At 45.4% G+C, this 72,089-nt stretch overlaps 1 long non-coding RNA gene across 1 annotated transcript; it reads left to right on the forward strand.

Moving 5' to 3' along the window:
- Nucleotides 1-27,777: 27,777 nt before the first annotated feature.
- Nucleotides 27,778-52,002, forward strand: LOC139076354 (uncharacterized). The gene is made up of 3 exons (XR_011527893.1): nucleotides 27,778-28,426; nucleotides 41,234-41,361; nucleotides 51,621-52,002. It is a non-coding gene; the product is annotated as an uncharacterized lncRNA (long non-coding RNA).
- The last annotated feature ends 20,087 nt before the right edge of the window (nucleotides 52,003-72,089 follow it).

Raw genomic sequence — 72,089 nt, forward strand, 5'->3', positions numbered from 1 at the left:
GAGAGGAGGGAGAAACCATGAGGACACTTTCCCCTACTCTGACTCAGTGCGCAGTACTTTTTCACTCCTAGCCCTCCATACCTGCCTTTCCCTGACCCCAAGGTCCATAAAACTGCCAGAGTCTTTTGTTAGGGGCTCTCTCAACAGTGAGACAATCCCCATGTTTGCTCTGATTCACCTGCCTTGATTGGTGTGTCATTTCATGGGGAAAAATAAAACAAAGGAGGGTAAATGCTTTCTCCAGTTTCAGCCTCTTGCTTATACCATCTCAACAAAGGCTTAACTCTTTCATTTTTGTTTTGTTGCTTTAAAGCCACCACTCAGGTTTCTCTCTCTCTCAGCTTAGTAGAGCTTCTGACATTTCCTCAAATAATTTTCCTGTCCCATTATCACCTTCTCCTCCTTAAGGGACTCCTATTACACATACGTTAGACTGTTTAACATTGTCCTTAGATCTTTGAGGCCCTGTTCATTTTTATTCAATCTTTTTTGTCTTTCTTCTTCAGATGGGATAAACTCTATTGATTTATCTTCAAGTTCACTGAATTTTCCTTCTGCCGCTCTCCATTTGCTGAAAGCTCATGCAGTGAATTTTTCATTTCTGTTATTGTCCTTTTCAGTTATCATTTCCATTTTTTAATGGCTTCCATTTCCTCTCTGAGATTCTATATCTTTTCATTCATTAAAACCTTGTTTTCCTTCAATGATTTGGACATATCTTCCTTTCATTCTTTGAATATATTTATAAAAGCTTCAAATATATTTACAAAAGCTTCTTTGTCTCATAGATTACGCATATGGAACACCTCCAGGCTGCTTTCTACCACCTGCTTTTTTCCTTGACTATGCATTACTTTTTACTTTGTATGTGTGTATGTGGGTCTAATAATTTTGATGGTATACTGGATGTTGCGGGCAAATCAGTGTGGAGACTAGATTTTGTGACATTCTCCTGTTGGTTTTTGTTTTAGTAGGCAGTGGGAGACTGGCAGACCACCTTGAACATGTGTAGGCTTGGTTTATGCTTTCTTAAACGTGAAAATCCCAACACGTTTTTAAAGCCCCTTTAACTTGTTGTACTTAATCTCCAACCTCTGTTTCCTCCAGCATGGTAATCTTATAAAGGTTTGCTTTTAGACTTTGCTTGGATAGGTCTATTGTAAGCCTTTCTCTGGGGCATGATTTTTACTCCTGAGGAGTGGTATTTCTGGGGTCTCAGCTGGATGCTGGGGCTGTAAATAGGTGTTATTAAGGTCCCTCCACTGTCTTGACAACATCCCCCAACCCTGCTTGATCTCTGATTTTTCTGATCTTCTCTTAACCCCAGAATAGCCGAATTCTGGTATGCCTTATCTAAACTCTCCCCACACATGTATAGTTTAGTCCTTGGCTAAGCACTTGCCAAGATTCCCATATGGACTTCTGAGGACCCCTCTGTATAGTTCCTTCAATTTTTTTAACACTAGATTTCTTTCTTTCTTTCTTTCTTTCTTTCTTTTTTTGAGGAATATTGGTGCTGAGCTAACATCTGTTGCCAATCTTCCTCTTTTTTTTCTTTTCTCCCCAAAGCCCCTGTACATAGTTGCATATCCTAGTTGTAAGTCCTTCTAGTTCTTCTATGTGGGATGCTGCCACAGCATGGCTTGATGAGCATTCTGTAGGTCTACACCCAGGATCCAAACTGGCAAACCCCAGCCCGCTGAAGTGGAGTGAGTGAACTTAACCACGACACCACAGGGCTGGCCCCAGTTCCTTCAACTTTTGTGCCCTGCCTCACTGAATCCACTCACTTTAGTTGCCACAAACTCTGATCTCTGCCTACTCAGCTCACCAAAACTTCTCGGTTCCACTTGGACTCCAGCTTCCTGCCGTCTAGTTGGGGAATTGTTTTCTGGTGTAGAGATGGGCTCTCAACTTATGAATTTCCCTTCTCTCAAGAAAGCAGTTTTGTGATTTTATAGGGGACTTGTGAAAATAGTTGCATCATAGGTTTTGTCCAGTTTTAAGTTGTTTTGGTGGAAGGACTAGTGCAGTATAACAGGAATCAGAAATACCCATCATGGATTCTTGAACAAGGGAAATGAGAGGGTGTTGATGGACAATGACAATGGCTGCCTAACACAAGGTGGCTTGTAGTGGGGACAGCTTAGGGTCAAGATATGGGCAAGGAGGCATTTTCAGTCTTAAAAGCTGAGAGCTAAGATCAGGATAAGGTTTGCAGAAATGCAAACAACCAAAAGGGAAATAGCATGATGGAAAAAGAATTATTGTGAGTTATTGATAAATTGGATGTGAAGAATGAAGAAGAAGGTTACAAATGGTGCCAGAAATGTGTTAAAAAAGGGCACCTCTCTTTGGAGATATGTACTGATATATTTATGGATGAAATGATATAATGTCTGGGGTTTGATTCAAAATAATCAAACATAAGGATGAGGGTGGGGGGCGGGTGAGGATTTAGGTGAGTCGAAACTGGCCATGAAATGATAATTGTCGAAGCCGGGTTGTGAGTACCATGAGGGTGTATTATATGAGCTTTTCTATTTTTGTATATATTTGACATCTTCAAATTAAAAAATTAAAAACGAACAAACAAAATGACTAGGGTTAGAAAGCTGGGAGATGGAGCGTTGGTGAAGTTGGGAAGAGTGCCCAGTTTTGAGGTAGGGGAAAAAGGGATAAGCCAGTGGCAGTTTGTTAATGTCTAAAAATGGGTTTTCATGCAAAAATGTTTTTAAAAGTGGCATGCTCAAGCTGGCTCCATTCTGCTTCTTTAAGTGTCATGAAGTGCAGGGTGTATTGGATTATCTGCTTGAAGACGTGAGTCATGCGGCACATGAGGAACTGAGGCTGTGGCATCTACGCCTTTTACTTATCCGACTCTGGATTCAGTGCCGGCTGCTTACATTAGCTGATAAAGCCCTGTGTGGTCCAGGTCCACACTACAATAGACAGCCGGGGTCAGACTCTGGCCCACATCTCTCTGAGTGGTTCCTGGAATAATTTCTGGAGGCATTTTGCTTCGCTACTCCTTTCTGCACTGCCTCCCTGGCCAGCTGTACATGCCTGGGGCCTCCCTGAATCTTGCCTGCTCTCATCGGCTCCTTCCACCTGACCATGGACTGCGTAATTGAGCCCAAGAGAGGGGCCTGATGCCACAGCCTCAGGAGTTTCAGGAGAAGTAGAGAGACTTTTCCACAAGTTAAGACAAAGAAAGAAAGAAAGAAGAAAAACACTCATTTTTCTCTCCTACTTTCCATTTTCTTTTCTCTCCTACTTTCCATTTTTCTTTTCTCATTCATTCAACAAGAACTTTTAGGTGCCTGCTATGTGCCCAGTTTTGTATTAAGGGTTGACTAGGGGTTCAAAGGTGATGGAGACACAGGTCCTTCCTCAAGGATCTACAGCCTGGCCGGGAAGAAAGACATGCAAGCAGGTTATAGAGGAAGTCACAAGTGCTGGATGTATGTGCAGGGACCAGTGGGACACAAGCAATGAGTGGACAACCATTACTATTTTTTCTCTCCTTGGGTTTGGGTTTTAATACTGTCCTTGCTACCTATGCATAATCTAGAGTCTCTTTGAATCTCAATCTTCTCTCTCTCTCTCTCTCTTTTTGGTGAGGAAGATTCACCTTGAGCTAACATCAGTGCCAATCTTCCTCTCTTTTGTATGTGGGATGCCACCACAGCATGGCTTGATGAGCGGTGTGTAGGTCTGTGTCCAGGATCTGAACCCGTGAACCCCAGGCTGCTGAAGTGGAGCATGTGAACTTAATCACTGCACCACTGGGCCTGCCTCAGTCTTCTCATTTTTAAATAAGGCTAAGCATACCTACTTACAGCTTTTTTTATGAGTGTCAAGTTTAAAAAAAAGTCTAAAAGGAGTTTTGCAAACTAGAGAGGTTGATAATGATTATTGCTATCTTCCCTTCTGGCCAGGCACACCAGTAATAGCTATGGGCTTGGCTTTTCTCAGGTGACAGTCAAGTGATTATTGTCACCTGCACACTCAGCCATATTAAGATAAGCTGCGGGTTGCAGCCATTTCCAGGGAAGATCCATAAGTAAGAGGAAGCTTCTTTCTCCATGTAGGTAATAAATCTTCTGCCTAATGTCTTTTAAAAGTGTACAGCCAAATGCCCCTTTGTCTGTTTAATACCAGCCTCCACCTTAACATTTGGTTTGCTGTACAGTTTACAAATTACTTCTAAAGTCATAAATCACTGGTGTCTCATAATAGCCCTTTAACGTAGTAGAATAGATTTCATTTTGGCCCTTGTATACAGTTGTGGAAAATATGGCCCAGGGAAGTTAAACGATTTGCCCAAGATTCATAGCTGGTAGTGGCCAAGCCCAAGACTGAATTCTGATCTCTTTCCTGATCTTTGAAATCATCAGCTCCTTCCCGTAAGTATCTATCGCGTGCAAGGCTCCCCTTTGATGTCTTTCAAAGATTTCAAGATATTTTTTAAAATGTTTAAGAAATTATTTGTATTTTAACCTAACACGGCCATCTGAAACTCCCCAGCCCGCAGTGCAGTCACAATCAATCAAACAAACAAATAACCATCGCCATTGTTTTGTGGATTATTTCCCCATGAGGCAGCTGTTTACTTTTTACAAATGAAAGCTCATTGTTGTCAGGAACATTTAAGAGGCTTAACCTGTCTCCTCTGGCATATGGCGCTGGCTTTTCATGATAAAACCGGTTGTGTGCAGCGGCTGACGAAATGGCAAGCCTCTCTCTGGAACTTCATCAGGACATTGCCACTGCAGAACGTCACTGCTTTCCCATGCAGGGGCTCGTCTGGGCCTCTTCCACCGTGAAAGGAAAAAAAAAGAATGTTTCCTTTGGTAGAAAATACTCATATTTTAATGGGTGTGATGTCATGAATTATTAAACTAGCTTAACTTTAAAGCTGAGCCGAAAGAACACATAGTGAAGAATGACCTTGAGACTCTTGAAAAATGGGAATGTTGACTGTGCCCGCAGACTCAAAGATGGATTTCTACTTTAGTTTATATTTATGCAACTGTGAAACTTGGTCCCTTGTTCCCAGAGAAATCCTTTGTGCAGCCGTGTGGAGAAAGTTATTACATTTTAGTGCAGAAGAGCTGTAAAGTTTCTTTCCTTACGTCTCATGAAAATGAGAGAGCCGGCGATCTTTGTGCTGAGGGAATGGCCCTGAGGAAGGAGATGTGGAGTCTCTCAGAAGACAAAAGGAAACAGACAGGCATTGTTCTTAAAGAAAGAGCCTAGCATTAGGTTCTTATAAAGGGTTTGTGCATAACCCAGTCCGTTACAGTGCTCTCTTGTTTCTGATTCAGGGTGAATCAAAGGAAAATAACGTCCAGAAGGGCGAAGAGGATCTGCTGGCCCCACTGTGGCCTGACCACGTGACACGCCCTTCAGCAGCTCCAGTGTAACTCGCGCGGCTGCCCAGCGAGAGTGCTGGAGAGCACAGGAGGCAGGAGAGGATCTTTCAAAGCTTTGGGGTTGGCCACTCCAGGCTCATTCTCTGGCCACAGGTTGCTGAGCAAAACCACAGACACTAATAGTGGGATGAGGTGTCCTTATTCCCTCAGTGGGTGCTGTGAAGCTGTGTCTATATCCACAAAGATGTGTGACTCACGTCTCTTCCTCTTTCTTCTTTGTAACATGGTTCAATGAACAGTCTCTGTAGTGGGGAAGGAGTACGAGTGGGGAGGGTGGAGGAACCAGTGTTTACGGAGAGCCCATTAAACGCTTGCCTCTGTCTTAGGTATGATTCATCACATAGGTGTGTGGTATTATCCCCATTTTACAGGGGAAGAAGCTGAGGCTCAATGTGTAAGATTTTCAACATCACACAGTTATTGACAGAGCTGGGCTTTATTTGATTCTATATCTGTGTGACATCAGAGGTTTATGTGAATTTACCATTCTAACTATGAGGTTCTGGTTTGACGGAGTTTTTATTTTCTTCTCATTTGTTTGTTTGAACTCGTTGGCCATTGTATGCTGATGTCTTCTGTTTGTCCCTCCAGATCCACTCTCCACCCTTCTGCACTCTTCTTTGCCACCTGGCCGACTGATCCATCTTGACTGCTTCAGTGGGTGACCTTGTCTTTGGTTTATAGTTGAGTTTGGCCAATGTGAGACATGAACAGGGCATTGGAGGGCAGGTGGGTGGGAAATGAGATTGGGGTGTTTATTTCCCCATTTTTTTTTTGTTGGGTTCTCTCTTGAGGGCCACAGCTCCTGCCAGGTGGCCCTGTCCCTGTAGCTCCCCTCTCTGGGATTTAGTAACTGCTCCCTCCCCCTGCCCCTTCAGGCTTAGGGAGTGGCAACGTCAGGTAACAGCTCCCTGCTGTTGCCAGCCTCTGGGTACTGCACTGTCCTTGTGCTTTCCTGGCCCACACTTTCCTAAACTAGCCCCTGGATTAAGACAGTCGGGTTGCCCAATTTGAGTGTGCCATTTGCTTCCTTCTGGGACTGTGACTGACACCTGTATACATCACTTTAGTGATGTCACAGTTAGTGGTTTGGAGTTGCACCCATTAATGACCATTTTTACCAGGAGGGAGATGATTTTTATCTCTTCTTTTTTCTAAGGATTTCCTATTTATAACTTCCAGAAGGGTTCTTTTTTTCACCTTTCGTCTTCCTTTTGCCTTGCTACTTCTTCTCCAAATTTCCTCTTTTCCCTTCAAATTGAGTCTGCAAGACCAGTGAAAGCCAGTTTCCATTATTATTTCCCAAGATTGAGTTTCTTTGGTCTCCAGAGTCTCTACTCTTGTATTAGCATTTCTTTGCAACACAGTCTGTTGGATTGTCCTGAGAAAACAATGTCCATTTTCTAACTTTCTAGGGAAAATTATTATTTCTCCAAAAAGAAAGAGAAATAACGAAAGTACGTTCAGCAAGTAACAGTAAGGATAATAAAGAGGGGAAAAGGCAGGAGATTCAGAATCAAGGTCAGTTTCCTCCATTGTGGGGTTGCAGCAAGCATTTAACCGTGATAAAATCTTTTTCCTGTATAACATTTTGTATTAAAACTGCAGCCATATAAATGAGGGATTTTATGTCTGCACAGTCTTTATTGAGCATGAAGAATTAAAAAAACTCTTCTGGTTTTTTTTTTTCCTTAAAAAATTTTTGAGGTTTGAAAAGCCACTCCATGCCTGCCAGGCCCGCAAAAGAGAAGGCACAGAAGTGGGGAGCGGTCACAGCGGCTCACGGGTTCCTCGTCTGTGCTATTTAACCTCAGACCTCTGTTATTTTGGGCCTCCATGTCTCCTGAATAAACAGTAAATCTTTCCTGATGGCGTGGCAGCTTTACGATGTGGATTCATGTCTATTTTTCAGATGAGCACAAGAGAGCCTTTAACGAATTTTTCCTCCTTTTACTGGTGATTTAGCCAGAGTCTGAGTCTGTCAGCGGGGAGGCTGGTGGTTCAGCCCGTCTCTGGTTAAGGGCAGACCCTGAGCTGCCGTGGTCAGCGCTCGGGTGTTCCGTCTTCTGGTTCCAGAGTAAGGGAGGGTCGACTGCGGTGTTATTTCACTGGTTGACTTGAAATCGATTAATTCTTCTGTTGAAGGTTTGTTGACAAGTTTTCCTGAGGGCCTTGTCCTTTAATATTGAGAAATTTGTGATCTATTCCTGATCCTAAGATATCAAGATAAGATATTAAGACCGTGAGGGGTCCTCCTGCTACCAAAGGATCATGCAGGGGGAAAGTTTGCTGGAGTAGTGTGAAGGCTGTTCTTTTTGGGCATGTTGGAAGTGGTCTCAGAAGGTTCAACGGCATGTTGACATTAGACTTACAAGAAGGAAAAACTCAACTCACAGAGCAACTACGTTTTTTTCTTGGTCATTGCTGATGTTCATGGGGTAAACTGTTGGATTTGGACTATTCTTGGTCGTGAGTATGGTACAGAGGAAATAAAAATACTAGGCTGATAGCTTAGGAGTATTTGAAATGTGCATTTGTATAGGAAATCATCTGCCCGGGGAAGTAGACTGTTGTTGGTGGGGATCTGACCTATCCAGGAGATGCCTCATGATCTATAAATATCTGCTCTTTGAGTTAGAATGAATTACCTGAAGACGGCAGGCTCCACATTTTACGTCTTAGATTGCAGAGCTGCATTTCCCATTGGCTTGTTAACAGCACCTTTTAAAATCTGAATTTCCCCAGCATGTTGACCTGACCTGGCTGTTCTTAGCCACCACGTTAACTATGCTTTAAAAATAGCCCCAAAGCCAGCATAGTGGAGAGAGAGCATTTACTTAAACAATTATTTTTTTTCCTACAATGTCATGGAGATCTGAGACTTTTCTGTATCTTTCCACTACAATGGCGGCATATGGTCCATTGTTACAATCAGGTATTCTTGCGGGAAGTCAGAGGTGCGAGGGTGAATGGAGAGGATATTTGTGTTGAGTTTAAAGCCGCTGTTCTGAGCCCTGAACTCAAGTTTTCTGTAGTTTCCTTTTTAAAATACTCAAACCTTTCGGGAAGCCATGGCTGATATGCTCTGATTTTTATTTTTGATAGTGTCGACTCATGTTTACTCTGCGCTCCTGAAAATTGGTTAGGAGGGCTTTCCACGGAGGAGAAAATGTGGACAAACACTATTAGTTTACTTAGTGCTGAAGACACTGGCTGGTAAAGAAAGGAGACGACAGAGTTCTTTAAGCCAAAAAGTCAGGATCCTTTTGCTCTTGAAGCATATATTGTTGAAACCCTTAGGAAAGGCCTGTAAAAAAGAAGAAAGCAGATGAAATGAGAGCAAGAAGGCTGAAGGTAAGAGAGAAAACGAAACTGCTGGACTGAAGAGGCAGTCACCTCAATAGAAGAAAACATTGTATTAAAATCATGAATTTTATTACGTGGGACAGAATAAAGTATATGGCTTCACCGAGTAGACACACACACACTCACTTGCACAAACACACGCACAGAAGAAAGAGGAATGCTAGAGCAGAAGCATGGCGGTGTGCTTTATAATTCTGGATTTGTTTTTCGAGTTTTGAATTAATTAGATACCATGTTGAATTCCAAATGTGATAATTAGGCAAATTAATGCTGCAGTGAAGTTATTAATGAGGCAAAATATGCTAATATGCTTTTGATAAAGAGCTCTTCTTCTGCCTTACCAAGAAATTGGCAAACATCTTTTATTTGGGGCCAGACAGCTTATCTCCAGTGATTTACTGAAAAGGTTCTCGGCCGTATGCTGTGAACAAATGTTGTAAATAGGGGTTAATGTCTAAATTTTTGATATGTGTAAGCCTCGACGCAGCGCAGCAAGCACCAGGATGCTCCTAACCGGCCTCTGAGCAGCCGCAGTGCCCAGAAAGGCCAGGGGCTCTTCAACGCCCTTCAGTGCCAGGATGAACATGGCCAAGCCCACCGCCTGCTGGTGTCTTTCCTTTGAACATCATCACCGACATTCAACGTGAGGTGAACAGCGGCTGCCAGCCTGCCAACCTGCCTGCCTGCTGGTTTCTTTCCGGCAGACTTGGTGTCTCCTCTGGTTTTCAGATGTTTACAACTCCTAGCCCAGAATCATTCAGGAACCCACTTAGTGGTTTGAAAGTGACACAGCGGAATTTCTCTTTCCGAGCTTCACTCTGCTACTCAGAGCTCACTGTGCCTCAGGAGCCCTCTGAGACCACGGAGAGACACCATCTACCCTGGGGGAGCCGGCCACTAAAAACAAAATTGATGGAAATATGAGAAGAACTGTCCCCATGAGCATATCATTATTTTAATCCTTTTAATCACACATTCCACGAGGGCACAGCCTGTGTAACTGTGATTCATTCAGATGTGATATTTGCTACGTGAGTTTCCCTCTGCATCTAGGCTAGGACAGTTTTGACTGTTGTCGATTTGAGGAGGGAAGACCCCGACACATGTTTGAATTGGGCGGCCCTGTGGTCAGTCCTTGGCTGGGGAGTGCTGTTACAGCATGTTCCATGGCAGGAAAGAGAACTTTTATTAGCTGTAAAGCGTGCACAGAAAGTGATAGGATCAGCTAGGAATGCGTTTGACTGCAAGTCACAGAAAGCCTTCTAACAGTGGCTTTAGCAAATAAGGAGTTTATTTTTCTCCCACAAAAGCAGACCAGGGCAGCTATGTGTGGCTGAAATGGGTCTCAACTGCACTGTAAGGGTTCTTTCCATGGTTCCATTGTATCATCTTAGTGGGTGACTTTTGTCCCTATGGGCACAAGATGGCTGCTGCATCTGTGAAGACATCTGTGTTTCAGGCAGGAAGAAGAGGGAAGGGTCATCAGTCTGTTGCTTTTGAAAAGGTTTCTTGGAAGCCCCAACCAACGACCTCTATTTATATCTCATTGGTCAGAATTGTGTCATGTGGCCACCCCCAACCGGAAGGTCGGTAGATGAGGTTGGATTAGCTGGCCCGAGGTCTTTGTTACAGTTCTTTTCCTGGTCGTCATTGTCCTGGGGATGAGGTTGTATCCTCAGTTGATTGCCACTCCACGGGGCTTATCCGAAAATTTGGCTGCCTGGACAAATCTGGTATGAAACAGAATTTTAGCTAAAAAGGCGGTGTAGTGTTGTGAATAAACCCACAGACTTCAGGTTGAGCTGTGTGACTTTGGACATGTGACTTTCACCTCTCTGACCCTTAGTCCCTATCTTTGTGAATTGGAGAGCGTTTCCAGGGTTATTGTTAGGAAGTAATTGGGATAACAAACATAAAGTATCTAGCATATTTAGCTCGTAATAAGTGGTAGCTGTTAAGGTGGTGAATTAAATCCAGGTTGTATGCATAATGAACTAAGGTGTAGCAGATGTGTAATGGGGGAAATGGTTACACATAATCCTTTACCTTTTAAGAGAGTGGATTCTGGTAGGTGGAGGGGCCTTTTGGCTAAAAGGATTGATGATCAGGAGGATGTAAGCTGGAATTGATAAAGTCTGTGTACAAAAAAACGAAGAGGTTGAAAAACATGGGAAGGGACAGAGCAGGGACAAGGAGGCAGGGAGCCAGGAAGGCTGAATGCTGGATGGAGGATGGTGGTGAGAGAAATGAGACCCAGCAGCTGTGAGATGGGGAGGGAGGCTCCCAAGAAGGGTGTCTAATGGAGACTTCTGGCATGAAGCTGAGCACTGTGTGATGCAAACCCTTCCTCTGACTCCCCTGCAAAACCTTCTGGAAAACATGTCTGATGAATGCTTTGGAGTGAGAGGGTCTTTGGTGAATGTGGAGGAAAACTAAGTCTTGTCTAAATGTTGGTGTGAAGTTACAGCTGACAGAGTTTCCAGAATGTTCCTTTCACACAGGTGCCACCACTAAAGCTGACACTAAACACATATGGAGAGGACTCATGTGAATTCAGTGTTAGGTTTTCTGAGAAGCAGAAAATGACAATTTAAAAGTTGTGGGTGAGATTCTCCTTCCATTCCACTCGTTAGTGTGAGTCCTGAAGTAAGCTGGGAAGATGTGGGTCCGTGTTTTCCTTACTAGGTCTTGGTTCCCCTGTGTTTGAATCATAACAGGAGTGTGATTTTAGCATTTGAAAATAAAATACTTAATTTTAATTTTTTTTTGCACAACATACTTCTAAACAAAAGCCAATTACTATATTTGGTGCTTGATTGGAAAACACAAATCAGCAATCTGTTTCAAAGCTGGAGGAAAAGCTGGACGCTTTAAATATATTGAATAATGCCACAGTGCTGTATTTTTATGAGGAAATCAAGTGATTTTCAAGGGTACTGTGAATATACTTGGTTTCCACTTCATGGACCAACTTTAGAACTTCACCCTTCAGTAAAATGTGATCCACTGGATATTAACTAACAAGCAATGAACACACTAATATGTAGCAGGTACAAATCACAGACCACAAACTCACCTTTTTAAGAAACGTGGCTTACTTTGTTTCCTCTATCACTGCAGAATTTTGAATTTGAATTTCTACAGCACCAAAAGGTGAAAACTTAACCCCAGTCCGTTCCGAGTCTCCTCTCTCTTTCCTGGAACAGGGACTAGGTTTGGGCTGGTGGGTGGAGGGGCTTTGTGTCATGTCACGGGAAGGGGAGGGGGCATCTGGTTCTGGGTTGTCATGTGCCCACACATTTGCTAGGATGTCCTCACTCTACCTTGGTGACCAGTCATTTGTCCAACTGGATCGTCCCTGGGGACTCTGTTCTGACCGTATCCTTTCCCAGTCCGCTTTTCCCTTGGCTGATTTCAGGTCCTCCCTGGCACACGGCTGTGCCTGTTGCTCCCCCGTCACTCTGGGGCCACAGGAAACTCACAAAGGTGACCACGACCTTCTACCTTTTCCTCCCACATGCCATGTCTCCTCTACGGCTCCTGTCCTCTGCAGGCTGTGGGGGCTCAGTGGTCTTGCCAGATCTTTGGGCTCTCCCAGCACAAGGCAGGGCCCTGGGGCTCTCTTGGGATAGCAGGTATGGGTTGAATTGGGAAGCGGCAGGGGGCATGGCCCTTCTCAGAGGCTCAGAATTTCTCTGACTCTTTGTTTCCCTTTCCCCAGAGGGGGCAAACATTATCCAGCTCTCAGGAACAGGAAAACTGGCCCTGACTGATCACATTTTATTCCAAATCTTTTGTTTATGCCCCAAGTCTTAGGCTTTTGAAACTCAAAACCATTTTCTCTCAAACTATTGTTTCATTTTCTTCTGTGTCAGGCCTTCCCCGAGGAAAGAAAAACAGAATTCTCATCTGCCTGAGTGGCAGAAAGTATGGCCACTGGAAATACTGGTGAGCATCAGTTAACATTTCAAACGATTACCTGGGACTGACTAATATTCAGTATAAAGAACTAGAGGTTCCGGGCCAAGGTCCCCAGGGTATCTCTCTTTGCCCCCCTGCCCACCCCTGCCACCATCTTAGCTCGTGCTCCCATGAACCTCTCAGAGAGCACTGGGCAGACACAGCACTTCTTGAGGGCAAGAGGCCCACATTTCTTCCTCTCACAAATTTGTAGAAGGCGTCCCTCAAAATATTCACATCAGCCCCATGCCCACCTACAGGCAGGCAAATCACGCTTCTTATTTAAGGGCTGCTGACAGTTCTTTTTGTGTATTCAAAACACCACGGGCTGAAGATTTAGCATCTTAGGTGGATGCAAGAATTTAGTCAAAAACTTTAGTGGGAACCAGGTCAACCTAACTGTAAGAGGTGCCGGGTTTTCTTCTCAGAGCCCGATGAACTCTGGGGAAGACTTTCAGGGCTGGGAGACGACTGAAATGTGTCATGGAAAGACACACATTCATTAAGAGTTTGAAAGAGGTGAAGGGGTTTAGTGGACCACAGAGGGAGTACCTGAGACAGCATGTACCCGTGCTATAATTGAGAGAGAAATGAGGGAATTTGGCAGCCATAGAATGCTCCTCAGCCCCTCAAATTTGCTGTGTTAAAGCAAACTGAGCCTTCAGGAATTTTTAAAAAAATTTTTCCTGTGGAAGATTTGCTCTGAGCTAACATCTGTTGCCAATCTTCCTCTATTTTCTATGTAAGCCACCATCACAGCATGGCCACTGACAGACGAGTGGTGTAGGCATCCAGGAACCAAACTCAGTCTGCCAAAGGGGAGCTTGCCAAACTTAACCACTAGGTTACTGGGGCTGGACCACAAGCTTTTTAATTTTAATTTCTTTTGTTGTGGTAAAATATACATAACATACAATTTATCATTTTAAGTGTGTATTTCAGTGACGTTAAGTATATTCACATTGTGCAACCACCACCACTATCCATCTCCGGAACTTTTTCACCAAGCTGTATTGAAAGTGTGTACCCATTAAAAGCAGCTCCCCATTACCTCTTCCACCCAGCCCCAATAGCCTCTATTCTAGATTCTGCTCCTATAGATTTGACCATTCTAGGTAACTCCTATAAGTGGAATCATACGATATTTGTCCTTTTGTGTCTGACTCATTTCACTAAGCATAATGTTCTCAAGGTTCATCCATGTGTAGCATGTATCAGAATGTCTTTCCTTTTTTAAGGCTGAATAATATTCCACTGTGTATATATACCACATTTTGTTTATCCTTTCATCTGTTGATGGACATTTGGGTTGTTTCCACTTTTTGGCTACTGTGAATAATGCTGTTAAGAATATGGGTGTACAAATATCTGTTCATGTCCCTGCTTTCAATTCTTTTAGGTATATATCAGAAGCAGAATTGTTGGATCATATGGTAATTCTATGTTTGCATTTTTAAGGATCCACCATACTGTTTTCCATAGCAGCTGCACCATTTTACAGTTCCGCCAGCAAAGCACCAGGGCTCCAATTTCCCTACATCCTCACCAACACTTGTTATTTTCTATTTTTTTTAAAAAATAATAGCCTCTTAATGGATGTGAAGTGTCATCTCATTGTGGTTTGGATTTGCAAGTCCCTAATGATTAGTGACGTTGAACATCTTTTCACGTGTTTATTGGCCACCTGCATATCTTCTTTGGAGAAATGGCTATTCCCATCCTTTGTCCATTTTTAGAGTTGGGTTGTTTTTTGTTGTTGTCGAGTGGGCCTTGGGAACTTTTATTGCATTCCACCTCTCTTCTCCTTAATGAAATGTGGCCATATGTTGATATGTTTACCAGAGGAGAGGGGTAATTTAAGAGTGTTGGAGGACTCAAGGAAGAAAGAGCACCAAAGTTCTCATTGCACAGGATTATATCCAACCTCTCAGCATATGAGACCCTTTCCAACTCAGCCCCACCTGCCCGTCCAGTCTGATTTTCTGCTTGGGACCAGCCCAATGCTCCAGCACATTTGTTTACCTGCCATTCCACAAATGCCTGAAGGTCTTTCACAGCTCCAAACCTTTGCAGAGGCTTTACCTTCCCTGTGAAGGCTCTTCTGATCTACCTCATTTGTTCTTATGGCACATCACTTGTTCATTCATTCATTCAAGAAATATTCATTGAGCACTTTCTTGTTGCCAAGTACAAAGCACTGTGCCAGATACTGGAGATTCAAGAGTGAATTAAGCAGTTGCTGCTTCTGAGGAACTCATTGCCTAGTCAGGGAAATGGGCAAGTTATCTGTCAATTGCAATTCGTTGTGAATAAGCGCCAAGATGGAACTAAAGAGGGTGAGGAAGATTGTCTTCCTGGGCTGAGAGCTGGAGTTAGTATTTACGTGCTGTTGTGAACATTCCCATGTTCTACACATTAAATGTGAGCTTGTATTTTATTATTTTTATTTTTATATCCCTTAACGGAATCATTTGTAAACAGCCATCAGCTTCCGTAATGCGCATCCTCTCCTTGCAAAGAATAGTAGTCCATTTAGGAGGTGGGTTCTCCGCACACTGGGATGTTTGGGGGCGATCTGAAAGTTGCAATTTAGACTGCGTGTATTCAGATGGGCATAAGGAGGGGCATCTGAAGGCTTGTAGGCCTGACCCCCTCTTGATGGGGTTTACTGGGTGTGTATAAGCATTGTGTGTGGATGGACATGAAGAGTTAGGGAAAATCCATTGTGGATCCTGGCATCACACACAGAGTGCGGCACAGAGCAGGAGCTCAGTAAATGCTTCTGGTATTACTAGACTCCAGGTGTCGTGGAGGAAAACTGACCTCATTTACCGACAGTGAATCCATAGTCCGCGGCAGGAGGGAGCAGAGTCGTTCTCAAGGTGAATCATCATATTGAATTTGACTCAGAAGAAGCATATGGGGAAATATTTTTCTCTTTCATTTTTGAGAAGCAGGTTGCTTATCTGGGCTTTCGTAGTCCTAGAGGAAGGTAAGATTGACGCTACTGGAAAAGTTAAAGGGAAACTAATGCAGAAGCAGGAAACCAACGAGGGACATGCCCAAGAGGCCAGATCGATTGTTAGAGGGAGAGATTTACACTTGCATGCAGGGTTTAACTGGAGAGCGGGAAAGGGACACTTTTGGGGATTACTGAGAAGGAAGAATCAACATAATATAGATTTTGAGGGGTAGAGAATAGAAAAAAATGAGAAGGATTTAAGATATTGGTTTTAGGCTTTAGAAGAGCGGATTTAGTTTGAAAGATAAGGGGTTTACTGTTAGATATGATGACAATTAAGTATTGAACACACGCGGTCTGAATTGCAACCTTCAGATGGTCCTCCAACATCCCAGGGTGAGGAAACCACCTCCTAATTGGACTATGACGCTTGTGAGAGGAGGATGCGCGTTACGGAAGCTGATGACTGTATCTAAACGACTCGGTTTAGTGCAAAACCCTCCTTTTAGCTCAAATCTGTTCCTTAGAGGATCATTTATTCACAAGTTTGAAACAGCTCCCTCCCTCTGTCAGGGCTCTGCTGCCTTGCCATCATCAGTTCCACCAGCAGGATGAGAGGCCTAAAATCAAAGAGTGCAGGAAGCCATCAGCCCATTGAGCGAATGATAAATCATCCCTAAATGCATATTGAACAGGGATTTGTGATATCTCCTAAAACACAAACCAAGCTCCTGTTGGGTCTGTCCTTCCTGGTGCCAGAGGCAGGGGCACTCCGGGGGGGTCGTGAGGACGCTTGAAGGCCTAACTCCTCCAGACCGAGCTTAGCATGTGCTGAGTGTTTAGTGCAGATGGGCATGAGGAGTTATGGAAAACCCATCTTGGATCCTGGAAGAGCACGTGTGTCACTCATGCTGTGTCCCTTAGGTGCCAGCCCACGGGGAAGTGAGCATGTTGCTAGGAGCAAAGGGTGGAAGCACCGCCTTGCCAGCATGCCACCGTGTGATATTAAATTTCAGCACCTCCTTCTCCCACCTTTGCTGCTTATGGTCGTTCCAGTTCATTATTTGTGCAAAAGCCCCTTGGCTGTGCCCCAGAAAGACCTGGGTAAAATCCTGGATGTGCTTCTTAATAGCTATGAGGCTTTGGGCAAGGGACTCACACCTCTGCTTTGGTTTTCTTATTTGTAAAAGTGAAAGCATAATATGCCCTCTCAGAGTGTTATGGGGAGGAATGAGTAGGGCAATTTTTATAAACTGCCTGGTACAATGTGCCACCCTTGATGGCTGGCACGTAGTAGGTGATTTACAAAGAAAAGAGTAGCTGTAACATTCATTAATAATGACAGTGATGCCACACAGCTAGGTGCGCAAAAATGTAAAATGAATTTTTTTGTTTTTTATACCTGGACTTAATTTCTTTCTTTCTTTTTTTAAGCCTTCATTCAAATTGCCAGGTAGTGGAAATTTAATCTCAATCAATTCAGGGTCTCAGACCACTTGTGTCCTTGGGGAGGAGAGTGGTCGCTGGTTGCTGTCATTTCTTGCCGCTCCCCCTTCCACATTCCCATCAGCCCTCTGGGCTTCTCTCAGCAAAAATGGTGGCTGTATTTTCTCCTCCCACCTGCAAGGCACCTCCAGATCTGTCTTTTACTCGGTTATTTCTGTTCTTTCCTTGGACACATGGAAGACCTGGCTGTACCCCATGACATGCTGGGAGTGCTGAAGGGTTCTTTGAGGTCTGGCTGTCCGCAGTACTCACCCAGCCATCCCACGCCACTGCCTCACCACCATGCTGGCCTCCCCTGGAAAGCTACTAAATTCAGAGAATCCTTGCCGGGTCTTTACTGTGCCCTTTCCACCAGCGCTCGCCTGGGGGTGTGGTGGGGATACGCACTAATGTCTAGCGACCTTCACTTCTCCTTTGCTTGCACCCATTTCTGGATGAGCCCCCTAGGACAATAGCTTTCTTCTAAGCTTTTGGAATGCCAAAGTGTTTGCTTTAAACTCAGCTGTGAGTTTCAAATTTCAAACTACCACATCAAGAATTGACTTTTTCTCTCTCTCAACATTTCTGCTGTGCCATCCTTTTCCTGAGGCACTAAGTGTTGGATGCTGAAGTGTCTGCCTGGGGAGAGAGGGTTGGGTAGCTGGAACGAGGATATTGCAGGGCCTGAGAACCTTGGTTAAAATCTCAAAATGTTTTTCTACTACATTGCTATTATATCCATCCTCCATATAGTTTCAGCCCCATGCGGCTGGGTTGCAGATTGATTTGCTTCTATGTCAGAGCATTTGAGGATGATTCTGTTTTGACCCGTTGTTGGCAAAGCTGAAAAAAAAATTAAAAAAGCAATAGTGAAGCCAAGAAGAAAGTCAGACGCAACTCCTGGTCTATGAAGTGTCGGTTTAGTTTGGAGCTAAATGCGGCTCTGGCCTCATTCTGCTTTTCAGTCTCCCAAAGGTCACACCACTTTTCTTGATCTTTTTTCTGTTTTCTTGTTTCACAATCCATCGTTGGATGCTCTGCCACCTGGGCAACCGCATTTGGCTGCTCTCAGCAATGTGTTGCCGGGGAATGTTTTAAGCTCTGTGCATAGAGCATTTTGTGCAATCTGGGATGTGTTCTTAGTCTTCTTATTGTCGGTATAAAGCCTTGTGCTGGTTCAGCAAAGCTGTTCGGACCCATTTGGGTTATCTTCTTGGGAATGGGATCTGAGAGGAAAGAGTTATCTATATTTCAAAGATGTCATCATCACCGTCATGTCCAGGTGACCATACTGATGCTGGTGGCATCTCACTGCATTCCCTTGCCTGTAAGTGTCTGAGCAATGTTCTTTTGAACTGTGCTACTTTGTCAGCTGGGCACTTGGGACAACAGCATTGACTTTTGCCTGCGTAACAACCTCCAGAAAAGTACAGGGAACAACATTTGTACGTCTGCACAGGATTCACCGGCTATGCTAAAACAGGATTTGTAGACTTGAATTACGGAAGCAATACCAAAAAGTTCACCACTGCCACCACCACCGGTGATAATGATAGGTGCCATTTACGGACAACTCCTTTGTGTCTGGGACTGTGCTAGACTCTTTACATACAATACCCAATTTAACTTTCCCAGCAAACCTGGAAGGCAGGCACTGTTCTCCCACTTTATAAATAGGAGAATGAGCTTAGAGAGATTAAATGACTTGTCCTTGGTCACATGGAGAGCAAGTGGAGCCAAAATTTGAACCCAGGTCATTCTGATCTCAGAGCTGTTGCCCATTAGGCAGGGATGGCGCCATGTTGGCATGTTACAGAGCATCTTATTGGCACTGCTGAATCCCTAACATTGGTCCATGCCTAACACATAGTAGATGCACAATCACACTTGAAACAAAATGATTAATTGCTCATGTTAGAAAGTAATGCTCAGTATTCTGAAGCATTTCTTTTCATCAGGGTAGTGAAGCAAAGCTGCATAATAGTTGTAGGTCCTCCCCGTTCTGTGTTCCAGAACCATCAATTCTCCCTGGAGCCCACCCCTGTGTCTCCATGCCACCCCCACTTCCTGGTCGGCTCACCATCATCTCATATCAGGATACTGAGATAGTTTCCCAACATCTCTTCCTAATGCTCATCTTGTTTTCTTTTAATCTAGTCTCTACACAGCAGCCAACATAATCTTTCTAATCTAGAAATCTGCTCACAACCCTTCAGAGATTCCCCATGTGCTTAGAACAAAGTTTGACTCCTTCAAATGGCCTTTGAGGCCCCTTAGGCTCTGGTGCTGACTGCTTTTAGGACTTCATTTCTCACCACGTCTCGGCTGCCGGCTCTGCACCTTGAGCATACCATCTTTTGCCTACCTCTGGGCCTTAGCACATGCTGTTCCCTCTCCCTAGAACACTGCTCTCCTTTGCCACTTACCTGGCCAGCTTCTGTTCCTCCTCCACATCTCAGTTTGTATGTGACTCCCTCTGGGCAGCCTTTCCTGACCCCCTAAGCCCGGTGAGAAGCCCCTTCTGTGTACTCCCACAGTGCCCTGCTCTTCCCGCATGAGAGCACTCACCACCCAGAATAATACTGCATTTATATCACCCTCCTCCTCCACCAGACAGGAGGTTCCATCATTAGCCAGTATCCAGCTCCATGCCTGGCATCTAGTCACACCTAGTAAACATTTGGTGAGTAAATGGTGAGTTATATTTAATCTGTTTCTTGTAGCCATTTTTGAATTGGAATAGCTTCCCGAAACCTCGGGCTTGGGAGTGTCATTATACTTGGGGGCGACCCTTTCAAGGCAACAAATCAGAAACAGCATCAAAAGTCCTTGATTCAGACTTTTGAGAACTGTGGCCTTTGTTAGCTTGTGGAAATCTAAACATCTTCAAATTTAAAAAGGCAGGAGAAGCAACATGTCATTTCAAAGCACGGATCCAAGGACTCTTACAAGTTTTCTCTTTTATTAAATTGGGTTATTGCTAACATTAGACACGGAGGAAAACCACATTTTAACCTGATTAATGAATAGTCCCATTATGCCAGTTCACAAAATATGAAAGAACGGAACTACATCTCATTGTCACTTTCTCCCTTGCCTCCCATCCCTCTCAGGACTTAAGCCCCTGACAACGTCTGCTCTGGCTTTTCCTTTTCAGAAGAATCGTCAGGGCCTGGAAAAGGCCCTGCTTTGCACACCCTCTCCTGCAGCGGAAGGACCAGATGGGACTATTGACTACCTCAGGGAGCTCCGAGTTCTAGCCTCTTGGCTCTTATCCTTACTCTCATACAATTCCTCACTGGATTGTCATACAAATTCATGCTCTCCACGCTTTTTTCTCCTGCACACCCCTGGCTCTTGCCCCAGTGATTATATTTAGCAGCTCTCGTTCCCAGGCTTCGATATCTGTGGGGCTCTCACAGCCAAGGAAAAAGCTCAGTTCTGGGGCTGCTATTTGTTGTAAAGGCCGCGTTTATATCCATCCCCACAGCGCCCGCCAGCCTGCGGCTGACACCGCCCCGCCTTCCCCTCCCTCTCTGAGCGGCTCTTTGAGCCATGGGAACAGCGGTCCACGCCTAAACAGAGGGTGAGCAAACAGACGGGGCTGCATTTATGGGGGTTTCTTTAGCACCATCTGCCGCCTCCACAGAGGTCATTGGGATAAACCGATTTGCTAAACAAAATGGTTAACAACTCATGAATAAAACTTTAAAAAAATTCCGAAAGGGATGTGGGTCCAACTCTTCTGAGGCTGCAGCTTCTCTTTCCCCGTCACCTCCCCCTCCTCCCACACACCAAATAGGCCCCATCGCAACCTGCACTTTCCTTGGGTTCCAGTAGGGGGCAGCTGCCATCAGGCCTGAGGAAAGAGATTTTTTTTCTTTGAACATTTTCTTTTTTGTGTGTCTGAAGCATAACGTGTCAACAGAAAAATGCACAAAGCATGCAGATACAGACGCAAACACCCGTCTAAATACCTCCCTTGGGTCAAGAAATAGAATATTGCCTGCATCTTATATATGAACCCCCAACCCTTGCCACCTCATCACAATTCCTTCCTTCCCCAAGAATTATCTAAAGGATACTAACTTTTGGTAATAATTTCTTTGCTTTCCATTAATGTTTATCACACCCCAATGCATCTCCAAACAATGTAGTGTAGTGTTGGATGTTTTTGATATTCTGATGATTTTTAACATTGTATAAATGGAATCATGCTATGTGTATTGTTTTGTCTTTCATATTTTTTTTTCGCTTAAGATTCCGTTTGCTCATTTTCATTGCTGTATATTAACAATGGCAATGGTATTGATTGCCTTTACCACAACTTATTGATGGACTTTTGGGTTGTTTGGAGTTTGTGGTAGTGATGAATGACACTACTTTCAACATTCTAGTTTGTGTATCCTGGCACATGTGGGCCTGCATTTCTATAGGGCACACACCTCAGAGTGGAACTGTAGTGTCCCAGAAAGTGGATATCTTCAACCTTACTAGATAATGTTGTACAGGTGTCCCAAGTGGTTTTTGCAATTTACAGTCTCCTCAGCAGAGTGTAGGAGATCCCAATGCGCCACATATTTGCCAATACTTGGTCTTGTCAGACTTTTTAGTTTTTGAGGCTAATGTCTTCTCGTCAGGGTTGGGGCAATGAGTGGCAGGGGCACTCTTCTTAATGGCTTCCATATGGTTCCTGAGGCAAGAAGGGCCTTCTAGTCCTTTCCCTCAGACACAGATGGCAGAAGTGGCATAGCGGGATGCTCATCTGTATTAAACACAGGCAGTAGGTGGCTCCTCAGAGAGAAGAGAGATTTTCTGTGCTGGCTGGTTTTCTCTCCTCTTTTGGAATGCACCATCCGTGCTAACAATGGTGATTAGACTCCCCGTGCCATCTGGACGGCTGGGGCTGCTGTGGGAAGGACATCTGCTGGCAGCTGCATAAGGAAGAAAGATGAACCAGGACCAGGCACGATCCAGGGGCTGCTCCCTTGTGTGGACCTGCTGCCTAAAGCCAGTCCTATACAAAACAAAATGCTTCCTCGCTTATTTTATTTACTCAAGAGGAACCACCCAATGGTCACTGTGGGAGTTCCTAAAGGAAAGAGACGGTAATTATTCCCAGTTAACGGACCCAGCCCAATCAATCCTGCTTTTCATCAGGTTTGATGACCTCCATTTCAGAATTGGTGGCTTTCACTGCTCTTGTCTGAGCCTCGTGTACAAAATGGAGATAGTATAACCTATCTTGTGTGTTGTTGTGAGGGCAAAATGAGATAGGTATGTGAAACCTCTTTGAAATTGATCAAGGCATTTATTTGCTTGGGTCTAGAGTCATAGATTCCCAGATGAGTGTCTTGCTATAGAGACTTCAAGGTGGAATCGTAATTTTAGGTATAAAGTTTCCTCTTGTAAGACTGGACCCTCTAAGGATGATAATAATGGGAGGAATCTCCATATGGAGCGAAAGGGAAGATTGGGCCTTGCTTCATCCTGTGTCCTCCCTTTTGGCTAGTTCTATCTAACTGTTGTGGGGGGAGGCTGGAAAGGGGGGCTAGGGGTACATTTAACAAGTCTTCACTGGAGTTTGTGGATAATAAAGAAAAACAGGCAGAAATGGAGGAAATAAACCACACCGCCACCAATTGGATGATCTGGTTCTGAGGAATGGTTTACTTATCCTCCCTTTCAGCTGTCTTGCCCCCATTTATCTCTTGTCTATCCTCAGAGTGGCTAGACTATCCTTAAGCCTTAGTCCCATCACAGAGTTAGCCCCACAATGAGCCTTCCAAGGCTGCTGGTTGGCTGGGGGCCGTTCTGGTTTACACCCATCGTTCCAGCATAGTTACTAATAGTGCCACTTTTTATTCTCAGTAGCATCTCAGTTGGGATGATAAATTTTGTGTTCATCCTAAGACCACCTGACAAGTTCTGATTTCTTCTAGGAGAATCTGCTTCTATCTCCCTTTGGGGTAGATGCCACTCCTCAGCCACAGGAGTGGCCTTTGCTAACAGGACGCTGTCTTGTGCAGCTCTGTGGCCACCCTGCCTGGACGCAAATCCCAGCTCTGCTCGTTATTAGCTGCATAATTTGAGGGCAAGTTGCTTGGTTTGCCTTTGCCTCAGTTTTCTCAAGTGTAAAATGGGGATAATGATAACAGTGCCTGGGATGAAGTAAGTGGCCAACACATTTTAGCCAATACTATCATGACTTTAGGGCAGGGATCAAAAACTGGCAACCTTGCAGGCAGAGCCCAGCCTGCTAACACTTCTGTTTCGCTAGCGCAGTGTTTTCAAAGTTTTGAAGCTGAAAGCCTTTAGAAAGAAATGCACCCTCCAGTTGGTCAAAGGCATCATCACCCAATTCATGCATTGATCACATGCTACCCTCCTGACATCAGAGTTTGCAGCCCCTCTTCCGGCCTAGACACGACAAGCACACCAGGCTGCCATAGGTCTGGACTGGGAGACAAGGATACATGTTACTTTATGCGTATGTCCTCTTCCTCCCGCCTTTCTCTCTCCAAGTTTGACTCTAGCCCAGGCTTAAGCCTGCAGGAGAAAGAGATTCACCCTTGAAAAATCTGTCTGCTCTGTGCCAGAGATGTTTCTCCCCATCCCAAGTTCCTTAGGGAAGTGCCTGTCAAACCTTAATATGTATACCAATTGCTGGGATTCTTATTAAAGTGCAGATTCTGGTTCAGGAGATCTGGGTGGGGCCTAAGATTCTGCATTTCTAAGGAGTTCCCAGGCGATCTTGATGCTGTTGGCTCTAGGATTTAGGGAGCGGAACCTTGGGAAAAGTGGTTCTACTTGAGGCTGAGACTGAGGCCTCTTCCCAAAGCAGACTGAAGACTTCCTGCAAGCAGCCAGTCATTGGTTCTCTCCTCCCAGTGCCCCGCAATATCCAGAAGTGAGTGGCCACCAGGAAAACACCCATGTCTCTATGCAGAGGTTGATGCTCAGTTGGGAGATACCGACTCTCAGCCTCAGAGAATTTCTGACTGCCTTTCTTTTCGTTATGCAGAGGAGAGCTTTCACCTGATCATATTGTAGAAATCCTTCATCTTGTGAGTTGACTAGCAACTTGCTACTATTTACTCTCACGTAGAGTGGTTCTCAAAGTATGGTTCTGGGACCAGCAGCAACAGCATCACTCAGACTTTGTTAGAACTCCAAGAACTCAAACTTCATCCCAGACCTACTGACTGGGGAACTCTGGGAGTCATGTCCAGCAATCATATTTAATAAGCCCTCCAGGCAATTGCCATGCACGCTGCAGTTTGAGAACCCACGTTCTAAGAGGGCAAATTCCTTAGGTAGTTTCCAGAGGAGACAGTACTGGGTCCTGGCAGCCTTTGGGGTCTACCCAAGGTCCTGGAGCTTGCTGCTCAGTGGACGATTTCAGTTGTGAGTCAGGCAGACGATTCCGGGAAGGGGGTTTGAAGGATGGTGACTTCAGGTGAGGAAAAGCAGGAGCAAATGATCCACCTCCTGGGGATAATTATTTGACTTTATGCAAATGTTCTAAGCAATAAAACCAGCCAGTGATGTACAGGAAATATATGCTCCTCATGCCGAGTGGTCTAAATAGAGTGTTATCAGTGATTGGGTTTCAGAGACCCTATTACCCAAAGCCTTAATGGCGTGAAATACACCACACCTGCTAAATGAAACACACACGGGGATGTTATGGGATTTTCAAGAGCATTTTATTTTGCATAATATTGTTTTTTTCCAGACCAGAAATGGTATATTAAAAAGTCAGCAGGTATATAGCTTGTTTTAAAATTATTGTTACTTTACTCCGGCTTTGCAGACTTTTATTTTCTTCCTCCTGCTACTATTGCACAGAAACACAGAATATTCTATCCAGAAGGGACCCTAGAGATCAGTGAGTCCACTCCCTGCAATTCACAGGTGAGGAACGGGTGTCCAGAGATGTGAGGGGACTTGCCCTAGGCATGGGCCTGGGACTGAGACCCAGGACTCCTGAATCTCAGACCCTGGGATTCCCACTGATTTCTTTCAGGAATCCCAGGCCAGATAAAGGGACCCGAGAAAGTGGCCTTGTGCATTCTCTTGCTTGTAGACAGCGTTGGAGGACTGGGGGATGCAGTGACATCATTTACATGCATGCACACAACCTGATACAGCAGCCAGAGCATCTGGCTACCTGAAAGCTCACTTCTGAGGCTGTTGTTCCATCAGAGCAGCTTCCATTCATCCAGAGGCTTAGGACTCAGTCTTCAGGAAGCCCAAACCACCCCTCCTGAAGTCCAAGGATGAATCGCGTGTTTGGGGTTACGGGGAACATGCCTTCTTCCAGGGCTGGCTTCAGGGGCTTACGAGCTGCATGGCTGCCAAGCACCCCCTTCTTACAAGGACCCTGCACCTGCTTTAATGCTCTATTGTCACTGTCTTGAAAGCCTTAATACTTTTTGAAAAAGAGGACCTGCATTTTCATTTTGCAGTGGGCCCCGCCAATGATGGAGCTGGTCTTTCTCCTCATCTTTCATACCCTCCCCCACACAACCTCTGAAACTCAGCTTCTCCAAGAAGCCTCCTCTGACTCCCTCAAGAGTGTGTTATATATATCACGTTCATAATGTTAATCCCTATTGTTAATTGCTTTCTTTCTGTAGGTCAACCCTGTGAGGTAGATAGTATTATAGTCATTATGCCCCCGTAACAGTGAGGACACTGAGGCATAGACAGAGGTGAACTGGCTCAAGGTTACACAGCCTGGAATCAGGGTTAGAACCCAGGTTTTTTAACTCCAGAGAACAGAGACTGAACTGCTATGCTGTGCAACCTCACTGTGTTGTCTGTTTAATGCTCAACACTCTGTGATGTTTCCTTGTTTCTCCTATTCGACTGTAGGGGAGAGACTGTCCTTTAATACAGAGACTGTGTCCTTTGTTCAGCTTCACCCAGCACCATGCCTAGTGCAGACAGGGTGCTCAATGAATATTGATGTAATAAAGGACATTTGGCTAAATTTAACGTGCCTTTGGCCATATCAGAACTTACTGCAAACCAAAGAGGCTTCCAGGTTTGTGTTAAATTTCTCCTGCAAGTGAAGCTGTGCAGGATGGCTGGCGGGGGGCTTATATTTGACTTCATGAATTATTTATGGAATTAACACCGGAATCATCGTTAATTTGTGGAAGGAGAGAAGTTGCTACGTGGCTTGGCGCCCGTGTTTTTCTGGCAGGGATAAATTACCTGCACCACTGCTGCTGGGTGAAGGCTCAGGCTGCTGGTTTCCAGGGGAGACAGAGCACTTCAGCCTCCTCTCCCCTTCTCTTAACCCCAACTGAAAAATGCACAAGGTATGCCATAGACTAGGGCTGTGAGCCAACTCAGCTTCTGTCAACATTCAGTTAACACAAGTTCGTTAAGCACCTAATGTGTGTGTGGAGCATACGCTAAGTACGGGGATACAAAACCAAGAAGGCATGTGAACAATTACACTATTAGGTGATCAGTGGCAAGAAAGGCATGTTCTTGATGCTGTGGGCATCGGTGTGGGGAAATTCTGGGGGAGTTCAGGCCTAAAGCAAATCTTTTATTTTGCTGGGAAAGATTTGCCCTGAGCTAACATCTGTTGCCAATCTCCCTCTGCGCACCCCCGCCTCCCCAAAGCCCCAGTGCATGGTTGTATATCCTAGTTGGAAGTCCTTCTAGTTCTTCTATGTGAGCCACTTCCACAACATGGCTGCTGACAGACGAGTGGTGTGGTTCCATGCCTGGGAACCAAACCCAGGCCACCAAAGTGGAGTGCACCAAACTTTAACCACTGGGCCATCAGGGCTGGCTCCTAAACCAAATCGTATGGGGCAAAAAAGTGAATTAGCCTAGCTAGAGAAGGGGTAGAAGTATCAATGGGCAGGCTCTCCAATTGGGAGTAACCCCACAATAGCCTGGAGAAGGACCTCTAAATAGGAGAAATGGCTGGCGTGGGAAGAGGGGTCTTGAGGGGTGACCTGTGGGGGCTCAAGCAGAAGCTGGGAAGTGGATGTTGGTCATGTCTGTGAGCTTGGGTTTTCTCCTGGAGGCTGACGGTGTTGGTGGTGGATGGAGCCAGCGCTGTCAACGGCCAGTTGTGGCTCCTGCGCCATCATTTGGGTGACTTCTTAGGGAGTGAGGTCTCACCTGCCCCAGGTGGGCAGAGGCCTCTGGGTGAGGAGGGGAGCGGGTGGCATGCTTCCCCAAAGTGGGAGAGCAGAGGAACTGCAGTGGAGTGGTGCCACAGTCCTGCCTGGTCAGCAAGTTTGCTTTCGGAGACCAACATATAATAGCAATCTCTTTCCCATTTTCTTCAAAGCATCTGAGGAAATATAACTGTGGCTGGGTTCAGCAGCCCTCACTTTTGAGCAATAAACTACAAATGATCACGGTTTACTTTGATGCTTTTGGAATTCCCCTTCTAGGTGCTGTGGGTTCCTGCCATTTGCTAGCTGGAAAGTCGCCTGTGTGCACACATTCTGTTTCTGGAATGAGCCCTTGCCTCTCTGAGCTTGTCTTAACGTGTTATTTATTCTGCAATTCTTCTTGGTCTCGGGCAGTGCTCTCGGCTCCCAGGCTGCTGCAACCGTACTTAGGGGTCTAACCCTGCTGCCCCAGCCTTTATGGGAGAAAAGATTGTTCCCGACTCCATTTATTTCCAGGTAGAAAAGAATCAGAGAGCCCTGCAGGGTGAAGGCGAAGACGAGGCGCTCCAGATAAGTGTTTTTTTTTTTCCTCTGTATTACTTATTTATTAAAGCCAGTGAGGCATAACTAAGAGAAGGGAAAGGAACCGAGGAAAGAGAGAATACAATGACCCTTCAGGTTTTAATGGGAGAGATGGCTGGCAGTGATTCCTAAATTATTAAATAAATCGATTCGATTCTTGAAGCTGGCCTCCAAGGTGTATTTGTCAGTTTCATTATCTTTGTCTTCAAGAGTGGGAAGAGTCACTCATGGAGAAAGTTTTATTATTTTTTTCCCCTCTGTTTTATTTTGAAGGCTGCAATTCACGGCCCCCTCTCTAATTAAACACTCACTTCTTTATGTAACAGGAGCCGTGCTCTTTTCATTTTTATTTCGGCTTCTGTTCTGATCCTATTTGTCTTACAGGCCCGCAGACGTGTAACAAGATCGGGTCAGCTTTAGGGCACACACACTTTGGAGAATCTTGATCCCATTTGAATTATAGGACCGTGTGGTCACAGGTGAGCTCTGTGGTAATTTATCCTCACACAAGAGTCCTGTCGTTTAGCTATTTGCCTAACGGAATCCAGTGAGTGTTAGAATAATAAGTTGTGCCATCCCAAATGCCAAAAATAACACCTTAATGTACTTTAGGGAAATAATGGATTTTATTTTGGGGTTTTGGTGGTGACTGAGTAGCGTTTGCTCCTTTCTCTCCTAGTCTCCTCTCTCCCCCTAAACACTTCTGCTGCCTCCAGCCCAATGGTAAAAAATGCCAGAACATCTAAATTCTTTTTCTTAATTATTCTCCCGAGGAAAGCAGGCCAAGCAACAGGGTGCAAAAAATTTAAACCATAAATAACAAGCTGAAAGGAAATAAAAGAAATGACACCAGAATAAACTAAGCTATTAACTGAAAGCTTTACGTCACCATCCTCCTCAGGCCTGAAAAATCTAAGGTGGTTAAGTATTTATTTTCCAAAGAATGTCGTTACAATTTGCAGCAATTAAAAATGGATGAAGGAAACATTTCCCCATGATTTCCGGTGGTACTTCAGGCACTGAAGCATGAAACATTTTGGGGAACATAGTTCCCACTTCCTCTCTGATGACAAACGGTGCTAAAGGACAGATCTGGGTCCTTTGTGGGTGTCACTGCTGCCTGGGTCCTGGGTGGAGGACAGGGATGGGAGAAGGGAAGTGAGCAAAGTAATGGGTAGCTAGTGAACGCTTCCCGAGATAAATGAGCGCTCCTCCCTGGCTCCGGCTGCGTAATTGTTTCTTTCCACTTGGTACACCTGGTGTAAAGAACTCCATTCACAATTATTGGCTTGCGTTTCGATTCCCTGGATGCTCCTCCACTGTTGGGGGCGGGGGGAAGGTGTGTGCCTGTTGGTAACACAGAACACTGGAGGTCAGGGGCACTGAAGCGGAAGGTGTGGTGAGCTAGGGTGCGGGAGGGAGGACTCTCCTTGCCCACGATTCACCAAGACAACCAGGCGGACCCTTGCAGAATCACTCCCAGCCGCGTCGAGGCCTGGGGAGTCCTTGTGGTCTCAACTCTGCTTGCCGGGTGAGCCAGTCCTACTCTGGCAGCTAGGACTGACCAGAGCGCTGGCGGTTGTGTGTGCATGAGTATATGTGCGTGTGTGCTCATGCACATGTGTGAGCATGTGTGTGTGTGTGTGTGCATGCATCTGGCTGACAGGCGCACACCTGCCAGTAATCTTGCTCTTTGTCTCCTGCCAGCCCACCGATCTGGGGGCAGAACTGGGCTCAGTGTAGAGTACAGAGAAGGCTTGGCTTTTCCACATGGCTGAGAGGGGGTTAAGGGAGAAAAACAAGGTGCAGGAAAGTGTGTGTTAGAAGATCTCAATTTTGTAAAACAAACCATGACAAGCAGCCCAAACTCTGCACGTCTGTACAGGAAGGGCTGTGCTGGATTACATAAGTACGGAGGAAAATCTAGGACACATGCTGAGTTCTTTAAATGATTTACAGGAGTGGGGCTGAGAAGGGGGTGAGGATGCTGTTGTGAGGTGGGGTAAGGCATCCATGATAACAGCATTTATCATTTGGCCCCATTTATGAAAAACTAATATTTATATATGTATTAAAGTTTAACTGTTTTGCCTACTCTGCTCATCTTTCCTCCAAAAGTACTTCCTCTGAAAAATCTCCCAGTGACAGCTACCAAGTGCTCAGTTTTATGTAGGCTCTTTTGCTGCAGCGTTTAGGGTCACTGCTCTGCAGCTGCATTTTATGGCGTGAGCCGAGAAAGAGCAGAGCCACTTTGCCTCAGGGAGAAGCCGTTATTAACTGCTCTTCTCGTCCACCCTCCCCTCTGTCCTGATCAAGGGGACAGAGGTGGGAAAGATGGCTTTCTCGAAGAGCCTGACTCCTCTTAAATGGACGTGATGCCCTTTGGGTGGACAGATGTGGTCTGTAGGGAGGAGACCTCAGGAACCCACTCTGGGAGTGTCTGGCCTCTGGAGGCAGTGTGGACTTCTCCCATCACCCCTCAGGGAGGGGACAGACTTGGTGGAAAACAGAGCTGGGATCTGAAGATGGAAATGACAAGGCAGCAGTTTTCAGTGCAACATAAGAGAGAATTTTCTAACCACCTGAGCTGACAACTGGCTGGACCACTTTGCGGGAGGAGTGGGGGCCTCATTGCTGGCAGGGTTCAGAGCCTGGTGGCATCTTGGTCAAGATTCCTACACTGTGTGGCCCTGGATTATAAGCTCTCTAAGGCTGTACTATCCAATATGATAGCCTAGTCACATGTGGCCACTGAGTACTAGAAATGTGGCTAGTGCAACTGAGGAACTGAATTTTTAACTTTAATTAAGGGTACATATCTGAAGGAAACAAAATCAGTATCTTGAATAGCTATATTGGCACTCCCATGTTCACTGCAGCATTATTCACAATAGCCAAGATATGGAAACAACCTAAGTGTCTGTGACAGGTGAAAGGATAAAGAAGATGTAATACATATATATATACATACACAGAATGGAATATTATTCAGCCATAAAAAAGAAGAAAATGTTGCCGTTTGCGACAACTGAACAAACCTGGAGGGCATTATGCTAAGTGAAATAAGCCAGATGGAGTGAGACAAATACTGTATGATCTCTCTTACATGTGGAATCAACAAAAAAAGGTTAAACTTATAGAAATAGGGTAGATGGTGATTGCCAGGGGCTGGGAGGTGTGGCAAGTCGAGAGATGATGGTCAAAGGGTACAAACTTTCAGTTATAAGATGAATAAGTTCTGGGGACCTAATGTATGGCATGATGACATAGTTAATTATACTGTATTGTATATTTGGAATTTGCTAAGAGAGTAGGTCTTAAAGATTCTCACCCAAAAAGAAAAGGTAACTATGTGATGTGATGAATGTGCTAATTAACTTGATTGTGGTAATAATTTCACAATGTATATGTATATCAAATCATCATGTCATACACTTTAAATATATACAATTTTATTTGCCAATTTTACCTCTATAAAGCTGGAGGGAGAAAATTTAAATTTAAAAACCAAAGCAGTATAAAATATCTTTTCTGTTAAACGTATTTCATTGTTTTGTTAGGACTATATTTCACCTTAATCACTAAAAATTTAGCAGCCGAATCGAGGTGGTCTGTAAGTGTGAAATACTCATCAGATTTTGAAGACTTAGCATGAAAAAAGAGTGTGAAATATTTCATTAATAATTTTTATATTAATTACACATTGAAATAATATTTTGCAAATATTGGGTTAAATAAAATACATTGTTAAAATTGACTTCATGTTTTTTAAAAAATGTGGCTACTAGAAAATGTAAAATTACATATGGGGCTTGCACTGTATTTCTATTGGATGGTTCTGCCCCCAGTCTCTGCCAACATTGCGAGTTTGTGATTCTATACAATTGTTCTTGTTCTTGATGTGGATTCTTACCCCTCTTTAGATAGAAAGATACTCTGTAAATACCTGTGGCTACCCGAGGGCCACCCAAGACGATTGTTATTGGTGATGATGGTGGGAATCATGTGACAAGTGTCCAGACTTCAGAGAAACAACGGGAGCAATGACTTGGGGCGCTCTGAGAACTTCTGGTGCAGTATATTACACAAGAGCTTAGCTTGCATGTATAAAAGCTGGAGTTTAAAATAATAGGATGAGGTTTCTTTTAAAAATCAGAATGTATAACCTGACTTTTATTCACTGCCTTTCTCAAGCAGTTAAAGTTGAATAAAAATCTTTCATCATTCTATATCATTAAAGCACATCCCAGGAAAGGACTAGAAACACAGTGGTAGACTCTAAATTAAGCAATAAGATATGCACTTTTAGTTTTCCTAATTACCTACCATTGAAAGTAGGCTGGAACTAAAATAAACACGCTGCCTTGAAATGAGAATTAATATGTGCTAGTGCTGTGGGGAAAGCCCTATTAAACAATTGAATTTTGGAATATTTTGCTTTGTCGAAAAACCCAAAGGCATTCTTCCCTTTGGAATTGGATCTTCATTTAGAGTTTTTTTTTTAAAATTACTTGTTCCATGTATTTTACAAAGTGCCTTTATCGAGCTATTATGACATTTTGTTCATTATGTATTGAACCCTGTCACATCTTATGAAGGAAATAACCGCCTTCTCTGTCACTCCTGAGAAGCCAAGTGTGAATAGTGCCATGAGTCCATGGGAAGGGCTGCGTTAATTATGGAACACATTGTCAGGAGTTCTGGAAAAGACACTTTGTCATTCCACTAGGGACAGGTGGGGGAGTTGGGAGAGGAGAAAGGGAGGAGCAGAGGGCAGGAGGGAGTGGAGGTGGGGGAGTGCTGCACTGTGGGATTTGAATCGAACCTTTTAGGCTAGCTCTACTGGAACTGTTAATCCTGGATCATGTGTTTTTCAAATCAGGGGTGAATTATAATCTTATCGTCCAAGAAATATATTCTCCATTTAGAGTAGGCCAAAGTCAAGGCTGATCTCATTATAAATGGAAGCTGCTAGAATCAGGTCAGGATCTCTTCTAGGGCTTAGCATGAATGGATTGGAACAGAAAGGAACCTCAGAGTCTTGAGTAAGTCCTCATTTCTTGCTTGGGAGAAGAGGTGAAGGAGAAATGCGATGGGAGCACAATCCCCGACCCTATTATCCAGGCGGGAGCTGGAAGGTGTTGATGTTAGGGATGAAGAGAGACAGTTTAACTATCACCTTTTTACAATGAAGGTTTAAAAAGACAATTTAAGCATCACCTTTTAAAATGAAAATGCTAAACAGTTTAGCCTAGGCTGTTATCAGGACCACAAGTGACATCTCTTTTTCAAAGACGTGAAAGAAAAACACCACTGCAGAATACTCGGCCACAAAAACATCACATACCTCAAATCGTGAGCTCGTTGTTCTAGATGGTCTAACTCCTACAGAGGGAGTTTAAGATCCTTTTCCCTGAGTAGCCCTTGGGGCTCTATGATGTGATAGATGTGAAGGATCAAACAGTTCTCTGAAGTTTCTGGAATCCTTCCTCCTGCTCCAAGCTAAGATTTCTCCTAGAGAACTATTGTGCAATCTAACCTCAGAAGATGTGGGAGAGAGGAATTTCCTGTTTAAGTTCTATGACAATCCAGGGGAAGTAACTACTATGTGCCAAGGGCTTTACATCTTATGCCTTTGAATGCTCACAGTGACATGTAAGGTAGGTGTTGTTATGTCCATTCTGGAAATGCGGACCCTGAGGCTCTGAGGGATGAAATAATGTGTCAAAGTTAAGCAGCCGTCGAGGAGAAGTGTTAGAATTTGTTGCTAGGTCTGTCTGACTCCCAAACCTTGTTCTTTCCCACTATAGTACATTACTCTTATTTTTTTCAATATCTAATCAGTATCTTTCCGGCTATAATTTAAGCTCATTATCTCAGTGCTTGGTGGAAATGGAGCAGTTATTCTCAATTTTCCATTCAAAGCCTTCCACGTTTGAAGATGGCAGCATCATCCTTCTCTTACCTTTTTCTTATCTGATGCACAAAGAGCTAAGGAAAAGTGGCGTTCATATCCCTGAAATAGCTTTGTTTCTTTTAATTGGCACTTGATGTGTATCTATGCAGATAAGTCTTGCTTATAGGAACCTGGCTGAATGTTCCAATTCATTTCTTATTCATCCAAAGGATCTAACAGGGTTAGATCAGGTTAGCATTTAACCATATTTCTTCTAGCCTTTTGAAAATGAACTCAAACACTACAGGTACATTTAAAGCCCCCTTAACCAACACCTCCTACCTAATTCCTTTCTCTACACCCTTTCCCCAAGACAATGATTGTTCACTCGATATTTACCCTTTCAGATCGTTTAATGCACATTTTACACACATAAGTATTATACTATAACACATCATCCTACATCTTGATTTTTTCTCCCCTCAACTTTGTTTTTGAGCTCTATCCCTGTTGATAGATCAAGTTCATTCATTGTAACTGTTGCATAGAATCCCATTTTATAAATACTACATTTTATTTATCTGTTCCCTTATTGGTAGGGATATTGGTTGTTTCCAGTTTTGTGCTATGAAAAATGATATTGCAATTAGCTCCTTATCCTTATCTCTCAGGGAAGCAGTATCCAGCTTTTCTTGATGGTGAAAGAGCCGTGTTGGAGAGTAGAGGATTTATTAAGAAAACAAATAATGAAACATGAGCAAAAACAGATCTCCAGGCCTATTCTCTGGAGATTCTTACTCAGAGGGTCTGGCAATTTTGGGGGGAATATTCTTTTGGTAACAAGTTCCCCAAGTGATTCCTTTCATCAGGGAAGTTGTGAAATGGGTACGGAGTACATATGCCCAGGTACTCTCTCTGGAGAGAGGTGGGGGGGTCACCAGAGGATTTTATGTCAAGAAGTGCCATGATGAGATTTGTGCTCAGAAATATTACTTTGGTGACATTATGAACAATATTGAGCCCCAACTTTGTTTGTAAGGCAGTCCTCTTTCAGAGATGCAAAGTGGAATAAGATGCCAGCCCTAGAGTCAAGTGGCTTGCAATCTACCAGAGCATTTCACAGAAAGGTAGGCAAATGGGGCTCAAAGCCTGGAGGCTTACTATCCACAGGCAAATTGTTTCCCGGCCCAGGGTTCCTGGAAGGGCTCGCCTCTTCGAGGACTGGCTGGTCAGTATCAGCATCCATGTTCTCTTGTTGTCTGCCCACCTTGAAGGTGACTCTTCATGTTTTCCATATCTTTGTTCTCTTAAGTTCTTTCTCTGAGAAGAAAGTTGGGAGAAAAATATAAATGGGGTTTGAAGTCTATATTTCATATTTCCCCATTTTCCATGAATGCAAAATATCAAGATCTGTGATAGTTTTAGAAAGTTTCCAACTCACCCAGAAGCAACAGAAATATTTCAATTCTTAATAATTCAACAATTTATTTTGATATCAATGCCCTTTTCTGAAGCCTAAAGAAATGATATTTCTAACCCTCTACGTGAGGGCAGACATTAGGTATAACAGAAGAGGGGTTTTGGAGGCCATCCTGTCCCAATGCCTTCATTTTATCAAAGAGAAAACTAACATCCCAAGAGCAGAACAGGTTTGTCCAAGGCCACTCCAAGAGTTAGTGGTAGAGCCAGGACTGGACTGATGGTCTCCTGATTTCTTTGCCGTTGTTCTTTCTATCTACGCTACATTTGTAAACCATCAGATGATCTGTTCTTTCCACAAATAAGTCCCACCCCTTCCCATTTCTAGGAGACAGTGGCTGGGAAATCACCCCATCACCTTCTGGATGGTCATATGGTAACTCTGATGTCATTCTCCGCTCAGAAAAGGCCCAGGCAGAGTTGACCAAGCCGCTCAAGGAAGCTCAACGTCTGCCCTCCCCACACAGCTCTCCTGGCAGCCCGTGCCTGTCCCAGGACCAAGCACCCATTTCTCATTCTGTTCCTGCCCCCTGTGGCTAATGGAAGCTCAAAGTTCTTTCTGAAGTCAATGGAGGAGCTCCACTCAGATAAGCTTTGAGGGAATTGAAGCAAGGGACTACAGAGAAACGGATCCCGACCTGCCAAGGAGAGGGGCTATTTTTAAGTCAAGAAAGGAGGCATTTGCTGTTTAGTGAAAGAATCCTTTTGAGCCTTTATTACTGCCTCTTAGAAGGATATTCTTTTATTGAGTGGATTGATACAAATTCAGTGTTCAAGTCTAGAACTTTTATTTTCAGAGAGAAAAAGCCTCTTTCGGTGTTTCTATTTCTCTACTGTTAGTCATACACCACCAGCCTCTCAGAAAAAGTAATACTCTGTGCAGTGACAAAGATATTGTATTTGATTTGGCATCAGAAGAACAGGGTTCAAGTTTTGGCTTTGCTGCTTCTTAGCTGTGTGATCACTGGCAAGTCACTTCACCTCCTCATGTCCAGCTCAGTTTCCTAAGTCTAAAATGGCAGTGGTTGGGACCTACTTCTCAGGGCTGTTCATTCATCCATTCATTTTCACTCCTTTGTTTATTCACCTGCTATCTGATAGGCATTGGGTGGAAGGCAAAGTGAGGCATGGACCCTGCTCTTGTGGAGTTTACAGTTCAGTGAGGGAGACAGTCAAGTCATCACACTATCGAACGTGTAACTCCAAACTGATGCACTCCCTGAGGGCCAAGAGCGTGGTTCTGTGAGAGAGTGTAACAAGGGAAATGATCTAGATGAAGGGTGGAGAGAGGATGCATTGGGAAAACGGTTTAGCGAAGGGTTCCCTGAGGAAAAGAAATTTGATGCTGGATCAGAAAGATACCACAGTTAAGTCTGGGATTAGTGTGTTCCCAACAGAAGAAACAGCATGTGCAAAGACCCTGGGGTGGGACGGCACAGGGTCCATTTCAGTCAAGGGACTGAAAAAACTGTCTACACAGCTGGAGCTGAGGGAATGCGGGAAGAGTGATATGACAGGAGACTGGGAAATCAGGCTGGAGCCAGACCAGGCAGGGATTTGCAGCCTATAGAAGGATTTTGCTGTTTATCCTAACAGCAATGGGAGGCGACAAAAGATTTTAAAACTCTGTGCATGAGTGTGTGTATATGTATATGTTTTGCATGCATGTGTGTATGCAGGTATGCATGTGTGTATGCAGGTATGCACGTGTGTGTGTGTATATCAGGCCCACGAATGAGGATGAATTAGAGGGGAGCCGGGGTGGATATGGAGAGACCAGTCAGAGGCATTGCAATAGTCAAGACACAACACAATAGAATGTTGGCCCAGGCTGGCGGTAGAGGGGACAGTGAGGCCTGGAAGCATTTGAGATCTCTCACGTATTTAGGAGCTGAAATGGACTGAACTGGGAGGTTGATCGGATGGAGGGGGTGATGGAGAGGACCGCTTCCTTGGTTTCTGATTAGCGGGATGGCAGGGATGATGGTGGCATTTTCTGAGATGGAGAATCATGGAGGAGAGCCTAGTTTTTTAGCGGAGAAGATCATAATTCAGTCTTAGGCATGTTGAATTTAAGAACTTTTGAGACATCCAAGAGACAGCGTTGAATAAGTAGGTAGAAATGAGTCTGAAGCTTGGCAGTGAGGTCTGACTTGGAGATAGGAATTTGAGAGTCAGAAGATGGTTATCGAATTTACGAGTGTGGATGAGATTGCTTGGGAAGAAAGTGTGGATTGAGAGGAAGTGACCAGAGAGTTAGGAAGAAAGTCAGGACAGAATTATTTCATGAAAGCAGGGATATGAGAGAGTTTTAAGGGGGAGAGTATGGTTAACAGGGTGAAATGCTGCTGGCAAGTGAGGCAGGATGAAGACTAAATGTGTCCGTAATGGGGATGAAAGGTAACATTAGTGGGAACCACAAACACCTTTATGGGTAACTCACCATCTCCACTTTCCAAATTAGGAAACTGAGACACGGAGAGCTTATGTAACTTGCCCAAAGTCACAGAGTAGGTAATTTGAACTGAGGGGATGTGACTCCAGGCCCCATATCCTCAACCACTACCAAATGCTGCTCCTTCCTAGTTATACAGAGGCCATCATTAACTTTGTTGAGAGCCGTTTAGGTCACATGAACTGGGAAGAGGCTAAGCAGGAGCAGCTACTGTCTGAGGTGTCTATAATCCCCCTAGGCTTTCGATCTGCTTTCTGCTGCAGTCTCCTTTGTCTTCAGCTTGAGGCCCTTCTGGGTCTGCGAGCTCATCTAGAATGGCTTCAACATTTTCCACCATGTGGGAAAATATGTGGTTGTTTCCTGAGCCTTATTAAGGCACAGGGGAACTTTGTAAGGCAGATTTAGGCATCCCATAGATATGGTGGCCATATGTTCCAACTTGCTTGTGACCATCTCAGTTTATGCTTGTCCTGGCATTATTATGAATTGCTCTTCCTTTCATTCTCAATTTACCAGTTTGGATGGTAAAGTATACGGTCTCCTGTGATGGTCAGTTTTGTGTGTCAACTTGGCTAGGCTAGAGTCCCTAGTTATTCAGTCAAACACTAATCTAGGTATTGTGCAGGTATTTTGTAGAGATGACTAAAGTCTATGCTCAGTAAATCTTCTTAAAGTAAAGAAGATTATCCTAGATAATCTGGGTGGGCCAGATTCAATCAGTTGAAAGACCTTAAGAGCAGAACTCGGGTTTCTCTGAAGAAGAAATTCTGCCTGTGGACAGCAGCATCAGCTTCTGCTGGAAGGTTCCAGCCTATCCTTCCTGACGGCTTGCCTTCTGGATTTCAGACTTGCATAGACAGCACCTACATCACAAAAGCCAATTTCTTGTATTAAATCTCTTAATATATATCTCCCACTGGTTCTATTTCTCTAGCGGAATCCTGACTGCTACATCTCCCTACCCTTAGAGCTATCTCTGCCCGTACCACAGTAGCCCAGGGAATTGGGGTGAGGTGGGTTACTGTCTTCCACGGTCCTAGACTGGAGGCAGGGGGGTGTTTGGGAGGTGTAGGGCATTTTCACTGTTACAACGACTGGGCATTCTGTTGAGACGTAGTGCCAGGGTGATAGGATTCTAAACACCTTGTTATGAATAGCAGCCCTACACGACAGACAGCTGTCTTCCCTAAAATGCCAATAACACTCCATTTGCAAACACTGGGGCTTTTGCAAATTGGGAATGATAAAAAGAGAGAGTGGTAAGGCAGTTAAGGACCTTGGCAGAGGGTTGCTGACATGACGGGCTGTAATCCTAGGTAGATTATGAAGGAAGTGAAGAAAGGAAAGCATTCCCAGCGTCCAGTGAACTGGAGGTCTCAATGAGGTTGAAAAATGATCCTAGAGGGAGTCAATGAACATAGGAGTTCGATGGAGAAGAGTTTGTCGCCTTGGAGTAGGATGCTGGAATTAATGGTTTTGAAAGTGAAGCAGTTTCCATTGATGACAAAATCCATGTGTGACCATGGAGGTGGGTGGTAGAGGTGAGTAAAGGAGGCCACAGGGATTTGTGACAGGTGATCCACACAGATATTTTGATGGAGAAGAAGGGAAGTCCAAAATTGTGATGAGCAGATGAAACGATGGAGTGGGAAATTCTCTGTGAGCTCTCAATGGATTATTGTGATTACAGAGCAGAGCAGGTCGTGTCTCTTGGCACTACATGTTATCCAGGGCTTCTGTTTGCCTGGGGAAAACTGAGGCAGATTCTTCTGTCCTTCATTCTCAGTGGACAGGAAGTGTGCTGCTCAAGTGTGGCCTTCACCTTCTCTAGGGCCCCTCTGTCCACATCGCAAAGCACAACAAGTGTCACTTAACCTGACTGTCACTCATAGGGTCATGTGACATGATACAGGGAGGACTCAGCTTGTCCAAAGCAAAAAAGGGAACTGAATCAGAGAGCAGAAGTGGCACATCTTCAATTCTGTGTGCATCCACCGGTGAGCTTAGATTAAAACCACTCCACATTTGTTTACGAGGCCAAAGAGAGGGAGAGATCTGAGGCAGAAATGCTGGGTGCTCACCCACAGCTGGAGTAACTGCTATGATTTCTATCTTTACAACTATGTGGATTTGGTGCCTGCCCCAGAGCTTGCCCCTCTCTGAAAGAAGAAGGGTACAAAAGCCCATGGGTCACAGGGTGATAGACGCTGTGTAAAGTCATGGAGACACTATGGGTGGATGTGGACACTGCCAACCATGGCAGTAAAACATACTGGTCCTCCACTGAGTAAAGAGGTTGTTTCTACACTGTTGTGTCAGAAGGTTCCTTTAACTTGGAAGGACAAAGCAGTGTATTGTTTATGCTCCTTTCTGCATTTCTTCTCCAAGTAAGCGCTGATGGCTCTTACTATGAGCTTTGTGTGCCTAACTAGAGCGCCGTTGCTGACCCAGACTGCTGGCCTTCTATAGGGCTCCTTGGAGTGACAATTAGGTAGTGTAATTTATGAGCTCATTGTAGAGAGTCTAAGCACAATTGTAACAAAATTTTCTTCATGGCAACTTAAAGCAATAGGGATTATAACTTCACTTTTCAGCTGGGGAGATAGGTGCAGAGAAGGCCAGTGACTAAAGTGAGATCGCACAGTGAGTCAGTGTCAGGGACTGGCTCTGAAGTTGTAGTTGTCTAATAATGATGGCATTTGAATGCTTACTGTAAGCCAGGGGCTTTGCATGGTTTATTTTAACTATTCCTTTCAACTATCATCATCATCACCATTACCACTGCCATCATCATCATCACCACCACATCATCATCATCATCACCATCATCATCACCACCCATCATCGTCATCACCATCACCACCACAGTTTTCACCAACATCACCATCATCATCATCATCATCATAATCACCATTTCAGTTCACAAATTATAGGTCAAGAAACCAATGTCCAAAAAAGTTAAATCATTTTTTTCCAGAGTTAGATAACTAGAAAATTGTGAGATTTGAACCCAATCCATCTGGTTCCCTAACAGGCACACTGAACTCTTGTCTTGCACTTCCCTACTTTGGCCTGCTTCCTTGTACTAATTCACTGCCAATCCATAGGATGTTACTTCTGCCATGTGCTATGTTGGATGATGAGCATCTGTAAGATACCAGAGAAAGTGATAGAAATTGATGGGCCATGCTTTAGGAATGTGAAGTTGCTTTCTGGGTTGCTGCAGAGCAGCCACATGCTGTTACTGCATGTGAGCATCTCTTATGTGAATGCCGAGTTGTGTGATGTGGTGTTCTGACATGGCCCATGAGGTTATGGTGGCCTCCTTCTGCATAGGCATGGCCTTGTCTTCAGGGTGAAAGTATTCCTGATGTCTCTCATTCTGGAAAGAGATGGATTCTTAGTCAGGAACGAGACCATGAGGATGAGGGAATTCAATCCTCTCTTTTTGCCTAGACTCGGAAGAATGGCGATGTCAGGATTATCGTCTGCATGGTGGATGTTGAGGACGGTGACTCTCATGCTAAGATGAGGGAGAGACAGGAAGGAGGCGAGTGTTATGGTGCTCTGCTAACGGCAAAGGAGTAAGTAGTATTCTGCAAGAGAGATGACCTAGATTTTCAGTATGCTTGGTGTTTTTCCATTTTGTTACCCCTAGTCATTAATAAAGACTTTTGATTGATCCAGCCTGGAGCCAAATGTGCTGCTGTGTATAAAGAAAAGTGGTAACTTGTGAAAACTTGGGTTAGTTATAAAGTAGGAGCTGTAGTGCCTCTTGAAACAAGCATGAAATTTGGCCAGAAAGTCCAGGGGGGAGGTGGGATTTCCTAAATAGAGTCCCCATGTCCCAACAAGCTCTCAGTTCAGAAGGGTCACCTTTGGAGTCACACCTGGTGGTTTGGAGTTTTATCTTTCTGATGGTGGTGTCAATTCCTTCATTCTCTAGGCTAAATCCTGCTCCTCTTGCTGCTGGCAGGTTGTTCTTTGGGAGAAGCGAGCTAGCTGCCCTGGAGCTGCAAGGGCAGACTTTCCTGCTCTGAATTCTACCGTCATTAACAGAATCCCATAGATGCTCACCGAACACACAGCTTTCCATCACTGTTGCCACCAGAGAGACTTACTGCACAGAGAGATTTTAAAAATGCAATTACTTTCCCATGTAATTTCATAACAACACTAAAACATTGAAGTAGAAAAAAATTTACCCATAATCTTGCTACCCCAGCAAATCGAATTATTTTCATGTTAAAATAATCACAAGGAAGGACAGTTTAGAGGTCTTTTTTCATGTCTGTGTGTGTGCACGTTGTTTTTTTTGGTTTTTGTTTTCTCTTCTATGGGGGCAATATGATCTAGATTTTCTGGAATGACCTTGCTTTCATTTATTTCTGATTTTTTTTTTTTTTTTTTGGTGAGGAAGATCTGTCCTGAGCTAACATCTGCTGTTGATCTTTCTCTTTTTGTATGTGAGCAGCCACCACAGCATGGCTGTTGACAGACAGGTGGTGTAGGTCCACGCCTGGGAACTGAACCCAGGCTGCTGAAGCAGAGCGTGCTGAACTTAGCCACTAGGCCACCGGGCCTGGCCATTCGGATTTTTTTTTTTTAAAGGACAAATCATTAAATGTATAGCCAAATGAGATTTTATTGTATACCTTTGTAAGATGGTAGGAATAAATTCATACGTTAGGAAGAAATTCTTTGTCACACTGTTCTAAATTTTATTATTTTTCTGTATTTTTACATAGGCTCCATATTTATAATGCAGTGATTCTCAACTGGGAGTGATTTTGCCTCACAGGGGACATTTGGCCATGTCTGGAGACGTTTTCGGTTGTCACAACCCAAAATGGAGCTCCTGGCATCTAGTGGATAGAGATCAGGGATGCTGCTAAACATCCTACAGTGCACAGGACAGCCCACACCGCAAAGAATTACCTGGCACAAATTGCCAACAGTGCTGAGGTTGAGAAACCCCATTACTATGTACAGTGGTGACTTCAGAGTTCTTTGAGCTGATGCCTAGTTTACTTAAGCATCCCCTGCTCCCTTTACTGAACATTGGTTGTCTGCCAGTTTTCCAGCGTTGTGGGAAGCATCTTCCTGCATTGAGCTTTGCCTTGCTTTGGGCTTGCAGTGGGTTATTCGAAGGCGGGTTGCCAGCCACCACCTGGCTTCTCTGGCTTCGGGAATCATCATTGCACCAGGTGGGAGGGCTTTTCTGCAAATAGTACGGGTTGTTTGTAGTTCCAGTTACTGAAATGTAGATGCGTGAACTCCCAGGCAGCAGGAATACAGTGGAGCAAGCACGAAACTGGGAGGAAGGGCAAAAGCTGGGAGGCAAAATCTTGGGACCGGTGGGACTGAGGGATTTAGGAAGTGAAATGGATTCACAGTGATTCTAAAAGTATTCGCTTGGGTTAGGCAGCACACGCATGCAGCTAAGATTGCAGCTCCTCCCACTTCCTACCCACCTTCTCTGCTTCATATTTTTCTTTAGCATTCATTGCTGTCCTGAATGCTCTTTATTTCACTTATTTATCCTGTTTATTTCTGTCTCCCTCTCCACGGGGGCAGGCATTTGTGTCTGTTTTATATCCTGCTGTTTTCCGGCACCCAGAGCAGCTCCTGGCTCGTTGTAGGCACTCAGCACCTCTTTGCTGAAGGAACGAGTGGACAATTCGCAAACACACGAGGTAGTTTGCTTTTGGAAGAGCTTCACCACACCCGTTCCTCCCTCACTGGGCTTCTCTTTTCACTCTTTCTTCTTTTCACTTTGGGTTTCCAGCTGATGTCCGGGAGCATGTGTTGTTGGAGGAGGAGAACAATTCAGGGATAGAGAGAGAGAGGGTGAGGGACAGAGCCCCGGCATCTCTGTGGGGGACAAAGAGAGAGGCTGCCAGAGGGAGGTGTGGACAAGAACTGCTGCAGGTCTGCGGGCTGGACACCCTCATTCGTGGACTGTGATGTTTTGGGAACTGTGTCCTCCATCACAGGGGCTGTGCTGGGCTTCCTTGTCAGGTTGTCCTAGACTTTGTGGGGCTTTCCTTATAGCCCCATCCAAAGATGGAAGCCCCCTTAGCCAGCTGCCTCGGTGCCAGCCTTGGGACTCCTCCCTGGGACTCATTATGGGCTGCATTCCAGGGTGCCTCAAAGCAGACATCAGTGCTGGAGTGAGACTCCTTATCAATCACAATCAATGTTCACAATCACATTCGATCTAGTGTTTCTGAAATTATGTACATTCTTGACTCCGTAGGAAAAAAGACTACAGACAACCTCCAAGCATGCATAGCCACATCTTTGTTAAAATACCACCAGCACCAGCTAAACAGGGGTTGTGGGAGTGGGGGTGAGGAGAGGCCATCTGGAACCATCCAGGTGAATGGTGACAGCCCTGCCTCGGGGCCTCTGCAGCCTTGCACTTGGCAGCTTTGGGGGCCAGTATTATGTTTCACGTCACTCAAAGGCAGGTGAGCCGAAGCCACGTCTCGCTGGCTGCCTCTGCAGCTGCAACTCTGATCAGGTGGTCCTGCCCGCCTCGGCTTGGCAGCCTGGGTTCTTGAAAAGCGAGTGACAGGGGCAATAATCTGCACTTGGCAAAGCAAACCCAAACACACTCTGAAAGGCACAGCTGGGCCAGGTTCAGCAACTTTACTCATTAGGCAGTTAATCTCAAGGCTGTCAGCTGAGGCCACAAGGGCAGGCCCAGGCAGGAAAGCTGCACTTTCAACAATTCAATCCAGTCCCACAAATATTACTGAGCCCGTGCTATGCACGAGGCACTGTGGGTGGCTACAGAGGAAGCAAAGATGAGAAAGGGACAGTTCCTGCCTCAGGGAGCTTACATTCCAGCTTCTCTAAGAGTCACAAGGGAGTGGAAGCAAAGGACAGCTGGAGTTCAGAGTTGGAAGAGAAAATATCCAGTTGAAAAATCAGGACAAATGCCATGGAAGTGTCCTGAAGTCTGGAAAACATTTCTTCTTCCTTGCCTCTCTCTTCCCTTTCCTCCTTCTTTCCCTGTGGTAGATAGAATAATAATTACACGCCCCCACCCCCCCAAATGTCCATGTCTTAGTCCCTAGAATCTGTGAATATATTACCTTATATGGCAAAAGAAACTTTGCAGATGTGGTTAAGTTACAGATCACGAGATGGGCAGATTATCCCACATTATCCAGGTGAGCCCTGAATGTAATCATGAGGGTCCTTTGAAGATACTACGTGCTGGCTTTGAAGGTGGAGGATGAGGCCATAAGCCAAGAAATAGAGGCAGTCTCTAGAAGCTGGAAAAGACAGGGAAATGGATTCTTCCCCTTAGAGCTTCCAGAAGGAAGGCAATTGTGCTGACCCATCTTGGACTTCTGATCTCCAGAACTGTAGGGTAATAAATCCCTATTGTTTAAGCCACTAGTGTGTGGTAATTTGCTACAGCAGCAACGGGAAAGAGATGCTCCCTCCCTCCATCTCCGTCTCCATCTCCATCTCCTTCATTTTCTCATTCTCTTCCTCCTCCCTCTTTCCTGTAATTTCCTCTTCTTATCTCCTCTCCCTTCTTCTCCTCTCCTCTCCTTTCCTTTCTTTCTTCCTCCAATTACAAAAGAAACACATACTCATTTTTTGAACTTCAAACAATATAGAAGGAAAGATCTCCCCATGATCCAGCCTCCCATCTTGGTGAGAGGCACGGTGGTTCAGAATGAACTGCCTGGGTTCACATGCTGACTCTGTCACTTGCTTCCTGCACGATGTTGGGCAAATTATTGACCTTTCTTTGCCTTGGTTCGCTCATCTTTAAAATGGAGGAAATGTTACTCACTTCAAAGGATTGTCAATTCATTAGTGCCTAGAAGAGTAGGCACTCATGGCACATAAGCTTTGATTACCTTTTTACATCTTGGTCTATTCTATATGAACACATTTGAATCTATTTATACAAACAGTATAGAGGGACTTGGTTTTACTAAGATGATATGATATAATATTATTGTGCAATGTGAACAGGATTATTTTAGGTAGGGTTATGTATAAGCAGAGGCACCCTGATGGGAAAGTGTGGAGAGTGTTCAGGAGAGAGTAAACAGAACAAACAGTTGGATGAGGCAGAGAGACAGAGAGAGAAACTGGAATAATTGGTTAGGGCCAGATTGTAAAGGGCCTTGATTGACAAGGATTGGAAAGGATGCACTAAAGACTTCTGACCAAGGGTTAAAGAGTAAGAAGGAATGAGAACTGCTCCTCAGGGAGGCTACTGGGGGAGCAGAACAAGGTTAAGATGTGGAGTGAAAGATAGGCAGAAACACAATGGCAGCTTGAGCTAAGAGGATGGCAGTGGGAAAGGAGAGTAAGGACGGCCTTAGAGACAAACATCAGAGTATCATTTCCTGAACTAGACTATTGGTGGGAAGGGATGAGGAAAGAAGAAGTCAACATGGCTTTGAGCACTGGGTATCTGGGAGAATGGTGTTGTTAGAATCTCGGGTGTCATGTTTGACTTCTCCTTTCTGTCACTGCCAATATACAATCAATCAATACTATACTGTCAATAAGTTCTGCTAACTTATATCTTCAGAATTTCTCATAGTCATCCCTTTGTACTTATTCCTTAGGACTCAGTTTAGGCATCCTATCTTTCAAAGGCTTCTAGACTCCCTTCTTCCCCGTCTGTGTTGGATTTCTCTCCTAAGTGCTTCTCTTTAATGCCTAATCTTTTGTGTCTATCTCTCTGCATTTCCACATTGTTTTACAATTACCTGATTATATGTCTGTCTCTTCCACTAGAATATGAAGGCCTTGAGGGAAAGGACTGGATCTTATTCATCTTTGTATTTTTAGTGATTAGGGCATTGTCTGGCATCTGGTCCACATAAATTTGTGTTGAAGGAAAGCATGGATACCATTCTGAATATGCTTGGCTAGAACATCTAGGTGGAAAGACCCACAAGGCAGCTAGAAATATGGATCTGGGCCTCTGGTCAGAGGTCAGACGTGCAGAGACAGATTGTGAGTCTTCTGCAAAGAGGTGAAGCAATGAGCCTGGCTAGAGAAGAGGACAGAGGGTGGGACCTTGGCGAGCTCTCAGATGTAGGGAGTAAGGGAGATAAACCAGCGAACAGTAACCAAGAAGGAGTAGTCAGAGGGCTGGTGAAACAGAGGGAAAACCAAGAGAGTTTGAAGAAGACTAGGGTGGTCAATAGGGTCAAATGCTGCATGGAGGTCAGGGGCATGAGGGGCAAGGAGAGGTCTTTCCTGTGGTGTCTGGAAGAACATTCTGGAGCTTGTGAGATGAGGAAGGTGGCCAGGCAATAAGGGATGAAAGAGGACTGAGTGGTGAAGAAGAGGAAATGTCGGCGCCTCTTCCAATATGCTTGGAAGTGATGGAAAAGAAGGAATATAGTAGGACCTGAGAGAAGCAGGGTGACCTAGGCTGATTGTAGGCTGAGTGGAGGAGCTGGTAGAGGGTGAGTGATGGGGGAAGGGGATAACATTTGGAAGAAAGGGCATTTCCTCACTGGGAGAGGTGTGGAGAAAGAGAAGGAAGGAAAAGAGGGATTTTTCTGCAGAAAGGGATCAAATGGACATTTGATAAAGTAGGAAGCAAGACCATGTTCAGGGAGACGGGGTGTTGAGAGTGGGTTTGGGGGCAACAAAGAGGCAAGACATTTGGATCAGTCACTTCAGGGATTTGAGAAGGAATAACAAATACAGGCCCCCCCGCTTGACTTTTGATGGGCTCTAGTAAGAACTTGCTTTTCTAGTCACGTTCAGCAGCAGAGAAAGGACACAGAAGGACAAGACAGGGGGAGGTGTGCGGGGCAGGAAGCGAACACAGTGTAAAAATGGAGGAGTGTGGATTCTGGGCTCTGCTGAGGTCAGAATGAGGAAGAGAGACGGAAAAACCAGAGTGGATTGATGACTGCTATTCATGAGAGGTCAGAGCAGATCTCAGCGACTTTGAGCAAATCTCCTTTTCTGCACACCCCCTCCAGTTTGACAGAGCCACCTCCAGCAACACCACTGCCATCTCTCTCCTCCTGATTGGTTTGGAAGGAAAAACAGAAAATGTCTATGGGCCCCTTTTTTCCAAAAGAGCCTCACAAGCCCTGTTCCCTGATGGCATCTGAGATCTCTAAACGCTGATACCAAGCCATCTTCATCTGTGTGTCCTCAACGACGTTTGAGTGTGGAGGATTCTGAGTATAAGGGTTTCTCTCTGTGGCTTATGCTTCAGTGTCTGTGGTTCCTCTCTTCTCCTTTTCTCTCCCCTACCATTTGCCAACTCTAAGCAAGGTACTGGGGAACTCAGGGAGCTGCCCCGCATACCTGGGGTTGCCAGTTTGGGACCATGGTCTGAAAGAAGATGGCCTTTGTCTATTGCTAACAGCCACTGGGGGAAGTTGTTTCCTCTTTGGGGATGTGATAATGGGGCACTTGGGGGCTATGAGCAGCCTACAAATGTCTGCCCCCAAGATGCAAATCTAGTTGGCTGACTGACCAGTATAGTCAACAAAACCTAAAAATTTACATTTCCCCCATGGAGGATGCTGGGTCATTGACTTCAGGTCATGAAAGCTGTGCATGGTTATATCATCCAGAATTGCAAATGCCCCTGAGTGCCAAGAGGCAGTCGGGCAGCAGCTCCATGGCATCTCACCACACCAGTGCTCTTGGGGCCTGTACCTCCTTCCCGCTCTGGTTTTTGTTTTTATATTTTTTCCTCTCATGCGTTTTAATTCCTTCTGGGCAGGGCCTAAGCTATAAGCACCAAAGCCAGGGTCATATTTGTGGGAGATTGGCTTAGTAATCCCCTTCTGGGAGGATGTGGGATGAGGAGAGTCTGCTCGGCGGCTGACAGTCTTGGTTCCCAGGACTCAGGGCCCTACCATCTATATGGGCCTTCCTTTCTCCTCTCTACAGGCTGGTCCTGCCCCAATGCTGCTGTCCACGTGACTGATTCCTCACCTGGACTGCAGGTGCTTGGGGAATTGGAAACACAGCTCCAGTTTAAAAATGTGCTTCATTGCCAGAGTACAGATGATTCAGATAAAGCCTTTATCTTTAATTTCGTCTATTCTCTCCTTATTGATTCCTTACATTTCACTGAAGGGCTCATTTGATTTGGAAGTGGATTATGCAATTACCTTACATTTTATCTGAGCAACACAATACAGGCGAAAGTGAGTTTTATTTATAAAGTCTGAATTAACCAGATGATGCCATCCATGTGCACCTAACCTTGGAGAAGACAGGGCCCAGGGAGGCACGCAAGGAGACCCCCGGTCCTAGAGCACTGTGCATGGAGGACCCTGCCCCGGCAAAAGCTTGGGAAATGGAGCATGTATTGCAGAACAAGAGCTTGTCTGTCCTCCAGCCTCGACCTGATCGCTTTGTCACTTTTGATTATTTCCCCTATACCTGCACAGGGCGGCAGCGTCTTCAACTGCAAGGATTCCAAGGATGCTCTGTTGTGGCATGAAACACAAATACCATTTCCTCTCAGCTCTGGCGTTCACAGGGCCTGCCCGAATACATTTGTGTTGCCTCCAAACCTGACACTTTAAGACAAACGAAAAGGCCCCTGAATGACAAACGCAGCGCACATAGTGGGAGGGCCATTTGCGGGGAAATGGTTGCAAGGAGAATCGGTACTTTATGAATATTCACTGAAGTGTAAACCTGCACATTGCTTATATGCTTTTCTGCATTCTAATTTGCCCATGAATGCAAATGAGTCCTGTTTAAAATAGAGATGGGGAGAGCGGGCTCCTTGCAGAACACCTAATTGAAAGATGTTTGTACATCATGTCTGATATTTAGTAAACAGAGAGACAAATCCAATCGTTTTCCAAATGAGACCTCAGAAACAATAAAAAAAATAATGATCACAAAAAGCTGGAGAGCAGGAATGTGCAGAACTAACTGCTTTCCTAAAAAGGGGGACATAATTACTCTGTCACAGGGTGCAATTAGTGTCCTAATTATACGAAGGTGTATTTTGCTTATCTCTTTAGTAAACCTTCTGTCAAGATGTAGCTGTCTTGAGGAGCCGTACAACAGAGGGCCTGGTCCTGCTCTCGGAGTAGGCGATGGATGGCCTGTGGGGAGAGGGGCCCAGATAGACGGTGCTTTGGGAAGTACCTTCATCTTTCTTTTAGACTGACAGATGGTTTCAGTCCGGGTTGGACTGCCTGCTGCTGCTTTCAATGCAAGAGTGTTACCTTTTTGGATTCATGAAAGCCACTCAATCAAAGATAAAAAGGCAGGCCAGTGTGGGGAATCAATAAAATCTCTACTTTCAGCTGGAGTGTCTAATAGTAATTCTTCTCGTGTCACTGCCTGGTTAAACAGTCATACTCCTGCTAAAAGCCCTATAAGACATAATAGATTCATGTGGCTTTGCTCTATTGTGCTGCATTTGGCCTGAAAAAGGGGAAAGGGGCTCCTGTTTTTCTAAAACAAACCAGACACTGAAGCATTGTGTATCAAAATGTATTCAGCCCTTGCGGCTTGTCTCATTCGAGCAGAGGGGGCTTTCTTTGCATACCTTTTGTGGAGCTATTTCCAGACATCTGATATATTCATTGCAAACACTCCTTCGGAGACATTTTAGTACCAATTCTGAGTCATTCTGCTTACATTTAAATGTGTTTTTTGGTGGTTGTTGTTCTGGGAAAAATCACAAAAACAAGTGCTTTTTATGTCAAACCAAGCCAGTTGTACGCCTTGAGATCTGTTCCTGAGAAGTCAACAGCAAATGTCCCGCATCGCAGAGCTGACCCAGGGAGCACCAAATGGCTTAGTCATGGCGGAGAGGCTCAGCAGGGCCTTTGGCCATGTCTTCTCATGAGGCGAGTTTATGCTGGGTTAGGGGGCAGGGTTTTCCTTAAGGTCCTTGCGTGGCAGCAGGGTCAAGATCTACGTGCAATGCTATGTGTCACTCTCTGCTTGACACATTCATGGGTCCTTGAATCGCCCCCAAACCATAGCCTACGTGGTAGTAAATCATAGAGATCTTAGGGCCTTTTCTTTCCAATCTTTTCTCCTCTGGTCTTACAGAAAAAAAGTGAAGTATTTGTGCCTGAGTTGAGCAGCATTAAACGAAATTGGCTGGGTCCCACCCCACACATTGATGTCCAGGGATTCTGAGTGAACGAGAATCACAGAGCATGTTATTTCGCCATCTGGGGTGAAAAAGAAGTGATGGAACAAGTGGCACTTTGTTGGCCATTCCAAGCAGGCCCTTTGATCAGGAGTGGCCTTTGTGAAGGCTTCTGCTGACCCCTCCTCTCCCACGTCCCTCCCAACCAAGGCCACTTCCCACCCTTTGCTTCCTTTGGAAGGTTTGACTGCTGCTGTCGGGCCGAGCCTGAGCCTTTTCTGGTATATTGTGGAGGACTGCAGAAGAGAGAAAACTATTGAGTGTCTTCCCCTTTGTCCCCTCTCACACCCCTCCTCAAGAAAACCTCAGCAGATGTAGACAAGACTTTAATAGCGACATAAAGAGAAATGCATGACAATCCCATTAGGGGAGCCATAATGGCCTGTTGGAGGATCTCAGAGAGGACAATATATCAACGTCTAGTTTGTGACGGCATCCCTAATGATGGCAGTTTGCCCCTACCCGTGATCGTCCATTCATCGTCCGTTTGACCTGGTTCCCAATAATATTTGCCCTCCCTTGCATCAGTCTCCCTTTGAGGCCCTCTACAATTGCTGACACAACTCTTCAAGTGCGGGGAAATCAGAGTCGGTAAGTGACAATCATAGAAAAGCAGTTAGTGGACCACCCCGTGGCTTGCCCTGATATGGCACATTAAGGCTCTTTCTTTGCTTTCCTCCGCAGTCCCTGGTCACACTTCATCCCCAGCCCAACATCTGCGGGAGGTCAAGGCACTGGGAGTCCTGAGATTTCAAACCATCTGCCAAGGAAAAAGGAAGTCTGCGCTTGAGGAGGGAGGAGGAAGAACCTAAATGATATTCTGAAGACCTTAAAGTTATGTATCGTGGACGAGGGCAGGAAAATCGTTATTAATGGTATCAGCCTATTGTCTTCCTTCTGTGCCTCAGAGGGCGGTGGACATAATTAAAGTCGAAGCCGAGTTCATTTTTCCCCTTGGAGGCTTAAATAGCCTGGAGACATTTCCCATTCCTCCCTTCCCACTAGTGCCAGTTTTCCCCAGCTGCTGAAAAATTCAACATTCCTATAAACTACAGTACTTTGTAAAGGTCATTCACCAGTTAATCTGAACCCGGGGTCTGGAGCGCTGCTCACTGTAGCTACAGCAGTGGCCGTCCAGCCCCGTGACGTGGGGCCTGCCTGCGGAGAACTAGAGGGACACGAGGCAGGCACGCAGAGCTCTTTAAATATTGCCGAGCGTTTCCTGGATCAGCATGATATTTAAAGATTTTTGTTCCACCTGCCTGCGAAATATAGAGTCCAGCCGAGAGGCAAGAAAATGAATATGGATTTCTTGCCCTTTCAGTGTATTCACTCCAGAAAATAGCCGTTTCTTCTTTTTTTTTTTCCCCTTTTTTGCCGAGCTGGAGACTGCAGGCTTCAGGCAGCCACGATTACAATCATGCATCATGAATGAAATGTGCCATTTGGAGAAAATAAGCCACTCATTCCATTTCAAAACCCCCCACAAATCAATAGGGCTGGCAGAGTTTTGGGGCTGAGCTGGATGTTGTGTTTGAACTGAAATACTTTCTCAACACACTTCTGACACTCAGAGCAGTGGCCAGGGGCAGATTCTGTGCCAGGGGCTCCAACAAGAGGATGATCAGCCTCTAAAAGTTGGATCTGGTTCGGCACGTGATGGAGAAGAGAGACTTAGTGCTGATGGGCAGAAGATTGGGCAGGGTCAGAAGATGAGCTTCCCAGCTTGAGTTCTGCCTGAACTAGCTTTTTATTAATCCCCTCAATCAAAAAACAACTCTGGAGAACTTCTTGTGTGCCAGGCACTGGGCTAAACTCTGGGAATACAACAGCAACCAAGGTAGACACAGCCCCTGCCTTCACATGGCTTCTAGAGATTAATATGGGAGGCAGAACAATTGCTGGGCCATTGCAACACAGTGTGATAAGCCTTAGGACACTGGGAAGATTTTTCATCTCTCTGGTTGCCCTTTTTTTATAGGCAGAATGAGGAAGTTTAAAAAGATACACCCTCAAGACATTCTCCCCTTCCAGGATCCTAATCAATCAGTAGGGCAATTAGACAACCAAATATTTGACCTCACCTTGTTTCCAGGTCCAGACATGGCTCTTGCTCCTTTTTTCTCAAGGTCACCACAACCCAGTTTGCAGATACAAGACATGCAGATGAAATGTTGACTTACAGTTGAGGTGTCAGGTAAACGTTATGGACTTTGGTAAGTTTTTGGCAGTTCAGAGAGTTCCTTGGGAGTTCAAAGGAAGGAGAGATGGCTAAGTGCATTATCTGTGCCAGATACACTTTTCTCTGCACCTTCTTAACCACTCCCCTGGCTCCCATTACTTATATAGGGAGAAGACTCCTAAGTTTGTGTCTCCAGCCCAGATATTTCCCATGAGCTTTCCCCAATACCTGGCTCTTCCTTTGGCTAACTCCTACTCATTTTCCATCTCACACTTAGGCACCATTTGTTCCAAGAGGATTATTCATCCCCTTGAGCCTAGTTAGGCCTTCTATCACATGTTCCTGTGGCACCCTGGTCTTCATCAGAGCACTTACCATGATCTTTTGTAACTGCTATTCAATGCTCTCCTCCACAAGTCTACAACATCTTCAGGGGCAGGGACTATGTCTATCTGACTTGTTGTTTCCCCAAGGCCACTATAGTGCTTTGTATTTTTTGGTATTTGGTAAATAATTTGTTATATAAATGAATGGCTTTCTAATTCTTCTAGAGAATAAACATACTTTCTTTAAGGCATGCATCCAGACCTTTTCACCCTATTTGGGTGGTCCATCCCAGAATAAGATGAAACTAAAATGGCTTTGTGCCAATATATTCCTAACAGAGTGTGGTGTCTCAGGCAGAGTTTCCTAAAAATCAGAGCTTGAGACAAGGTTCGAGTGCTAATGTGTTATTTGAGAGGTGCACTCCCAGGGCAGTGAAAATGAAGCAAAAGAGAAGTGAGGCAGGGCGGGATGGGAAGCAGCTCAAGGTGATGTGTTACTATGCTGGCCCCTGCTTCATGATGGCATATGTGTGCACCCACACACACAACAACTACAACAAACAACATAATCATAGCCAGTTGCTCAGCAGGCACACCTGCTCAGCCATGCGGGATATTTTTGGACAGACCAGACAGAAAAACCATGCCTCAGAACAGTCCTTGGGAGGAAGAAGAGAAGGGGATTTATCCTCCCGCTCCTATTCCCATTGGTTAAGGTCAGTCCCTGTGGGAAGAGAACTTCCCTGTATTTACGGTTTGTTTTATCTGATGTTCTTGAAAGCCACTGAGGAAGTCAGAGCTCATGCCTTATGACACGACATTTCATCCAAGTCACATATATGCAGAACAGAGTAAATATAGTGGGCCTGAGACTGCTATTCTTAAAAGGACCTGCTTGCATGTTTGGTCCTTAGCTGGCATCTGGGAACTTAGATTTCAGGAGGATTCGCATCACCGTGCCTGAACTTTTTGTTCAAGTGATGTAGTTTATGCCGAACATCTGCTTTCCTTCTGGGAGTCTGGAGTTTTGGTATGTGCTGGCAGAGGATACCTACGTGGCAAGTCCATGATAAAAACCCTGGTGCACTGAGTCTCTAATGAGCTTCCCTGGTAGACTCATTTCACGTATATCGTCAAAACCCATTGCTAGAGGAACTGAGTGAGTCCTATGGGACTCCACTGGGAGACGACTCTTGGAAGCTGGAGCCTGGTCTCCCCCAGACTTCTCCCTTTGCTGACTGTGCTTTGTATCCTTCTGCTGTAGTATATCATAGCAGTGAGTATGATTCTATGCTGGAGTTCTGTGAGTCCTCCTAGCGAATCATTGAACCTGAGGGTGGACTTGGAGACCCCTGACACAGCATACACGGCTTTGAACCAAGCAGACTTTGGGGAATTGGTTGGCAGGGCAGAGGCTGAGGTGAAGCAAGAGGATGAGGGTCTGGGAGACAGGGGAGGCTGAGGAGGTACAAAGGTGTGTCTGATACATGTAGCAAAAGAGCCCAGATGGACCTTGGTGGCTATCAGCTAGGCAAACTACTCCATGGATTAATGTTTCTTTGTCTCAGTTTCAAGATGGATAAAATGGTGACAATTATATTTACCTTGCAGTGTTGTAAGGATTGGTATAATATATGACTTCCTTCAATCCTGTTGACTTTCAGGAAAAGGAATCTTGACCCCTTAACTTTAGGCTGTAGTATTTGGTTGGATTACGTGGAGCGTGTGTGTTGGGGAGATGGAGAGAGTGAAGATGCAGAAGTGAGTGAAGACTGCCACTGTGTGTGGGGAGAAAGTTACTATTTCTACTTCACCAATAATGGAATGGAATGTTCTGACAAGATGGTACCTGGTTCTAGATGTTGTGGTGTTGGGCTTTGTTGAGGTTTAAGTATTTCTAAGAGAGTTCTCTTAGAGTCCAGCAGATTATTAGACTACCAAGATACTACTTTAGATGGTGGCCATGTTGGACTTGACCTGGGACCAGCCTAGGGTGACCACACAGGATATTTTTAGGCTCCCATGTCCTCTATCGGTGAGTATTAGAATTATTTGGCTGCCAGCAACAGACTTTAACTAACTTAAGCAAAAATGCATTATTGGAGGGCTTCAGAGTAGCTTTCAAAGAGTAGTAGGTGAACAAGTAGGTCTTAGGTAGGGTAGACACCAGGACAGTTCTGGGTACCTCAGCAGTTGGACAAATACTATAGAGTGCGGTTGTTGGATGGCAGCTATTCTTCTTGGCTCCCCTGTGTGTCAAAGATTCAGATTCCCCGCAGAAGGGCTGTGATTGGCTTCCTTGCAACACTTGGCCACCCTGGTAGGCAGGGGGAGGATTTCTGTGGTTGTCAGCTCAATAGAAACACATCAGAGGAGAAAGAGTGCCCCGAATGAAGGAGGATGTCATTTACCAGAAGCAGGTAAGACATTGACACAGATCTTTGTGACTTGGCCTCTGCCCCATGGAACTCAAGTCACCAGGTCACAATTCTGCCTCTGGGACATGTGAAGCCTGGTGCTACCAGGGTACCCTGGGGCTTTGTCAGGTTTGGTCATTCTTGAGGGTTTGCCATGTCTCCTTGGTTTCTCCATGCTTTACAAACATAGCCAAAAAACATTTTAGGAAGGCTCCTTCCCTATGGATGTTACTGATCTCTTGTTGACATCTAAGGTTATGCCTTCATAGAGCCTCAATGGTTTTGTCGACCTGAGCGCTCTCACCATTCACACCTCTCCAAGCCTTTGAAGACACTCTACTGTCTGCTTCGAGTGTGTTTTCCTGCTACAAGTGCCTACTCACCTTCAAGCTCCAATGTCATCCCTTTTCTGGTCCCCACTCTCCCTGAAGTCATGCAGTTAGTGGCAGAGGCTCACGTAGAATCCGGGTCCCCTGGCTTTCAGTAGAGTCACTACAATAAAATGGCCACTAATTAAGGCTTTGGAGTCCACAACCCTGGGAGTGAGTCCCAGTTCTGCATTAGATAACCTTGGGGTCATTATTTACCATTTTGGAGACTTCGTTTTCTCTTCTTTAAAGGGAATATTAACAGTACTCTCCTCATAGATTCTTGTGAAAATTAAATTAAGATAATAAGGTAAAGTGGTTTGCACAATGCCTGGCACACAGTAAGTGCTCAATAAATGTTAGCTACTATGGTATCGTGTTCCTGGCCCAGGAAGATTATGTAAATGAGTTAAAGGGTAGAGAGCTTTAAAATCCTCAGGAGCAAGCCGAGTAACCTTCATGTGCAAAGATTTGGAAAGCCCCAGGGAAGAGTCAGTACTGAAAAGTCGGCTACTGTAAAAGTTGTAAACAAATCTTAAAATACTAATTAGGCAACAGCATAACTCACTCTCTTAAATAATGAAATATATGGGGTTGTTGTTCATGGTTCAAATAATAAATTCTAAATTAGTCACTCAGAGCATTATTAATAACGAAACACAGTCTGCAAAGCAGCTAAGGTATTTTTGATCCTCATGAATTTAGTAATAAGAGAAAATATTAAAATCAGACTCTTTGGAGATTAACATGGATCACTCAGATGGTCTGTTTTTGTGGAAAGATGATTGGATTCGGAATTAGAACACCTGAGTTTGGGTCCTGGCTCTGTTGATTGTTAGCTATGTGATCTGTGGGAAGACACAGCCTTCCTGGGTATTTCCTCCCCTATCAAGTGAGAAAATATTCTGTCACAGGATTGTGACTTTAGGTGACAAATAATCTATATGAAAGGATCTTAAATATTACAACATGCTTTCTAGACAATGAAGTGCAGCTTTATTCAAGAGTATGCTTGTAAAAACAACACATTCGTTTATCATTCCTTTATTCTTTCACTCATTGGTCAGCACCTACTGTAAGCCTAGCATGGTACAAGTTTCAGTTGGGGATAAAAAGGCAGCAGAAGAATGATGTCCACTCTCAGAAAACCAATAGGCCAGTTGAAAAGACAATGTACACAGCAATAAGCAAATGCATCCTTCTAAACTCTTCCTGCCTTTAAATCCAGGGAAATACAAAGTGAGAGAAAGATCAGGATTTACTCAAGAAAAGCCGTCTTGAGGGAGGTCTTAGATTGTGTCCTGTGGTACAAGTCAGGGGTGGGGAGGACAAGTTACATGACTGGAACAGAAAGAGTAAGACAGATGAGGAAACAATAAAGCATGTTTGGCATTTGTCAGTCAACAATCAGTTAGTGGACACATTTGTATTGGGTACGGGATGAGGCCTAGGTGCTGTGGGAGAATTGGCAGAAGGAAGAGGCTTGACTTCCATCCCCTAGGAATTTTCAGTCTACAAAGCACTAGGAGGGGTGAGAAAAAATACTGGTAAAGCAGCTGAAGAAGCGACAGAGCACGAGTAAGTGCAAGATGTTGTTGAGCTGAACCCTAGGGTTTAGCCATCTCAAAAGTCTGGCTGCTATTTTTCTGATGAGGAAGACTGTGCCTTTAAATCCACAGCTCAAGAAAACATTTCAGTTTGCCAAGCTTCTGCTAAGCCATCCTGAAAAAAATATTCAACAGCTTTCACCAGCCAGAGGCTCCAATATCCAATCTCTGTCTCAAATGATAAATGACATTTGTCAGTTGACAAAGCAAACGGCCTCGACCATTTGAGGACACGGTCCTGCTGTGCATAGCACTCCTGTAGAACCCGCCAAGAGCACCTTGAGGTGAGAAAAAGCCTCTTTGTGCTCGAGCCCTCCAGAGAGAGGCGGAAAACAAGCAGCCTTTGTGTCGCTGTGAGGGCAGTTCCTCGTTAGGAGTTAGGAGCTGAAACCCTAGTAGAAAGTGTCTGTCTGGGCAGGAGGGGATTTCTCAGGTCTGGAGGCTGGATTAATCAGGGATGGGCTGGAACCTTGCTGATGGCCGTGCACTTTGCCTACATTTCTGCTCAGGTCTCTGCTCTTTTTACTAAGATCCCTTAAATCCTGTCGTCAGAGCAGAAGGCAACGTGATGAGCAGGAGACAAAATCAAGGGGTAGCTCACACTGACACTAACAGCACAGTTGATGGTGGTGTGCATGTTGGGGAGGGTAAGTAACTTTGGCACTGTGGATGGAAGGGCATTTTTTTCTTTGTGTAGTTCTTTCTCTAGAATTGTGGGGTGTTTAACATTCCTGACCTCACCCACTGAATGACAGTATTGCCCCCAGTCATGGTAACTCTTAAAACCCTCCATGTATTTCCAACCTCCACTTCCAGGGTTTGTGGAGAACCCAAAACAGCACTGGGTGATGGACCTTGACCTCCACAGTGGTCCCAGCTTCCTCCGATGTTCTCCAGGAGTCCGGGGCAGGGCAGAGTCTCTGTCTCCCTCACAAGTGCCCTCTGGGGATGGGAGTGGTGGACTAAGACCGGATTTGGTGTGCCCCCCACTATCCTTTCTGAGCTAGGTGTTTACTCCATGCTGAGCCATCTGGAAGAATCCATCAGCTTTCCAGAATGAGGCAAGGGCATGGCAGTGGACTCAGGGGAGCTGTGAAAGGCAGGCAAAGATAGTCAGCCAGTTAGATAGAGGGACAACATGGTCCTCTCCTAACTGCAGACGGGTCCTCAGGAGAAGGGCTTTCCAGGTTGAACCAGTCCAAGTCGAGGGCTCTAAGTTCAAGTGGTCTAACCATCCATTCCAGGATTTTCTAATATGTGGTCCTTGACCATTTGCATTTGACTGACCTGGGGTGCTTGTGGAAAATGCAGATTCATGGCTCCCAAGACCCACTATGTCAAGTTTCTGCATTTGGGATTGGGAATCCGAATTTTCAAAAAATTCCCTCTGTGATTCTTTTTCAAGCCAAAGTTTGAGAGAACTAAGGATCTACCACCAATGCTTGAGTTCCCTCTGTAAGAACCCTGATTAACAATTGCCCAGTCTCTGAACACCTCTAGTGGAGAGGGTCTCGCTCCCTCTGGAGGCAGCCCATCGCCTCACTGGCTAACTCTAGTGCTCAGCAAGCTTCCCCAATGGGTAAAGCACAGTTTCATTGATGGGGGAGAACCCTAAACTCAAACATGCGCGCGTGTGTGTGTCTAAATTCATTTCAAAAGGCTTGAAAGGATAGACACTCAACTTAAATGTGGCTCCTTATGGGAGGGAGAGTAAAATATGGGTATGTGGGGAAGTTTAAAGGGGGGAACTTTATATTCTATATGTCTCTGTATTGCTTGAGTTTTTCTTTGACAATTTACATATATTTGTTGTGTAATTTTAAAAGTAAAAGACAAAAGCGCATCAACACTGACATTCTTTGTACTGAGCAAAATCTTCCTCACTCTATATTTTCCCCCTTAGTTCTAGAGGGAATCACACTGGGTTGCACAGAATTTCCAGTTTCTTCCCTACCTGTCAAAAGTTTCTGAATGCTGTTAGCTTGTCCCTTCTAGGCACTGGCTCTCTAAGCCAAATGGCCCTGGTTCCTTGACCCTTGCGCTGAGATCTGGCACATTAATCTTCCCGGAAATTGCCCCTCCTTACCCGCCTGGCAATGCTGTTCAGCTTGACAGTATTCTGTGAGAATTATGTTCCGTGCTATATGAGAGTGACATTCTGGGTGTGCTGTAACCTGAACAGAGGGAGTAGGATGGTTGTCTCTATCTTACTAGGTTCTATCTTTCCATTAATGCTGCTTAAGCCTTTTTGGCAGCCATGTCACACTGATGACTCCTATTGACCAAAGAGTCAAATAAAACCCCTAAATCTCGGTCATACCAGCTGCTGCCATGGCTCCCCCCCACCTCCCTGTACTGCTTTCAGCTAGCTTTCTGGACCCAAGTGGAAAACTTAAACTAATTCCTATTAAACTTCATCTTGTTAGGCTTGGCTCATTGATCCAGGAGGCTGCAGCCTCTTTTCTTTTTGGATCTTGATTTTGTTCTCAGCAGAAATCTCGTTCTGCAAAGTTTGATTTTATTTGACTGCAGAGGGGGAAAAAAACCCTACAAAAACCTCTTTATTTTGAACAGGAGACTCTCACAGAAAATAAACCTGAGGTTGGCATTTTCAAATACCCTGAACAAACGCAGAACTTGCTGCCAGCTTGATTGGACAAGGCTCCGCTTCAGGGTCTGCTACCTGCCTGCTCCTAAGGCAAGTCCCACGACATATGCTACCAGGCTGGAAGGGAGCTCTGCAGACAGAAGGCCCCTTCCCAGACAGATGGGTGTCTCTCCTCTTCCGAAAGATCCCCTGGGAAGGCTCCACTGGGAGCATCTTCCAGAAATGGGATGACTGTGTATTGCGAATGGCTTTATTGCTCAGAGCATCTGGATGTGTTGTGATAAACAGCACGATAGATGGTTTAATGCCTCTAAGAATGGGTTGCCCAGAGAGAAGGAACAAAACAGAGAATATCACCTCCCGATTGCTTGGAACAAAGCAGGATGGCTCACGAAAGATTCCACCTGAGTGGTTCTTCCTGCTCATCCTTGAGGCAATTTCAGCGCCATGGACCTGAGGGGGGACTTGGAGAAGGGGAGATTTGCTGGAGGTGGTGAGCTGGATGGACAGAGTGTTCATTTCTATGTGCAGCAAATATTCTTTGAAGGTTAATGAAGATCACTGTGCTGGGCATTGGGGGTAAATGACAGGGAAACCAGACGTGAACCCTGCACTCACAAAGCTTTCAGCTTAGTCAAAGAGGCATATGTTACTAAAGTGGTCACTCAAATATAAGTATTATTACAAGAGTGGAAAATGCAACAAAGAGAACATGTTGTGATGGGGAGTCTAATTCTAGACTGGAAGGTCAGGGAAGGCTTTTCTGAAGAGGTGACATTTCAGCTGAAATCTGCAAGTTGTGTGGGAGGTAACTTGGCAATGAGGTAGAAGATATGACAGCCATATGCTAAAATGAGATTGCTCTGCCTGCTGGGTGGAGAATGGCTGGAGAGGAGCAAAAGGGGATGGGGAGAGCAAAAGGAAGCAGCTGTCCCGGTGGTCTAGGTGAGAGACGCCAAGAGCTTGCACTAGCACGGTGGCGGTGGTGATGGAAGATATGGGCTGACGGGAAAGGTAAAATATTTTTAAAGTAAATCAAGACTTGGTAAGAGATCAAAAGGAGCGTAATGGAGAAGAAAATCTCAAGGCTGACACCTAGGTTTCTGTCAAACCCACCTGAATGGATGGGGAAGTTTATGAGTCCCACTTTTGGCACACTGAGTTTGATGAGCTTTTGGGAGAAGGAAACAGGCAGTTGGACATGAACTTGTTGTGCTTAAAGGAGAGGGCTGGACTCCGATTCTCAGAGCCATAGTGAATAGGTGGCGAATGAAGTGCTGGCCTGCATGAAATTGCTTAGGGAGAGAGTAGAGAGTAAGAAACCAAGAGGACATGGGACTGACCCATCCCTAGTGAACTCTACTGTGTAATGGTCAGATAGAGCAGGAAGCCAATAAAGGAAACTTGAGAAGGAAGTGGTCAGAGGATGGAAACCAGGAGAACGTGAGGTCACGATGTCCAGGAGACAGTCGTTGGTTGGAGGGGCAGGGTTACCAGCACTGCATGCTGCTGAGATGTCAAATAATTTGAGGAATGGAAATTGTCTATGGGATTGAGCAACATGGAGATTGTATTCATCTCCTAGGGCTGCAGATTATCGCAATACAGATGACCACAAACCGCGTGGCTTACGACAACAGAAATGTATAATTTCACAGTTCTGGAGGCTAGAGGTCTGAAATGGTGTCCGCCAGGCCCTGCTCTCTCTGAAGGCTCTGGGAGAGAATCCTTCCTTGTCTCTTCATTGTTGCCGATAGTTGGCAGCTATCCTTGGTGCTCCTTGGCTTGTAGATGTGTCACTCCAATCTCTGCCTCCGTCTTACATGGCCTTCTCCTTGTACGTCTGTGCCCAAATTTGCTTCTTCTTGTTAGGGCACGGGTTATATTAGACAGGGCCCATCCTAATCCAGTGTGGCCTCATCTTAACTTGATTACATCTGCAAAGATACTATTTCCAAATGTCGCATTCACAGGCACTGGGGCTTAGGACTTGAAACCATCTTTTTGGGGGACACAATTCAACAGTAACAGAGGTTGTCGGTAACTTTGACAGTGGCTTTTGCGGCAAGATAAGGGAAGATGACTGGAATGTGTTGAGAAGGGATTGAGAGGTGGGAAATTAGAGCTAGCACAAGACAAGACAACTCCTTCAAGAAATTTGGCTGACTGGGGCACTGGGGCACTGGACCGGGATCCAAAAACCTTCAGCTCCACCATGACCGGTGTGACCTTCCCTGAGCCCTGCTTTCTCATTTGGGGAATGATTATGCCCATGCAACCTACCTTTGGAATAACTTGGAGCTCTTGTGAGTTTCAAGGAGGTAAGGCACAGGAAGACTTCGTAGACTCCAAAAGCAATGAGAGATGCAGAAGATTATGATTATGTGGGTTTAGGGAAGACCCCTACCCACGTTTGGGTACATGTGTCTATGGGCCAGCTTGAGGCAGGGACTCCAGGCAGAACAGGACTTTGGAGCTTCCTTCCATGAGCCCGCTGATCCAGCCAGGAAGCACAAAGACCGACCTGTTGAGCAGGCTAGCTTCCTCAGTGTGCTCTGAGCACTTTGCCTGGAGGAACTCTGTGGGCATGACTTAGTGGCATGATGTTTCTTTGTCCTTGCCTATAGGAGAGCTCACATCATCCAGGGCCTTACACACTCCATCTTGGAAACTCTGATGCTGGCAGAGAAGAAGGAACCCAGAGTCTTGGTTCTTGGGTGCCAGTCAGGGGCCTGAGAAATTTACCTGCTGAGGTCTCTGATCCTGTGTCTGTCAACGGGCCAGGCCTCTGGCAGCTAAACCCCAAGACCTTCTGTGGGTTGACAAGGAGGGGGACACTTTGCCACAGAGACTGGGGAAACTAGCTTGGGGACAAAAGCTGGTTGTAGAGGTGGCAGCTGATCAAGCCATGGGCAGGCGGGATCCACTGCCCGAGTTGTAACTAGAGACTCCCCCGCAGTGTGGGGCTTGGCGATGGGGCCACAGGCAGCAGGCAGCACCAGGCAGCCAGGCAAGCAGACAGCTGTGGCGGGCTCTGTGAGGAAGGGCAGGCCGTCCTCCCAAGAGGAGGAGCAGGTTGGCTGCAGGGCCTGAGTTGCTAGCAATGATTAATTTATTCCTTACTGGATTTGTCAGGTGTCAGGGCCTAGGCGCTGGCTGGGTGGCTGGGGAGGTGCCGAGGATGGGAGGCTGCAGCAGGGGGGCTGGGTGACAGGGCCTCTGGGTGAGGCCCCTGGCCTGGTTGAGATAAGGGGGCACCAAGCAGGATGTCTTAACAGGAAGAAAACTCCCATCATAGCAGCCCTTAAGTGCACACGAATCACCAGGGATCTCTTTAAAATGCAGATTCACATACGGCAGACCCAGGGTAGGGCAAGAGAGTCTGCATTTCTAAAAAGTTCCCAGGTGATGCTGATGCTGCTGTTCCACGCCACACTTTGGCAGCAAGATGAGGGAAAAGGGGATTAATTGTCAGCATTCAGGGGAAGCTCACGACATTCAATAGCAGGAACTGGAAACCTGCAAGCTGTCAGCAGTGACAGCTTCTCTCTCTGGAGCCACATGGTCTCTTGTCTGCACATCTGCTCTCTTCTCCTCTCTAGCCTGGCTTCCTCTGCAAGCCTTTGTAACTTGGCTCGCCCTTGGCTGTCTTTACCACTGCCAGGACCCTGACCCCAACCTTATGGCTCCAGCTCCTAACTCTGTCAGGCTATAGTTTTTCTGGTCTCTTCTGACTTTTTTCTCTCTCAAGATTCTGATTGGCTCGGCTGGTCAGGTGTCCATACTTGGTCCAAGAAGCTGTGCTAAGGGGCCAACAAGCAGGGCTGCTCAGGTGCTTTCAATGGCGTCATGGAACGCCCCCCACCCCCCCACCCCCCCCCCCCCCCATGGGCAGCCTCAGTCAGACGGATGGAGAGAAATGCAGCCTTGATGAACTGTTTTAAACACGTGTGATCAGAAACTCTAGAAAAAAAGAATTTCAGCATATATTTTGGCTACTTTCCAAAATGTGAGTTTATTTGGAATTATTTCTAGAACTAGGTGGGTGGGCACCAAAATCTTTTTCTTGTTTAAAGCCCTGGAAGGAGCGAGGGTTTGACAGGAGCCCCAAACATGCCTCCAAGAGAAGAGGCCAGGGGGAGTGTAGCGATGAAGGCCCCGTGGCTTGAGACAAATGAGAAGAGAGGGAGAGAGCTGAGACGCGGGCTGTTGGCTTGGTGGTTCCTCAGTCGCCAGGGCAGGCTGACTGTGAAGGAGCTGCTGCAGCTCGCGGGAGCCCAGGAACAGTGACCCCGCTCTCGGATCCCAGGTGCAGGAGGCTGGCTGAGATTTCAACGATAGTAGTCAGGTCTGCACTTGGGGAAAGGTCACGGCTCATAATAGCTTGGATTGTTCAACCTAGACATGTGCGGATTAGGAAACAAGACGCAGAGAGACTCCGACCCGCTCAAGGTGAAAGTCCCAGTTGGTGGCTGAGCCAGCCAAGGATGCCTGCGTCCTGACATCCAGCCCTGAGCTCTTCTGAAGATGAGGGGACTCTTAAGAATACACAATACTTCCAGGCTTTTTGTTCCGACAGAAGTAAGTTTGCAAAGCAGTTGCGGAGGACTCTCAGAAGAAGGGCAAACAGTCCCCGAGGGGGTGGAGCTGCTGGCTCCAGGAGCTCTGTTGCCAGCAATTATTAATTCACTCCGGCTGGCGCTGTCTTGGGGGCCTCCCGCGCACAATAGCATTAGGAGCGTTGGCAGCTGCGGAGGGAGAAGGCCCGCTCCACCTGGGAATGAGGAAGATGTGACTCCTCGCAAGGTTGCTCTCCTCCCAGCTCCCGCTCTTGGGAGAGATGATCAGTGCTTGCGGGCCTGGGAGCAGGCTGCTGAGGACACAGTGTTCCCGGGGCTGGTGGCAGATCTTGGAGAAGGGACAGAAGCTGGGCCAAGAGACTGGAACTTATGCAAATCAGGCCTGAGGATGGTTCAAGGAGGGGGCAGCCCGTGCCTTATGCCTCCCCCTCAGCATACCCAGAACCAGACTCCTCGGGAGGAACATCTCTTGTCTTCAATGCTAAGCTTGTTCACGAGGATGTGTGTGAGTGTGTGTGTGTTTAAGGCAGTGAGCCCTCCTTTTCTCTTGAACCTTTTCATGTCAAAAGGCCTGTGGGGCAGAGAGGTTTAGCACAAAGAAAACTTGGTGTTTCAGGAAGCAGGAGAACTGGGTTAATGGTCCTATTAGGCTGGGAGCAGCTGAGCATTTCTTCTGGGGTCTGGAGGTCTCCAGAACCTTTTTTTTTAAAGGGCCAGGCCACTCAGGGCTGCTGTGTACTGTTGTGCAGGCTGTGCACTGCACAGTTCCGGGGGCTGCCATTCTCGTTGTGAATGTGAAATTTCCCGCAGAGGACTTACTCTGTATAGGTTATTCAATTAAGGATGGCCTAGGGCATAAGTGAGAAATTTAGAGATGCGTCTTCCATGCCTCTCTCAGTGCCTTCTTTCTCTTGTTTGGCATCTCATGTTCCTGCAGCTGCCCAGTCAGAACTGTATTTCCCAATTTACAACTTTCCCTTCTTTCTTCCCTGACAAATCACCTCACTCCCTTGGTTCCCTGAGTCTAACTGACTATCTTAGAGGAAATCAATCTGATAAACAACGTGCTAAGGAAAGCGTAGAATAATGGAATCAGAGAGCTGGGGGGTCCCTGGGAGGTCATCTAGGTCAGAGATTGCAAACTCTGTGCCAAAGGATTTGAGTTTATTTCTTAAAATCAAAGGGAAGGCCTTTAATTTTTCCATTTCTCCCCAGCCCCGTGTCTCTCTAGTATTTCACAACTGCCTGCTTAAATCAGTTATGTTATCCATCTGCCTTGAGGCAGGGACATCTGAGTTTAGGAGACCCACTCAGTCTCCTCACTTTAGAGATTAGAAAACTGAGGCTCAAAGAGGTGGCCTGATTTGCTGTACTTTCTTACTATGTTCACTCTCTCGGGAATGTTGGCTTTTTCAAGGATGGGAGCTGAAGAGGGGCCTCTGAGGGACCAATCTCAGATGGAGAGGAATTGCCCAGAGTCACACAATTTGTTTGCTGGCTGGACACCATAAGCCATTTGTCCTCATTTTCTCCAACTGTAACCTGAGGGTTTTGGACTACTTGACCTCATGCATTCCTTCCAGCTCCTTCATCCTCTGATTTCCTCCCCAGAGAAGTTGGGAAGATTCCACTAGCAGAGATTAATGGCTAGAATCTCTCAGGGTCTCTCAGGCATTCACACCCCAGCAAAGTGTATACACCATGAATAACTTGATCAAAGCACGTTAGAATCACTTGTCTGATAGCATCTGGGAAACTGATTGGATTATGCATGCATGATCCCTCTAATTTAGTTAAGATGGCCTAAGAAATTGGATTGACCCTTTAGTAGTCATTAAATTGAATCAATGCTGGCTTCTCATTTTGGCTGTTATCAGCATGAGATCACATGATTTGTAGAGAGGTGTCTGTTGCCCTAACCTCTGCATTATAGGCATGTAATAAAGAATCTGGCTGACCTCTATCCCTGGTTTCTGGGAGGTATTCTCTAAACCGTTGGAATTTCCCGAGTGATAGGAGTGTCTTTGTTACTCATGGTGGGCCCCTTGGACCATGCCTGATAGTTTTTGGTAATGAAATGACTCAGGATGTGGGCTGACCATGCTAGAAAGACCAACCATGTGATTAGAAGATTGGGGCTTTGAGTCAGTGATATCAGCTCAACCTCTGGGAAGAGGAGAGGGGCTGGAGATCAAGTTCAATCACAAGTTCAATCAATGGCCAGTGATTCAATTAATCAATGCCTACATAATGAAGCCCCAATAAAAGCTCTGGATACCCAAGCTTGGGTGAACTTCCCTGGTCGGCAATATTCTCGTGTATTGCCACACATCAATGTACTGGGAGGGTGACAATCCCTGAGGATGATGGAAGCTTTGTGTTTAGGATTCTCCCAGACCTCACACTATGGGTCCCTCCCTTTGATTGGTTCTGATTTTGTCTTTTTGCTATAATGAAACTGTAATCATAAATGTATCACATTCCTGAGTTTTGTGAGTCATTCTAGCAAATTATTGAACCTGAGGGAGTAGTGGGAATCCCCAAATTTGTAGCCAGCTGGGCAGGAGTGAGGGTAGCCTGAGGACCCCTGAACTTATGGCTGGTGTCTGATGTAAGGACAAAGGACTATGCCTTTAACCTGTGAAATTTGGCCCAACTCCATGTAGTAAGAAAGAGAAAAGGTATGAAGCAAGAGGTCATATGGAGTAGGGCTGGTAGGTGGAGAGAAGAAATTCCAAGAAGGTTCCAGGCCCATCCTTTGACATAGCCAGGACATGCTTTCCCATATGTCTTTGGGCAACTCTCTCTGCTCTCTCCATCCCCCTCCTGAGTCCCAATTCTCAATTCTGGAAGAAGCCACTGCATTCTTCAGAAAGGTCTACTCATGGTCTGACTGGTATTTTTCAGGTGAGCAAAATATTGCTTAGGAATGTGCACTCTGGAGCAGACTGTGTGGGTTCAAATCCTGGCATCATCATTAACCAGCTGTGTGACTCTGGGCAAGAAAAATTGTGGAAGCTCTCTGACTTTTTTTTCATCTGTAGGATGGGAATAATAACACGTACCTCGTTAATTAAATGAGCAATTACACACAAAAAACTTAGAATTTGCAGAGAATGTGGGAAGGCCTCCATCAATTATCATTTTTCTCCATGGAGCTCCATTGAGAGACATAATATACTGTAAAGTGCTTGGCTTTGGAGAAAGACAGAGCTGGGTTCCAAGTCCTGCCTCTGCCGTTGCCCTGCTGCATAACTTTGGGCAAGATGCTTAGCTTCTCAATGCCCAATTTTCTCATCAACAAAATGGAGCCACTGATATTTACAGCATTATCCCAAGGCATAGAAATGATGCATCCGAAGCCCCTGACCCATGGTGAGTACTCAGGGAATGGTAGCTGTGATCACTAGCTTTGCTGGCAGGTGTTCATAACTGATAAGCTGCCTGCCACCTGTGCGTGGGGTTGGAGGTAGGAGGAAGTCTAGCAGGGGCGTAACATAGGTTCAGTGTTGTATTGGTGCGTGTGTTCTTGGAGTCTTTGAACCTGAGAGAAGTCAGGCTGTAGGGACACACAGAGTCAGCTAAAAGTGAAGACTGTGGCCTCAAGGTTAGGTCAGGTTGCTAAGGGGTTAAAAGAGGGACGAGAGAGACCTGGTGTCTCTCTAGGAGATGCTCCTACAGAGCAACTTGGGGGACAAGCACCAGCACTCAGGGTTGGTCACCTGAGATGAAAGGTGAAAAGAAGGTGACATCCACTGCTCTTCCCCGCAACGGGCTTTTGTTATTTATCTGTCACATTGTTTGTTTGTTGAATAGGTACTTGACGAAAGCATACTCAGCAGAGCACATCAGCAGGGATGGTGTTTTACCAGCAAATAAATTAGAATCATGGAGTTAGCTAAGACATAACTAAGTACATAGCATAAATATGTCATTTGGCCATTATGAATTCATTCATGTACAGGGATCCTTAATGCATCTCTATCAAACCTTTAAATGAGAAGTTCTTTTTATATCAGGCCTGGATTTTAATTACAGACAGAAATAACATTAGTGCGTCCTCAAGGAGCGGTAGCTGTCCAGCTGGTGCCCAGTGCACAGCTCTCTGTGAAAGCCCCTGCAGGCCCTCAGGGCACACCCAGCTCTGCCTGGCCCACCGTGGTGTGTCTGACCTCTTCTGTTCCTTCCTCCCCCGGTCCTGCTTCATCCTCCTCCTGTTGGCGTGGAGGGCTGGAAGGAGCAGGCAGGCAGGCTGTGCGAGGCAGGGGAGGAGAGCTGGATAAGGCTTGGGGCTCAGCCAAGGCACACGAGGGGAATGAGGGGCTGGGATCACTGGACCCCCTCCGGAGGCCAAGGCAAACACTTCCCAAGTGCTCTTGACGGACACTTCAATCCCCATGCCCTGCTGAGAAAGCTTTCTTTCTGAGGCTTGCAGTTGAAAGGACAGTCGCCCCTTCCCACTGCCCTTTGCCTATGTTTTTCCCCCTTGTGGGGAAGAAAGGAGGAAAAAGAGTCTAAGAAAGCAAAGAGAGAGACTGTCACAGTGCCCATTCGTCAGCTATCAATCATTTGTGGGCGTTGGGGAAGGTGAGTCACGGAGAAGCCAGAAGGGGTGAGGAAGGTTCCAGGCTGCTTGTTGAAGAGCTGAAAAGCTTCCATTTCTATTCAAATATTATTAATGCAATGGGAAGGAGCCGTTTCACAAGCTTTCTTATAAATAATTTGCACCCCGTGTGGAGCTTCGTGTGCTGTGTTCCTCTTTGCTTTCTCTCTACCCCCGACTTGTACCACACACGTCTCTAATTGTATATCTCGTCACTGGCAACCTCAGGAGCCTAGGATTATTATTTTTTTCTTGGCCAATTTAAAATGATTGTGTGGGAGGTTCATAAGATATGCTGGGAACTTCAGAAATCCCTCCAGTAAATGCTGATCTCTGATGTAGGTGTTCAAAGAACATGGCTTAAAGCTTCCAGGGTAGAAGATTCAACTCCGCTATTTTGATTGGATGTTTATAGGATTTATTTCCACCCCTTTTTTTCACTTCCAGATAATGTAAGAGAATTTGAAGGCTCCCAGGAAAAGAAACCAACTCCAGTCAATTTCCATTTCCCAACTCCTTTCTTTTGTGTGTGGGAAACAGAAAGAAAGGAAAATGTCTTTCAGTAATTACCAGGGTTTGTCTAGAAACCAGAGCTTGCTGAGGGAAGGCAGAGGATTTGGGGCCAAGGAGCCTTGATCTTAGTGTCATCAAACCTCTTCATTATTATGTCCTTCCCCATTAGGGTGTGAGTTCTTTTCTCAGTGGAATGATTGTACTCATTTTACTTTTGACATTGGGCATGGTCACTGTATTCTTTTTCATATCTTATGTTTACAGGAGCATATACTATTTACATGATATTTAAGAGACTTTTTGGATCATTGAGTGGGAACATTTTAGAGTGGCATTTGACCTTGGAAATCATCTTGTTCATCTTCTCAGTTTTCACAAGAGGAAACTGAAGGTGGAGAGAAGTGTCTTATCTAAGAATATACACTGAGTTAGTGATGGAAAAGGATTAAGTTCCGCAAAGAACAGACAAATGCCCACTAGAGCACTGTAAACTCTGGGCACGTGGGAAGTGCTTACCGATGACCTCGCCATCCTCCGTTATTTTAATTCATCAGTAAAGGCACTGTTATGTCATGGGCCCTGGGGATATAGAGAAATGTCACTGGTGGGTGTCAGGATGTGTGTGCTCAGAGGAAAAATGACAGGTGCAAAAGTGTCATTTCTAGAAGAAAAAAAGAAAAACGAAAAAGATGGCGATTTTTATCCTTCCTATTTTTGGGTGGAGAAACCAAGGTTGGATTCCCTTTTTCAGACATTCTATGGAATGCAATGTGGACTATGGGCTTCCTGTTAGGACCCAGAGACTCCAGTTAGCCTCATGTGCCAATGAAGAGAAAAGTCTTAGCAATGCACTGTGGTCTCCATTTCAGCCCCATACATCCGGGAGCAGCTAGAATCTAGGGCTCATCTGAGTGTCACAGCCAGCTGGGGGTGGGGAACAGACAGTCTGGCATGAGGGAGAAGGTCTTATTGAGGAGAGAAGGAAGTGGCAGAGAAGGGAGGAGTGCACTGCACGGGGTACCTGAGTGGTCATAGAGTCCTGTAGTAGGTGCAGGCCAAGGGGTGAGTGGGGCCTGAAATCCAGTTTATGCTGTTTGCCAAGCTGTCTACCCTGGCATGGAGTGAGATTGCCCAGGCAGGGCTTGGGGAGGGATGCTCTTTCTAATTTGCATATAAGTCCCATATAGGCTAGAAGTGGCCCTGCTACTGCATCTTTCTGGCCAAGTGGTGAAGGATGGGGGATGGGGGGCAGTGTTGGGAGTCTGGTCCAGGAAGAGATTTCTCAGTGAACTTCAGGGTGAGCAGTTCATGTGCTCCCAGCACTTCAGCCTTGAGCCCTGTTGCATCTCCCTTAAGACTCTGTCAAACCTCTGTGGTGTCACACTCTGGGCCTCAAAAGGGAGGGCTGAGGCATTCAGGACATTTTTACAGGGACTGCTGCATTGTGTGTGTGTGTGTGTTTTGAGTGACAGCTGTTGGCTTGAGAGAGAAAGTCGGTTTTCAATTCAAATTCCTGCCTGGGGTTATGGGGAGTTTTCTTTTGGGTGGTGGGGGTGGCTGTGCCACCAACGACGTTTACAAATTGCCGCAAATCCAATTCTAGTGTAAAACATTGAGCTCTGGAGGGGTCTCTTTTGCCGCTAGGTTGATCCAGTGACCTCAGAGAGCATTGTGACATGGAGAGCGAGCTGTGAAGCGAGACTAGGACAAAAGTTGCTGATGCAGGTCCTGCTGCTGAGGATGGTGTGTGTGCACATCTCGGTGGAGGGACGCGAGGGGAGTAGAGCCGAGTTGAAATCCTTTACAACTTGCAGGCACGAAACGTCTTAAATCATCACTGAAGAGTCATTAGAAATCTGGCAGAAGAGCAGGGTGCAGATTGCCAAGAGAGGACACAAAACCCCATTTTCTCTCCACAATACCTGTAATGAACTGGAAGGGCCGGGGTG

This window comes from Equus przewalskii, chromosome 16 (assembly GCF_037783145.1).
Source record: "Equus przewalskii isolate Varuska chromosome 16, EquPr2, whole genome shotgun sequence".
NCBI lineage: Eukaryota > Metazoa > Chordata > Mammalia > Perissodactyla > Equidae > Equus > Equus przewalskii.